Raw genomic sequence first — 72,089 nt, 5'->3', positions numbered from 1 at the left:
ATCCAGCCGCTTATAATTCAAAAAAATGCAGCAAAAAGCAAATATTTAAATAAACAAATATTTATTTAAATGATGTAAAGAGATGAAATTGTAAATAAATAAATAAAATAAAAATTTAAATATTTATAAAAAATAAATAAACCCTAAAATGGCGAATTAGCCAAACCCTAAAAAAAGTTTACCAAAAACCTAAATAATTTATCAAAAACCTAAACCCTGCCAAAACCTATAGGGGCATAATATTTCACCATTATAGTGTGTCCCCAGCAGAGTCGCCAGTTGTAGCAACCTGCCCTAAAAATTAAGATTTAGAGTCGCCACCTATTCTACCAGGGCGAATAGGAAACCCTACGCAGTTAAGAGATCGGGGTAAGATTATTATAATCAGGTCGAGGGAAGGTGTTAGGCACCCTCAACCCTTTCCTATGGCTTTGAATCTAAGGTAACAGTTTTATGGCTAAAATTATTAAGGCAAGGTTCATGCTTTCAAGGATTAATAATTAAGGGAAACAAATCGGGAAAAAATGAGATTTAGAGGGAAGGGGACTCGCCTTGTTGCCAAGTGCCTACGTATCTCCTTATGGAGAATCAGAGTCAACGTAGTTCGGGCACAGGGTTGTACGCCTTTGAATATGATATGATATGGTTTGAAGGTATTTTGAGTTACCTTGTCGTAGTTTTTGAAATGCGAAGTTCGAAGGTATTTTGAATTACCTTATCGTAGATTTGAAAATCGCAGTATTGAAGAGATGAAAATCCGTAGTTTCATGGTTTAGTGTGTGTTAAATGTTTGGCGTACAACCCTGGTTTGATGTGTTTTCGTTAGGTGCGATGATCAATAGATTTGATCATTATAATTAACGGATTATATGATGTATTGCTGGTTATTCTGACCGATAGATTTGATCGTCACGAACAGCAAATGAAGTGTATTTTAATAAATTTCGTATTTTTACCATCAACTCTCATAACCAATAGATTCAGTTATTACACGATGATGAATTACGTTATTTTGTATTTTATTATTTTATCTCTCGTTAATGCGACCAATAGGTTCTGTCGGATCGAGGAGAGAATTAGCCAAGACTTATTTAAATTAGCATTAATAAATCAATTAATATGATTAAATTTATTTCTCGCCAATGCGACTAATAGATATAGTCGGATCGAGGAGAAAATTATATTAATCAAGAATCAATTGAATAGGAATCAATGTTTTGGCCAAGTGGCCAGTGGGATTGGGCAAACCCTAATGCCTTGGTAATTTCTAGGGTTTTTCATGATTTATAACAATTAAAATTAATTAAATCAATTAAGTCGAGTAATCGAAATAATTCTACCTAGTTATAGCCTAATCCTATTTTAAATAAATAAATTAAATTAAACCTAAATTAACTATATAATTAATCTAATTACAATAATTAAATAAACCAAAAAATAATAATAATATAAGAAACCTGGTTTTGATCCAATGTGACTCCCTTGTGAAGATGTATGGTGAACCTTAGCCTTGTGTACGTTAGATCAAGATTGTAGGAAATCTGATGGTGGAAATTGAGGGTGTATGGGGCGCCTTCCCTTCATGCATGCGCGCTGGAATATGGGAGAAATAATAGCCAAAATAATGATACAGACCCAGGGATCAAACCCAAGACATTATAGTATCATTCTCTTCTCTCTTGCCAATCAGCCTGCGCTTGTTAGTCATTATAACACTGCATTCAATAAAATATAAAATAACATGGATGGTTTAATGGATCAGTCAAACAAACCTTCACGTAGGGCCCAGTGGTTCGAATTTGTCCAATGATACGGGGAGAGAAAGTCGCTGACTTTTTGACTCTCCAATGGCTGTTTTGCATGCGTTACGAGAGAGAATGTGAGTGGTTGACGGTCCAATAGGGAGGCATGGAGGGGCCACGTTTGCAATCAGCTTCCTCACGTGCACTGTTCATCATCATCTTCCTTCACCCCTGCGGAAATTCCTGCAGATTTATTTATGCTTTTTCCTGCGGCTTTTCATAGCAATCAACCTGCAAAATTAAACCTCAATAAAATGAGCATGGATGGCAAGGAAATACGCCCAGAATTACTAAACAAGCCATTGTGAATCTGATGGTGTGGCTCCTTTGATCTGAAGATGTCTGGATTGTGAGAATCGAAGCAATCCTTCTCCTTGCCCTAGTAATGGTGAAACGGGATCCTGGCTCTACAACTCCATTCCAATGATTCAAAACTTCTCTATTACACACCAGGAACTCATACAAATGGTCATATGACATTGAAACATAGTATAACGTCAGATACGAAAACCAAAAAAATGCATGAATACAAAGGTCTATATGCGTACACCCTGATCATCATGGGGCTTGATTAGCAATGCATTATCACCCCTTATTACCTCTGGAATGGATTGGAACGGCTTAGAACCTTTAAAACTGGCTGAAAGAGGCACACGAAAATTACACCATTCTTGGATATTTTGAACTTTGAAAACCCTAGCCTCCCTTGGCCAATTTTCGTCCCCCTTTGCTTCCCAATTATTTTAGAATATATATGAGTATATTAGGGTTTGATATGGGTTGGGTCTTTGCCTTATGAGAAAGATATAATTTCCATTAAAAAATATCATAAAATCTTTCTATTTTGAGTGCTTTTCTTCATGATCCATCTTAGCATGTTTTTGGATCTTCCTTGTTGATTATTTGGGCCATCCAATGATTAAGATCAAAACCATATGAAGTGATTCAATAATTTTATATTTTTATTCCATTTATTTTCTTTTAAATTCAAATAAATATGAATAAATAAATAAAAAAATACCAAAATTGTGAGGATGGTTTTATGGTCCTTTATATATGTCATGGGCGTGTTTGAAATACAAATTCTAGGCCCATTAGTTAAAAAACCAAGTTTTGGGTAATTAGGGTTTCATGCATATCTTGAAAATTGTCCAACTTCTAAGCCTTGTATCTCCTTCACTATTTGCCCAATGACCATGTTCTAGGACTTTTTGGAAAGCTCAAAGAGTCCTTTAAAACCTCCTTTTGGTTTCACCTCAATTTGAGCTTCCATGCTCAAGTTATGAGCTTTGACCCAAAAGGTATTTCTTGTTGACTTTCTGGAGGACCTGTAATGTATTGGACCATATCTCTCAAATGAAGCATTTCTAGCCTTGGCTTGTGAGAGACAAAGTTGTAGAGAATCCAATTTTTTTCAGAATAGGATTTGGTTGGGCAATTTCTAATAAAGTATGAGAGAGTTATGCCCAGTCAAAGTTGAGTTGACTTTTCCTAGAAAACCCTAATTTGAACCTTTGGAATTTGTTCATTTCTGAGTTTTTATTAATGGATCATGATCAATCTTTGATCAAATGATGGATATTGTTAGAACAAGATTTGTTCCGATCAATATTCTTAGTTTTGATGATAACAATGTATATGAATTTTGCTTGAGACAATGTGGTACTCTAATCCTATGCAATTTCCATTTCAGGAAATATATAAAGAGTATGCACAAAATCAGCGCAAGAAGCACTGACTCAGAAGGTTCAGCATGCAACATCAGAACATGCTCTCGCAAGACACCAGAAGATGGTCAAGCAGAATCAGAACATGGTCTATTGAAGCATCAGAAGAACTTGAGATCAGAAGCAGAAGCACTGAAGTTCTCATGGTATCACGCTAGAAGCACTTCAAAGTCAGAAGACAAGAAGATGCTCTGCACCAAGCTCTTATGACTCCGATATATTCAAACGTTGTATCTACAAAGATCAGATCATAAGCAAGTACAAGATGGCAGACTACGCTGACTGACAAAAGGAACGTTAGAAGCTATTAAAGGCAAAGTCAGTTAAAGCAGGAAAAGCAAGGCTCGAGGTAGTTGACAAAAGAGTGAAACATTAAATGCAATGCTGTACGGATCACGCAACGCATTAAATGCTCCCAACGGTCATCTTCTCAAACGCCTATAAATAGAAGTTATGATGAGAAGCTAAATACATCACTTTAAGCAAACATACAGAAACGCTGTCAAATTCAAAAGCTCTCAAACTTCATCTTCAACCTCACTTCTTTACTGTTGTAATATTTTTAGTGAGATTAAGCTTAAACTTTAAGAGAAATATCACAGTTGTGATTATAGCTTGTTAAGAAGCATTGTATAACTCTTGTAAGAATTTGTTTACATTCATTTGTAAAAAACTAGAGGAGATCAAGTTGTGATCGGATTCTCTAGAAAGTCTTAGAGGGTATCTAAGCATTGTGTTCCTAGAATGATCAGGTTGTGATCAGAATACTCTAGAAGACTTAAAGGGTATCTAAGTGAAAAACCATTGTAATCTTGTGTGATTAGTGGATTAAATCCTCAGGTGAGGTAAATCACTCTAAAGGGGTGGACTGGAGTAGTTTCGTTAACAACGAACCAGGATAAAAATATTGTGTTCATTATTTTTATCTTAAGAGTTTATAAAGTCACACTTATTCAAACCCCCCCCCCCTTCTAAGTGTTTTTCTATCCTTCAATTGGCATCAGAGCGCCGGTTCTAAGGTGCAAGCACTTAACCGTGTTTAGAAAAGATTCAGGAAGAGAAAAACGCTAAGTTAAGATGGTTGAAACTCCAACACCTATATCTACATCTGGCTCTGTTGAGCAATACAATGGAAATGGTAATAATGGCTACACTAGACCACCAGTATTCGATGGTGAAAACTTTGAATATTGGAAAGATAAACTCGAAAGTTACTTTCTTGGTTTAGATGGTGACTTATGGGATCTTCTGGTGGATGGTTACAAACATCCAGTGAAAGCTAGTGGTGTAAAGCTCTCAAGACAAGAGATGAGTGATGATCAAAAGAAGCAATTCAAAAATCATCACAAGTGTAGGACTGTTTTGCTGAATGCTATCTCTCATGCTGAATATGAGAATAGGGGTGTGCAAAAAAACCAATAACCATAAACCAAATCTATATCCAAATTAGTCCATATTTAAAAGTCCAGCCCAAAATAAAATTTTAAAACCGGTGGCCCATTTCTTCAAAACCAAAAAAAACCGGAAACCATTTATCAATTTGGATCGGCTTATCGGTTTCCAAATTTGAGACTCTCAACTCTCTCTTTCGCTTGCTGCTGTCACAATCTTCAATTGCTAAACCCCAATTCTCAAATTGGCAACACCACCTTCCAATTGCTAAACCCTATTTCTCCTTCACCTTCTCCATCTCCAATTCTCTTTACCGTTTCTCTCTCATTCCACCCAATCTTCGATCACAGTCTCACGATTGAACCTTCGTGTCGGAAACTCTTGAAGGTATGCAAAACTCTAACTTCTCTCTATTACTTCTCTACTTTAGGTATTTCGAAAGTTACACTGGATTTTTTGAAGATTATTCAAAACGCCTTTTGAAGATTATTTGAAACCCCTTTTGAAATTATTCGAAAGTAACATTCTTAATGTTGTTTTTGTTTTTATGCGTTACAAGAGTGATCCAATGTTACCTAAAGAACAGAAAAATGCATTCATGTTTTTTTCCAACATCTCAATGATATTAAAACTAAAGGGTCTGTCATAATTGTAAAATAAATGAAGACTGATCATATTTTCATTATGCTCTTTGCAGTCGGTGTTAGAGGTAACCAAGTTTCTGAAATTTTTTCTAAGTTAGCTAAGTTGTTGAAATATTTGTGATACTGAAATTTAATATATTTGGTGTCTTAGTGTTGTTAATTGCCTTTTTGAAATTGAATTTTCAGGTTTGTTTTGAACAGATTATGTTTAGGAAAATGCTTTGAACAAATTCTCTATGAACATGATGCTCAATATTCAACAATATTGTTGTGATTTTATGAGACATCTGCTAGATATTCTACTCCCCCTCAGACTGAAACTTACTATGTTTCGAACAAATCCTTTAAATCTGAACAAGATTCAAACAATGGCTTGAAATATGTATCTAATCAAGAATTTGTTGTCTAAGATTGAGAAGCTTTAGTAGACAAGTCTTTCTTTATGGTCCAGTTTTGTTCTTAGTCTTATGTCCCATCATGTATTTAGCATTATTGCTCACTGTCTTGTAGATCAAGGAAAATAACTATCTTGTAGATCAAGGAAAATGACATGATAAGCTAATTATTTTTTGCTAAAATAGGCATAGGGTTTTGTCTGAATGTATGTATCATTATTCATTAGTACAATTATTTTGCATAGGCCTGTGTTAATCTTCTATTATTTATTGCTACTACTAAATGTATATTTTGGCCTCAATCAATAGCATTTTTTTGTTATTTGTAAATGCAGTATGAATAGATCATGTATGAATAATTCTAAAGTTCGTTTCTGTATTTGTCCCTGACTCAACCTCTGGACTGCATTTGGTAAAGCTTTTATATTGAATATTTACTCTATTAATTGATATTGAGTTCACATTTAGTTAGTCCTATTTGATTTATATGCATCCTACTGTCTGTATTAATTTGTCCATTACCAACTATATTAAGTACATTTTTTTAATGTGGTGGTTATCATCATGCACTAACTACTCTACAATTTTATATATGCTCATCAAAGTTAATATATTATATATACTCATGAAAATGGGCCATGTGAGTGGTTCTTTTAGTAGTTTAAAATGTGTATGATAACGAATGGAGATTGATTCCCTCTGTTTATTCAAAGTCAAAGAAGGTGGTATATGTGTAGAACTGAGCCATTTAGTGGTAGCAGCAAGTGTGGTGAAGATGGATATGCCATTATTTTTCCTAACTATAGGAGTTTTGCTTTTGTCCTCAAACAGATGTATTAGAACCTAAAACTATATCCCTAAGATTCTCTTCTATTTTAATATCATTGATGTTAATCACATGTTAATTTTTTTATATATAGAATTACTTTAATGGTAACATTCACCTATCTAATTTTGTTATATATAGAATTACTTTAATAGTTAGATTCCTTTTCACTTATGTTGAGATTCATCAATATACTAAGTTATACCTTGTGTTAAATGACTGTGATACTAATTTACATTTGAATTGTGAATATGTTGTAGGCTTGACGACACCAAGAAGGCTTATGTAAGGTTGACTCCTAATTACGGTGTATTGGATGTTGGTCGATAATTCTGTTTCGAGTGTTATTAGTATCTAGTTTTTTTACTTTTGCAAATTAGTCTAAACTGTATTTTGAGGTTATTAGTATCTAGTTTTTTTACTTTTGCAAATTAGTCTAAACTGTATTATTAGTATCTAGTTTTTTTACTTTTGTTTTTCCTGCATTATTTTGGTTATGTATTGAAGTTGTATTCGTCTAAACTGCATTTGTTTGAATTAGTAGAGTACTTATTTTAGAGACTATTTCTTTTTCACTTTCTAAAGGAAGTGTTTTTAATCAAGATATTGCTAATGAAGATTATAAGAGTCAAATTTAAACCAATTTATTTATTTTTTAATAATTTTTTTAGAAACAAACTAATTTTAGAACTAATTAAAAAAGGATGGTTAAAATAAATAAAACTATTTTTTTGATATAAAACTGGTTTTAAAAATAGACTGATTTTAAAAGTGGTTTTTCTAAAAATTGGTTTTAAACTGCTTTTTTTTTAAAACTGGTTTTAAAACTGGTTTTTTAAAAGAAAAAAAAAACTGGTTTTTTAAAAGAAAAAAAACTGGTTTTGAGAGAACCGGTTTAAAACCGGTTTTTTTGTTAAAACTGGTTTTTGTAAAAAACCGGTTTAGAACCGAACCAAACCATATGTAAACCGGTTTTAAAAAAATAAACTAGTTTTAATAAAATGGTTTTAAGATCCAAACCAAACCATATATATGGTTCAATTTGGTTTGGTTATTGGTCCATGCACACCCCTATATGAGAAGATATCTAACAGGGAAACTGCCTATGATATATATGAATCATTGAAAATGACTCATGAAGGAAATGCCCAAGTCAAGGAGACCAGAGCTCTTACCTTGATCCAGAAATATGAAGCCTTCAAGATGGAGGATGATGAAAACATTGAGAAAATGTTCTCAAGATTTCAAATGCTAACTGCTGGATTAAGAGTTCTTAATAAGGGATACACCAAGGCTGATCATGTCAAGAAGATCATCAGAAGCTTTCCAAGAAGATGGGGTCCTATGGTGACTGCTTTCAAAATTGCCAAGAAACTGAATGAAGTCTCTCTTGAAGAATTGATCAATGCTCTGAGGAGTCATGAAATAGAGCTGGATGCTAATGAACCTCAGAAGAAAGGTAAGTCTATTGCATTAAAATCTAATTATAAAAAATGCACTAACGCTTTTCAGGCTGAAGAAGAAGATTCTGAAGAATCATAATCAGAAGATGAAGATGAACTGTCCATGATCTCCAGAAGGGTAAACCAACTCTGGAAGAGCAAGCATAGGAAGTTCAAGAACTTCAAAAGTTCTAAGAAGCTTGAACATGGAGAATCTTCTGGAAGCAGAAGATCTGACAAGAAGAAGGTCACATGCTATGAATGCAATGAGCCTGGTCACTACAAGAATGAGTGTCCAAAACTTCAGAAGGAGAATCCCAAGAAGAAGTTTCATAAGAAGAAAGGTCTTATGGCAACATGGGATGATTCAGATTCAGAATCAGAATCAGACTCTGAAGGCGAGCAGGCAAACATTGCACTGATGGCCACAGTTGATAATGGATCAGAATCTACATCAGAATCAAATTCTGAAGAGGTATTTTCTGAACTATCTAGATAAGAGTTAGTTTCCAGTTTAACAAAACTTCTGGAACTCAAGGCTCATCTTAGTATCAAATACAAAAGGCTGAAAAAGCTATTTGATTCTGAAACTAAGAAGCTGGAAGTGGAAAATTCTGAACTGAAGGAAAAAGTTTTAAAATTATCCAAAGATATTGGATCTCTTTCTGACTCAGAAAAATCCATTCCTAGTCTAAATCATATTCTGAAAGAATATGACTCGAGCTTTAGAAAGTTCTTATCTAGAAGTATTGGCAGAAGTCATCTTGCTTCTATGATATATGGTGTTTCTGGAAACAAAAGGATTGGCATTGGCTATGAGGGTGATACACCATACAAATTTGAACCTGTAGATGATATGAAAATCACATACAAGCCATTGTATGATCAGTTCAAGTATGGCCACTCACATGATATTAGGCTCACTTCACATGCCAAAAGCTTTCATATTACACACACTAAGAAGCATGTGACACAACCTAGAAAATATCATGCTGCTAAACCTAAGGAATATCATGCTGTACCTCCTGTTGTTTATTTTGCTAAAGCCAAGTTCAATCAGAACTTGAGGAAAACTAACAAGAAAGGAATCAAGAAGTTGTGGGTACCTAAGGAGAAGATAATTTCTGTTACAGATATCCTTGGCAGCAAAGAAGACAAAGCACAACATGTCATGGTACCTGGACTCTGGGTGCTCGCGACACATGACGGGAAAAAGGTCTATGTTCCAAGACCTAGTGCTTAAGTCTGATGGAGAAGTCAAGTTTGGAGGAGATCAGAAGGGCAAGATAATTGGCTCTGGAACCATAAGTACTGGTAACTCTCCTTCCATATCTAATGTACTTCTTTGTAGAAGGATTAGCACATAAATTATTGTCCATAAGTCAATTAAGTGACAATGGTTATGACATAATCTTCAATCAAAAGTCTTGCAAGGCTGTAAGTCAGAAGGATGGCTCAATCCTATTTACAGGCAAGAGAAAGAACAACATTTATAAGATTGATCTTTCTGATCTTGAGAAGCAGAAGGTGACTTGCCTTATGTCTGTTAGTGAAGAGCAATGGGTCTGGCACAGAAGATTAGGTCATGCTAGTTTGAGAAAGATTTCTCAGATTAACAAACTAAATCTGGTCAGAGGACTCCCAAATCTGAAATACAAATCAGATGCTCTTTGCGAAGCATGTCAGAAGGGCAAGTTCTCCAAACCTGCATTCAAATCTAAGAATGTTGCCTCTTACTCTAGGCCGCTAGAACTTCTGCACATTGATCTGTTTGGACCAGTCAAAACAGCATCTGTCAGAGGGAAGAAATATGGATTAGTCATCGTAGATGATTATAGCCGCTGGACATTGGTAAAGTTCTTAAAACACAAGGATGAGTCTCATTCAGTGTTCTTTGAATTCTGCACTCAGATTCAATCTGGGAAGGAGTGCGAAATCATAAAGGTCAGAAGTGATCATGGTGGCGAATTTGAGAACAAATTCTTTGAGGAGTTCTTCAAAGAAAATGGTATTGCCCATGATTTCTCTTGCCCTAGAACTCCACAGCAAAATGGATTTGTAGAGCGAAAGAATAGGACTCTACAAGAAATGGCCAGAACCATGATCAATGAAACCAATATGGCTAAGCACTTCTGGGCAGAAGCAATAAATACTGCATGTTATATTCAGAATAGAATCTCTATTAGACCTATTCTAAATAAGACTCCTTATGAATTGTGGAAGAACAGAAAGCCCAACATTTCATATTTTCATCCTTTTGGATGTGTTTGTTTCATTCTGAATACTAAAGATCATCTTGGTAAGTTTGATTCTAAGGCACAGAAGTGTTTCCTTCTTGGATATTTTGAACGCTCTAAAGGCTACAGAGTATACAATACTGTCATACCCCAAATTTGTCCTACCCTTTTAACTTCTAACTGGCTTAGGCTTTACATTTCATCTGCACACTCTCCATTAGGATATCAACATATCATGCATCATTAATAAATAAATTTGGCTTGGGATCAAAGGTCTTGTTGATTAAGGATTCTCTATTGCTAATTATTATACGGGATGTTGGGTTTTCCATCTCAACTAGACGCTATTGAGCCAAGATCTCATTATCTTCATAAGTTAGGGTTTTGTTGTGCTCACTTATGGTACAGGCTGTCTGAGTTCAATTAATGTTTGCTTGGATTTCTCAGTGAAGGAGAAGTATTGCGAATATCGTGGAATTCATTAAAGGCAATCAAGTGGTTTCGTTTAAATTGATACACTATTCATTTGGGACTTGGTGGATCATTTCAAGTTTAGAAGGTTGTGTTCCAAAACTCATATGGCATGGCTCCTTTCAGTGAAAGAAAATTGAAATTCAAAATTGAAGCATTGGAGGAAAGATTTAAATTGACTTATACATCCCCAAGGTTCACGTCATCACAATCTCATTCAAAAAAAAAACCATTTGCAAAAAGTGTTCCATTAGAAACAACATCCTGCTACTTTACCAAGGTCATTACAAATCCAAGTTTCATTACAAGGGTTAAGAATCCATCATATAGTTCTAAGATACATTACAGAAGGATCAAAATTGGAAATTACAAAAGAAATACATTCAGACACCACTGTATCATTACATGAAGGACATTCATTTTACAAAGCAAAATACCAATTATACTACATGCTCTTCTACACAAATTACGCCAAGCTTAGCTCCCTTTTCAGTCCATCATTGGTTATCTTGCGCATTGTGTATGTTTCTTTCAAACCTTTGCAAAACCTCATGCCGAACCATGTCCACCCTTCTTCCACATTGCAATTGTGCCTTACCAACCATCAAGCCTAACCAAACAGCATACTAATAGCATACTGTAACCTGCCTCAGCCCTGTACAAAAAGGAAAAAGAAAAAGCATTCAGCTACCATCCCATTACAAAACAAAGAAAACCATATTTCAAAGTCCAAACAGGTCCAAGCTTTTCTCTCTTTTTTAGACTAACCAAAAACTACAACAACAAAATTAGCAAACTTGCTGCAACTATCACAATTCAGCATCACACAGTCACTGCATTCAAACATACCATCAAGCCATATACAAACCCTTAACAGCTAACAACTACAAATAAACCAAATCAGTCCCTAAACTCAGCTAATTTCTTTACAGTTCAAAACATAACTTCATCCATCAATTAACATTTCTAACCCAGCTTCCAGCTATTTCAAAACAGTTCCATTTCACACAAAATCCCACATACACATTCAAAGAAAATCCAAAGCAATACCTTGTCGATTCAAGTTGGACGGAAGCAAGAACTATTGTTGTATTCAGACTAAAACCATCCCCCTGTTATCTTTACACCGGTTCAGCCCATTGTGATAATGTGAAGACATTGATTCGGCACCGCTCCTCACCATACAATTCACTGTAGCCCCGCAGCGGGTAATCAGCAAGACTCAGCATCTATGCAGTCTGAATCCAATATCCACCAACGCGTATTCGTTCGAGCTAACGTCTGATAGGAATTCTGCAAAAGGGAATTGCAAAAATTCAGATTAAAACTCCAGTGACATTGATAACCAACAGCTCACATTTAATAGAATTTTTAGTTTCAACTATTAAACATCAAACCTATCCAACTAACTTTCAGTTTTCACTCAAGTTCCCAATTTTCCTAACTGTACAAACTCCATAAACCAACTAACAAACTTTCCTTAACTACCTGCCAGCTCATCATAACAGAAAACTGAATCCCTAACAGATTCTAACTAACATATAACAGAAACAGAAGATAATAACTAACCTGAATTTTCACTCTCCTGAAAACTGAACCTTCCACCTATCACCTTCTATCTTCAACCTATAACTAATCTCTAGCAGCTGTGTAACTAACATTTAGTAACTAACTAACTAACAGAATTGTAACTAACTTTTTTTAACTTCCAAAACAGAAAACTAACATATAACTGAATCAATCCTCACCCTCAAATTCATAACCGATTTTCTATAATCCAAGGGCTCAGAATCACTCCCCTGTAACTACCTCCAAACCTCCATAACAGACACATACCTCCTTCCATTCCTCACTCCAAACCTAACTCACCCGAGCCTAATCCCTATATAAACACTTTCCCTCCACAATTCAAAAAGACACGCTCATTTCTACCCTTCACCATCACCTTCTCCATTCTCTCATCACCTCTCATCCATCTCCATCATCATCTTACTCAATCTACATACTCATCTTCAACCTCCTTCAATCACCATCACTTCTGCAACTTCTCTTCTCTCAATTCCCTCACTCTCTCACTAAAGCTCTCACCATTGTTGTACGAGACTTCACCTCGAAATCTCGTTTCAACTGAGCTTAGCCTCCATCAACTCAACCTCCCTCAATTCGCTCACACACTCAACGCGTAGCTGCAACAACACAACACGCAGGAAAATCGCAAAAAAGGAAGAAGTAGAAGAAGAAGAAGAATCGGCTAAGAGTAAAAGCATCAAAATCAGAAGTTGTTACCTGAAGAAATCCTCTGCCATTTGCGTTTATTTTGCACCTTCAAGAGCTAATAAAGGATTCTCCCTTCTAGATTTCCGTTCTCCCATCATCGATCTCCAATCAGGTTCCATTCACACTTGTCTTCATTCTGAATTTCAATTCCTCCGTTATAGCTCGAATTCGTGAACGTTGTAGACTTAGGGTTTTTCGAGTCTTGCGTAGGTATAGGCGAAATCGGTTGAGATTAAGATGAATTCGGAGATGAGAGGTGCGAGGAGGAGCGTTTGCTCCGTCCGTTTTGTTTATCGGCGACGAGAATCGATCGGAGGGAGTGAGAGGCGCCGTCGGGAGTCATCGAAAGGGAGAAATGAGAGTTTACGAAAGAAAGTTGAAGAGTCTGATAACTAACCCTAAGTTCCTCTTTCACTTGTTTTTAATTAACATTAGTACTAGCTAGGTTTAATTAGGGATAATTGAGTTTAGTTAGGATTAATGGATGTATTAGGTTTAACCATGATAATTAGTACTAATTAAAATTCAAAGAAAATAAATCTGATATCTCATAGAGCAATCAAGCTTGGGCCAGAAACGAATTTCAGATGCTATCCACACCCCTCTAAGAGCCCGTATACACCTTTTTTTCTGCTGGTAGAAATTGCACAAAAAAAATATCCTTGGGCCTTCACCGAACTACTGTTTGCACACTAACATGGCCCATCGTACCACCATTTTTTGTAGAGTAAAACTGAGCAACAAAAAAATAACTCTGTTGGGCCATAACCCTGGGCCTTGCGCCTTTATGCTGGCAGCACCACCCTGATTTCAGTTGACACCCCCTGGATCCTTTTTCTTCTTGTTAGAATTAGGCCTTTTTTAGTTAGATGTCTTTTTTTTAGATAATAAAAACCATTGAAATTTTGTTAGATTTTTAGGTGATTGTTGACATTAAAAAACTCATAAAATAGTAGTATTTTTTAGGTTAATTTTTACACTTAATTTTGATTTGTTTCTTATATGCTTTTGTGCTAAATTTTGTATGTTTATGTTTACATCGATTTTGGCCTATAACTTTGGCCTATGTTAGTATCATTAGTATGCTCCTCTTAGAATCTATTCCATTACCATAGCTAGATACCCCGTTGCACAAAACAACTATTAGGTTAGAATAACAATTAGGCTAGTTCTCCTCATCATTTCTTTTCCTTTTTTCAACATTAAAACACTTAATAAATATCAAAATAAAATCCCTTTAAAAAACACCAAGAAAACACCAAAAACATTAATAAAGGTTGAAAAGCAATAAATAGGGAATGGAAACTAGAGCCTCCCTTGCTTAAGGGAATCACTCGAGCGGAAGTTCCCGGTCTTAAAAAACACCAACCAAAGAGTAACTCGAGCTTCTCTTGCTTAAGAGATCCCCTCGAAACACTCAAACTCTCTCTCTTTTCTCTTTCTTAAGGGCAATGTTATTTCCGCTCGAACGCATCGTAGGTCGATCCCTTATGCGAGAGCGCGAACGTTAACTCCGCCCAACTAAAAAACACAAAAACAAACAGAAAATCTTCAGCCGAGCTACAGTAACTCTGATTCCTGAAAAGGATACGTAGGCAGCGGGGTAGGGCCCGTGCGAGTACAATTCTTTCTTTTCCCTACATTTTGCATTCATTCGCATATAGACATAGATATAGTACACACCCTTTAGATAGAAACAAACATAGGTGGATACCGTCGAGTACGACGGACGTGAGGGGTGCTAGTACCTTCCCCTTGCGTAACCGACTCCCGTACCTTGATTCTCTGGTCGAAAGACCTTGTTCCTTCCTTTGTTAGGTTTTCTTATATTCCTTTCCCTTATGGGATAAATATATTAGTGGCGACTCTGTTCATTTTGCGCGAGCGTGCGACAAATACTGAAACATTGATTGTAGAAGAATCAATCAATATCAGATTTGATGATAAGCTTGGTCTTGAAAAGCCAAAGCAGTTTGAGAATTTTGCAGATTTAGATATTGATATATCAGAAGCTGAAGAACCAAGAAGCAAAGTATCAGAAGCTGAAGATCTCATAAGCAAAGGATCAGAAGATCAAGTTGCTGCATCTTTAGAGAATCTCAGAATTTCTGAAGAGCCAACAGTCATAAGATCTTCTAGACTCACATCTGCTCACTCAGAAGATGTCATTCTTGGAAAGAAGGATGATCCTATCAGAACAAGAGCATTCCTCAAGAAAAATGCAGAATGTCAATTAGGTCTTGTTTCTTTGATTGAGCCAACTTCTGTTGATCAAGCTCTAAAAGATGCAGACTGGATAATTGCCATGCAAGAAGAACTAAATCACTTTACAAGGAATGATGTATGGGATCTTGTTCCTAGACCAAAAGGATTCAACATCATTGGAACCAAGTGGGTCTTCAGAAACAAGTTGAGCGAGAAAGGAGAAGTTGTAAGAAACAAAGCCAGACTGGTTGCTCAGGGCTATAGTCAGCAAGAAGGGATTGACTATACAGAAACCTTTGCACTAGTGGCCAGGTTAGAATCTATTCGCTTATTGATTTCTTTTGCCACTCAACATAACATCACTCTATATCATATGGATGTTAAGAGTGCCTTCTTAAATGGTTATATAGAAGAAGAAGTTTATGTCCACCAAGCTCCTGGTTTTGAAGACTCTAAGTCTCCAGAACATGTTTTCAAGCTAAAGAAATCATTGTATGGATTGAAGCAAGCTCCTAGAGCTTGGTATGAAAGATTAAGTTCTTTCCTTCTGAACAATGGTTTCACCAGAGGACAAGTGGATACTACTCTCTTCTGTAAAACATTTAAGAAAGATATTTCAATTTGTCAAATTTATGTTGATGATATTATCTTTGGAACATCTAATGCTACACTTGGAAAGGAGTTTGCTAAGTCTATGCAGGCTGAGTTCGAGATGAGTATGATGGGAGAACTCAAGCACTTCCTTGGGATTCAAATCAATCAAACTTCTGATGGAACATATGTTCATCAAACGAAGTATGTGAAAGAAATTCTGAAGAAGTTTAATCTTTCTAAAAGCAAAGAAGCCAAAACTCCTATGCATTCAACGTGTGTCCTAGGTAAGGATGAGGTAAGTAAGAAGGTAGATCAGAAGTTGTACAAAGGTATGATTGGATATCTTCTATATCTGACTGCTTCTAGACCTAACATTTTACTCAGTGTTTGTTTATGTGCAAGATTCCAATCAGATCCTAGAGAATCTCACTTAACAGCTGTTAAGAGAATTCTGAGGTATCTGAAAGGTACTACTAATGTTGGTTTAGTCTACAGAAGATATAAAGAATACAACTTAGTAGGATTTTGTGATGCTGACTATGCTGGAGATAGAGTTGAAAGGAAAAGCACTTCTGGAAGTTTTCAATTTCTTGGAAGTCACCTGATCTCCTGGTACAGCAAGAAGCAAGCTACCATTGCCCTCTCAACAACAGAAGCAGAATATGTTGCTGCTGCTGGTTGTAGCACACAGATGCTTTGGATGAAGAGTCAGTTAGAAGATTATCAGATTTATGATAGTAACATTCCTATCTTTTGTGATAATACTTCTGCTATATGTTTATCTAAGAATCCAATCTTACATTCCAAAGCTAAACATATTGAGATTAAAGATCATTTCATTAGGGACTATGTTCATAAGGGTGTTCTTTCTTTAAACTTTGTGGATACAGACCATCAATGGGCTGATATCTTTACAAAACCCCTTGCTGAAGATAGGTTTAAGTTCATTCTGAAGAATATCAGTATGGATTTATGCCCAGAATGAGAAGATGAGAAGTTCTGACGTATGGACAAGTTCTGAAATGTGTTTGGATTGTCTTCTTATAAGAAGTTCTGATTTTGATTATTTAGAAGTTATGATTCTGTTATTACTAACGCTTCATTATCTAAGTTGATTCAGAATCTCTTTTAAAGTAAAACAGTTGTCACCAGTTGTTCCAGAAGATGAACATGTGTTCACTCATTTTGGACAAGCATGCGTACAGTTGAGGAGACGCCGCCCTAGGTAACTGTGCAAATCATTTCAAATTTCATATTATCTCTCCTAACGTCATCTCTCATTAAATGCATTTGATTCCATGTTTTCTGTAATCATATTCATTCAAACACGTATTGCATTTTATTTCAAATTCGTCCCTTTATATACTCATCTTCACATTCATTTCATCTTTTTACATTCTCTCTCTTCATTCATCTCTCTCTCTCTCTCTCTCTCTCTCTCTCTCTATTTCATTCATTGTTTGCATAAACCCTAGTTCTTAACCGAACCTCAGAGAATCTTCATGCTTTCTTCATCAAGCACTGCTGGGATTCACGACCTTCTGGCCAAGATAGTTTCCAAACTAGGCTAGTCGTAGTCTTTTGGTCTTGTTGTCTTTTTGTTCTTGCATCTGTTTTCTCTGCATCTCCTTCTGTATCTTCTGATAATTTTTCTGATGAAATCAATGAATATTATCTTCTTCTCTCACATTGTTTATTTTTCATCTGAATCTTTTATGCTTTTTGATGTCATGACAAAAAGGGGGAGAAAATGTGATAAATGACTTGATTAATTATATCAGTTGCTGCGAGTAAGTCTCCACATTTCAGACAGAATTTGCAAGTTCTATGTCCTTGAGATTTTTGCAGGATTGAAGACATTCTGAAAAAGCTCAACATGAGAAGCAAAGACATGGGGAAAAGCAATTCTATATAGAAACATGCTCATGGAATTTGAAGCAAGCTTAGCGGTGTGAAGCTTCAAGATCAAAAGCAAGAAGGAAAAATGTTTGATATTCTCGTGGCAGAATATGCTCTAACACATTCTTATCCCTTATATGTTTTGATGCATTTTATGTGTTCTGACACATACTATATGCTCTGATACATATCTTATGTTCTGATTCATTCATGCTCTGACTTTTGTCGTTTAGTTTGTTCTGAAACATTTCAGGATGTAGAGATGCTCTGATGATGCTCTGGTACATTCAACAATGTTCTGATACAATCTAGCATGGAATGATTCAAGAAGAAATTCAAATCTCTGAAGCTATCCTATGGAAGCAAGAAGCAGAAGCTCTGAATGTTCTGAAGTTCTAAGCATATGTGATCGTCTCAATTGAAATGGAAAATACTCAGGGAAGTCCTTTATTTATAAAATTCTTCCAGTATTTATTTCAGGGGGAGATTATTCATCTCAGGGGGAGATTGTTAATCTCAGGGGGAGACATATTTACACACTATGTTTATATGCTTATGCTATAACTGGGTAATTGTCTTTAGCCGTCTGATATTCTGATTGCAAATTCATATCATTTATATATGTTTTTGTCATCATCAAAAAGGGGGAGATTGTTAGAACAAGATTTGTTCTGATCAATATTCTTAGTTTTGATGATAACAATGTATATGAATTTTGCTTGAGACAATGTGGTACTCTAATCCTATGCAATTTCCATTTCAGGAAATATATAAAGAGTATGCACAAAATCAGCGCAAGAAGCACTGACTCAAAAGGTTCAGCATGCAACATCAGAACATGCTCTCGCAAGACATCAGAAGATGGTCAAGCAGAATCAGAACATGGTCTATTGAAGCATCAGAAGAACTTGAGATCAGAAGCAGAAGCACTGAAGTTCTCATGGTATCACGCTAGAAGCACTTCAAAGTCAGAAGACAAGAAGATGCTCTGCACCAAGCTGTTATGACTCTGATATATTAAAACGTTGTATCTACAAATATCAGATCAGAAGCAAGTACAAGATGGCAGGCTACGCTGACTGACAAAAGGAACGTTAGAAGCTATTAAAGGCAAAGTCAGTTAAAGCAGGAATAGTAAGGCTCGAGGTAGTTGACAAAAGAGTGAAACATTAAATGCAATGCTGTACGGATCACGCAACACATTAAATGCTCCCAACGGTCATCTTCTCAAACACCTATAAATAGAAGTTATGATGAGAAGCTGAATACAACACTTTGCGCAAACATACAGAAACGCTGTCAAATTCAAAAGCTCTCAAACTTCATCTTCAACCTCACTTCATTACTGTTGTAATATTTTTAGTGAGATTAAGCTTAAACTTTAAGAGAAATATCACAGTTGTGATTATAGCTTGTTAAGAAGCATTGTATAACTCTTGTAAGAATTTGTTTACATTCATTTGTAAAAAACTAGAGGAGATCAAGTTGTGATCGGATTCTCTAGAAAGTCTTAGAGGGTATCTAAGCATTGTGTTCCTAGAGTGATCAGGTTGTGATCAGAATACTCTAGAAGACTTAGAGGGTATCTAAATGGAAAACCATTGTAATCTTGTGTGATTAGTGGATTAAATCCTCAGGTGAGGTAAATCACTCTAAGGGGGTGGACTGGAGTAGTTTCGTTAACAACGAACCAGGATAAAAATATTGTGTTCATTGTTTTTATCTTAAGAGTTTTTAAAGTCACACTTATTCAACCCCCCCCCCCCCTTTCTAAGTGTTTTTCTATCCTTCAGATATAACCTTACATACTTGACGTTGACCAAAAATCATGAAGTTTGATTCTATTTTGACTATAGTTGACCCTTAGGTCAACATAGTCGATTATTGATCATCTGAGCCATTGAGTAAGCAATCCTTGGAATTGAGGCTCGACTTTTGACATGGAGATGCTTTGAGACATATAAGATACCCTGAAATCCATTTGAGGCCTTAGAGACTCAATCTCTTTTGATGAAGTGCAAACCCTAGTTTTGGAGGCCCTCTATTAGGAGAGGGTTGCTTGGATAAACCCTTGAAGCTTGAATCGTTGAAGATGAAATGAAGAGGGCAAATTTTGGGGTATGACAACATCATAACATTTTAATACGTTAATGGCGGAATGCTGTTAACAGGTGGCCCGTGTGGCATTGGTTACTAGTGGGAGCTTAATGTTCGGTAATGGTACATTAGCCTGAGTGGCAAGAGATCATCAGTGGGGGCTAAATGCTCGATGACGGTTTGTCGTAGCTTACTGCTCGACAATGATGTACTTTCCTGAGTGGAATGAAGTCCCAGCATAATGCTCAGCAATGTGTATTTGTCATAATGACAAGGAGGAGTTTACTCCGGATTTTGGTACCACATGCATATGCATAGTCAAGTCTCATTCATCTCCATCTGTCTTTACCATTATGTCCTCACTCATTTATCGCATTGTTCGTACATTGATTGTGGTTGATTTAGTGGATTACCTTGTTGTATGACTCTTGATAACACTTGTTGGCATCACTATATTTATCATGCTTTTCATTATAAATTATATTCTCACCCTTCTGCTTTAATGTTACCTTCTCGTGGGTAATATGCAAGTGATCCGCAAGTGTAGGTGCTCTTTTAGTAGTCGTCAGTTTTGGTGTCGTCCGCTCGTGATACGTAACACTTAAGGGGGATTGAACAATTATTTCGTAGATGATACTTATAGGATCCTTTTGATGTATATTTGATCCTTTGGATGTATTCATGTTATGTATTTTGGATACCTTATCATACGTTGTATTTTGGAGGGAATACGGTGGATATTCTGTTTACCGATATATATATATATATACATATGTGATACTGTCAGGTGTTTATGAGAATCTCTCCTCTTTGATTATTTGTGTTACACATCTTTTGCGAGTACGTTAAGTTTGGTAATATGGTTACTTTAGTGTAATACCCTAATTGTTTATATGAATTCAATTTTTATACTCTGATATTTGTACTTAAATGCTTGGGTAGAATTGGGGTGTTACATGAGCACCCTTTGTATCCATGGTTATCCATGGGCTCTTAATTGCTTAGCTCACTTTGATTTGTTTTGATTTGTTTGAAAGTACGGTGTGTGTTTAAAAAAACAGTTTGTGAAGAACTTGACTTTGTAATGATCCATCATTCGAATATATACAAAGTACTTGTCTTGAAAGATGTTTTTGAGAAAGGAGGTGTAAAAAGTAATTTGAAGATTTGTTACGAGCAAGCAATTAAGAACTACCTACCCTAAGTTTGTAAGGTCTATCTTGTTCTTAAAGTCTTTCGTTTAGGAAAGGGGCTATCCATACCAATTATTAAGCAGGTAGTCCTTTTGTTGGATGTATTCGGGACATCGAATGGTCATCGTATGGTCATAGAAGGCAACATGTGAGGATACCTTAGCATTCTGAGGGACGATCATCATTTAATCGAAGGGTCATCGAGGGACAAGATAATATTTTATCGTAGGCAGCTCGAAGGGACTATGATCTTTTAATTTGAGGGACCATGATGATTTTTGAATCGTAGGCAACATTGCTAGACGTATCCTCGCGCTCAAGGGACTTGACCATGTATTCGAAAAACATCGAAGAGAGGTTACCCTAAAGGTGAGTGTGTGAACAAGTAATAAGAGTGTGTTAGATTCAGTTATTTAATCTTGAGTTAGTTAGCTATGTTCAGTTTTAGTCTTTTCATGCAATCCTATTAGCATACATCTAGCAGTTTATAGAGTGCGGAAAGTAAAGAGCGAAAATTAGAATCCTACGCTATTACAAGGCTTCGGGATGAGGGATACATAGCTAAACGGGGATGGGACTTACTACGCATTATTACAAACCCAAATGAAAGTAAAAATATACAAGAATTGGATAAAATTGCAAATGTCTATAAGAATAGTCCAATGCCTCGAAGTGGTAACACCTCGCAAAAATCAAGAAAATGTTAGTCACGGATATAATGAAGCATGGAAAATGATAAAGAAATATTAACAATATTAATCAATATTAACTAAGGAAAATCTAAAAAATAAGCATATTAAAATTTCTAAATGAAGAATTAAAATTAAACAAACATATTTTTAGCATTTTTAATATGAGAAAATAAAATCTAGTCATATTATTTTTTGTATTTTTATATATATAAAGAAACATCTAATTAATCTAATTCACTAAAAATATTTTTCTATTTTTGAAATTATACTTTTAATAAATAAAAGAACTAACTATTAAATCAATTTAAGAAAAGAAAAAAAAACTAATGAAAGCATTAAAATGAACTTATTGGGCTTAATGGTGAGGCCCAAGGATAAGAAATCTGCCCGGGGGTGTGTGGCGATCGGAACATAGGTACAGGGTGAGTAAATTCATGTGGGCTTCTTACCACAGGCCCACATGAATTTTGCTGAGGTCGTGTCGGTGTTGAAGCTGAGATACTGCAGAAGTACGTTGATGATGGTTTATTGATGCGTGATCTTGAATCGGTGATTGATGATGCGATTCGCTTCTGATTTTCCGTTGTGCTTCAGTTGCGGATTCGTTTCTGAAATTGTTGGACCTCCGTGATTACGTCGTCGCGTTGATGTTATGTTTGAAACGCAGGTGCATTTGTGAAGAGAGCTTACTAGAATAATTTATTATTAGTTTTATTAGTATTTTGATGTATTAGATGTTATTATGTTTTCTAGAATATTCTCAATGTTAGGATGCTAATTTGGAACCCTAACAAACTAAGGAAAACTTAGAGAAATAAAAGAAACAACTAAAATAAACTAATAAAATAAAGACTTTTTTATTTCTTTGATAATCTAAAATGTGTCAAAGACACTACATATATAATGCTCCTAATAGATAAATAACTAAAAGCCCAAAAGCTATTAAAAGCCTAAAAGCTATTAGGAATATTCTAGAAAACATAATAACATCTAATACATCAAAATACTAATAAAACTAATAATAAATTATTCTAGTAAGCTCTCTATCAATTAGCACTCTTAAAAACTACTTTTGTCCCAAGTAAATCAACCCTCTGTTAAAACCGAATCGATACTGGTACAAAACCTTCTTTGCAGGGAAAAAAGGATGAACAACAACAATATCTCACAGCAGATCCAGAAACAATAAAGGAATAAAAAATCAAATAGTTTGTGGTCTTTTATTCATATTGGTACTTTCCATTTACACCTTTAATTGCAGGTTGTTAAAGAAGAAATTCGAAATTTCACGCCAACCCAACAACAACTTCGCTCAGCCGATGTAGCTTTGTCGGTTCCTGAGAACCATCCTCACCACTCACAAACAAGACTCGCCGGAAACAGACAAGAGACATATCACCTACCACTAATCGATCTCCACCCTTCCATCACCTTCATATCCTTCAACTCATTGCGACATAGCTTCAACAAATTGATAGAGAGCCTACTAGAATAATTTATTATTAGTTTTATTAGTATTTTGATGTATTAGATGTTATTATGTTTTCTAGAATATTCCTAATAGCTTTTAGGCTTTTAATAGCTTTTGGGCTTTTAGTTATTTATCTATTAGGAGCATTATATATGTAGTGTCTTTGACACATTTTAGAATATCAATCAAAGAAATCAAATTTATTTTTATCTCTTTTTCCTTAGTTTATTTTAATGTCTTTCTCTTTTTTATTGTTGATCCCTAAATTGATAATTTTGGTAGGATAGCTTCCTATCAATTGGTGCTTTCATCTATGAATCTCAATCCTTCCATGTCATATTCATACTCTCATACTTTCATTCCTCCATCACCATTTTATAATTCCTCCATTTCTCCTTATTATTCCATAGTTACAACCACACCACCTATATCATCTAACCCATATCTACCATCCATAAACTCATACCCTCCATGTTACTATTCATTATCAAATCCTCCATTTTCAACTTTCACTCCACACCAACAACTCATAGATTCTTCTCCACCTCAACCTCAAAATTTCTTCTCACAACCACAAACACTTCAACAATTAGAAACTCTCAAACAATATTTGGTTGAAACTCATGAGTTATCAAACAAATATAGAGAAGAGTTGAAAGAACAAATCAAAAATCTTTCTGATTCATTCAAAAAGTCACAAAATTTTTTGAAAGAAAAATATGTGTTCAGGAAATATGCAGAAAAACTCAAAGAAACAGAAGAAGAATCAAAGGTTAAAGATATTGTTTTCCTACAAAAATCTGTCAAAAAGGAAACAACTTCACAAGAAATAAATATCAAAGGTCTGTTTCCAAATCCACATCTTACTCAACCAAAGTCAAGTTCAGATCTATCAAAATAACTGAATATGTTTCGATCTACTATTAGATGTATAAAGGTGAGAGCTTTACATTTGAAATCACTGCTTGATAACAAAACAAAGATACATTTTAAACTTCCGGTGTCGGCGCCGCCACCAAAGCCACCGGAACTGCCACCGCCGCTCTCACCACAAACACCCTTTATCAGCCACCGCAGACCACCGCCGAAACCACCACCGGAACCACCAAATTTATATTTTCATAATTTTAATATTTCTTATTGTTTCTACTTATTTTGTTTTAAAAAAAAAAGAAGGGAAAAAAAACGAAGAAGAAACAATGAAGAAAATGGAGAAAGAAGAAGAAAGAAGAGGGAAAGAGAAGAAGAAGAAACGTAAGAAGAAGAAAAAAAAGAGAAAAGAAATGAAAAAAAAATTGGAAAAAGTATTTGGGGTCTGTTTGGTAAAAATAGCGGTTGACTGATAAGCTAGCTGATAGCTTATAGCTTATGACTGATGGCTGATGACTGATGATTTATAGCTTATAGCGGATGGTTGAGATAGATAGCTTATAAGTTAACTGAAGTGTTTGGTAAAATTAGCGGTTAAATTAACTTATAAATATAAAATGACATAAAAGATATTTAATATATAATTATTTTATTTTAAATTAAAATAAAATTTAAGGGTTAAAAATGGATTTTATTTAAAATAATAAGGATAAAAAAGGAAGAAAAAATAATAAGCTATAAGACATAAGCTAAAACGCTATTTGAAATAGCGTCTGGAAAATAAGCTATAAGCTAGTAAAATAAGCTATAAGCTCGTGATGAAAAGATCGTTACCCAACGGGTCTAAATTATCATACGAGCTTATAAGACATAAGACATAAGCTATAAGCTCGAAAAGAGGTCTTCCCAAACAGAGCCTTGGTCTTTCTGTCTCTATCGTGTGCCAGTTGTAATCCTCTACGAGGTTATCTAATGTGCAGTGCAGCATATTTGATGGAGTTGTGGATTTATGGCATTAACTATACATGAATAGTGCAAGCTGACAAATATTTTTTCCTGGTCTAAAACTACTCTACAACAAGAATTAAATTTAATTTTTAGTTTGTCTAATTTTAATTTTAGAACCTTGAGGACAAGGTTCAAGTGAACCCGTCGGCAATGATAGAGAGCTTACTAGAATAATTTATTATTAGTTTTATTAGTATTTTGATGTATTAGATGTTGTTATGTTTTCTAGAATATTCCTAATAGCTTTTAGGCTTTTAATAGCTTTTGGGCTTTTAGTTATTTATCTATTAGGAACATTATATATGTAGTGTCTTTGACACATTTTAGAGTATCAATCAAAGAAATCAAAGTTATTTTTATCTCTATTTCCTTAGTTTATTTTAATGTCTTTCTCTTTTTTTATTGTTGATCCCTAAATTGATAATTTTGGTAGGATAGCTTCCTATCACTAATATTATAAGGGCATATAATACAAAAGTAGAATGATAAATGTTAGGAACAAATTACACGTTTTGTTTTGTTTTTGAGGTGAATATAAATTTAGGAATTGTTAGTGTATATATACAATCCAAAGAGTTTTATATACAAAAGGTGTTATTTTTTCTTTAAAACGAAACTATCAGATTTTCATCATATGGTTGAAACAATTAAAATTCAAACAAATCAAATTGAAAATAAAAGGTGGGGGACCTCATATAATAATCACTAGCCGAAATATAAGAATTGAAAAAAAGAGTTTTGAAAGAAAGTGTGAAAAATATTGAAAAAATGTTAACAGTAGGGTGAGTGGAAATTGTGAGGAATTGTTGATTATTGTTGATGAGAAATGAGGGTGGGAAGTCTCCTATTTATAGACTGTAATTAGGTCAAAACAAACTTAAATAAGGAAATGATCCAACCCAGAGGCCCATGGATCTTTCTTGATGAACAAAATTAAGAACCTGGACGTACTTGTGTCCAGGTGCGTCCAGGTGCAAAAAAGATTAAAAAAAGTTAAATAAAATATAGAAATGCACCAAGCGAGATTCATACCCATGACCTTCTATTTGCAAGCCTTTCGTTCTTACCAATTGTGCTATGTTATTTATTTGAAAATAAAGCCAATTGAAAGTGTATGAAGCATAGGCAAACATTTTTCTATTTATTAAAATATAACAATTTAAGAGTAAACTATTATATTTTAAAATAAACTTTAAATTGAATATTTATAAAATTCAGGATGTCAATGTAAATGAACCCTAGTTTTTTATAAAATCCAACTTTTGAAATAGTTTTGAATTTTTAAAAAGTGTGGGCAAATTTTGGGGTACAACAGCGGTGAAATGGTTAGAGAACAGACTCTTGAGGGCTGCCTAAGAGTGTATGGAGTTAGAGGGAAGGTTCAGGTACCATGTCATAGCGCCTTTTCTAAGGGTTGTAGGAAAGATGTGGCACTTGATGGATCTCCGGATCACATGGTAGTCCATGACAACTTCGATGTTAAGGATGTGCTCGTCTGGATCAGTAGTTCCATCATATGGATCCAGCAGAGGTGGTTTCTCCATTCACCTTGGCAGCCGAGCCTTTCTGATCTCTTCGGACAAAGGACTGCGAAGGCCATCCTTGTCACTTCGTATTGGCGAGGGGGAATACCCAACCCGAGGGCTGCGGTGGCGACGCTGGAGCAGGCTACGTGGCCGTTGCTTTTTCTCAAGAGTATTACTCCTCGGGATTGGAGAGCAACGCTCCTCACTGAGGGGAGTCCGCTCTCGCTTTTTCGTCGGCATTTTCCTCTCCAATTCAAAACCGCGATTTCGTGAGCGGGGGGATGGACTTGATGTTTCCTCCTGACCACGTTTGTGTGGCGATGTTGGAGATGGGTGTCTCCTCTCCGTGGTGAGAGAATGTTGGATCTCGATTGGTAGTTCTTCCGAGAAGGAGTTGCATACCTTAAGAGGGATCGAGGATGATGTCGTCTCTGCGGAGGAGAGTGTGATCGTTGTTTCCTTTCCAGCGTGATAATCCACTAGATTTGTTGGAACAAGAGGCGCTTGGTCCAGTTGATGGCTGCGAGCAGGGTCGCTATGGTCGGATCAACGTTTTCAGTTACGGGTATGTCCACGTGGGTGGAGTGATTGTCATTTTGTTGGTTAGTCATTTGCAAGGAAACCTGTGTCGAGGATGAGGCTGCTTCTCCATCCTTCTGGTCGCCTCTATGTTGATCATGTCCGTTGGCAGTGGGATTCTGGAACAGGTTTTCAAGGCCAAAGGGGTCACCGTTTGGGTGAGTGTTGTTGTTGTTGTTGCTTACCATGATGATCAGAGATTAAAAAGGAATGACTTTGATCTTTGTTGTTCGAAAAAGACGGGGAAGCAAATAATTCTCACAGACGCCGCCACTGATCATACCTGATCAGAATGGAACGTCAGGGTCTGCAACTGTGATCTTTAGTGAAATGGGGGGTGTACCTATAAGGTACTCCAATGCTAAAGTGAGAATATGAGCAAGGAGAGCAAGTACAAAGGTTAGGTATGAGAGTGAATAATATTGAATACCTGACCCTCTAGTGAAAGAGAGTATTAATAGCCCCTAGTGCTGGGCCAAGATTTCCTCTCTTGGGTTGGATTTGTGGGAGGCCCAGAAAGAAGAAACTGCTAGAATCCTACATTGTAGGGCTGATTCAACAAGTGACTCATGTCCTGGGTGAACCTCCCGTAGGTTTCGGAGAGAGGTTGACCGAATTTCACGTTGGTGGTTTGACCACGTGCCCTTTGCGCAACACGTAGGCAAAGACCGTAACGACCAACAAGGAGCGTGATGATGATTAGGCTTAGACGACAATTTGGGCTTGCTCGTCCATCGATTGGGTACTGGGCCTGCTCGGCCCAGATCAGAACAATGTTGATCACTTGGGTTAATGATTGAAAGAAAGTGAGAAGAGTCTCATATTTTGGGGGAGTCCTAAATATAAATACATTGGTAGAATTAAGAAGAGGGGAATTGAAGCGGCGACTCGTTTATCTAACATATTTTATACTAATTCTATTGAGAGTTGATTTCCTTCCTTGAGTTGGAAGCCTCTAGACGTAGGTGACGTTGATCCAAACCGAGTTAACAATCATTTGTGTTGCTTTTTGTTTTAAATCATAATTGCTGTCAAATTCTATCCATCCACATCATCAAGTTGTATTGTCCCAGACATTGTGTCCAATATTTATCTCCTTAAGAACAAAATTTCAATTTAGATATAATTTTTCACAAGTTTTGTGTCGGATTGAGTTATCTTTTTAACGGGCCGATGAAATACTGAAAGTCGACCAAGTAAAAACACAACTCACTAAGTGATCAATTTATAATTTTTTTGTCTGAATAATTAAATTTCAATACAACATTAACTTATTTTATTTTATTGTATTTTTTAATTTATTATATTCATGAATTTTAGTTTAATTATTAATTATTTATGAGTTTTGGTTAAGTACTTATTCGATCATCAAATGACATGTATTTTTTAATATTAATTTATTTTTATATAAATTATATTTAAGGATATCAACGCCAACCAAATTCTAAGAATATCGTGTTTATTTTAATTTTAAATCAATATTTATCATTTTACATTTATAATAATAATTAATAATGAATGCATCAATATTTAAAATATATTCAATAAAGATAATTTAACAAAAAATAATTCTCTTTTATGTTAAAGATAATTTAACAAAACATAATTTTCTTTTATGTAAAATGTTTAAATTAGTAATTAATTTTGAAATGAAATTAGGGATGAAAATAGGTCAGACTGATAACAAAGATTTACAGGCTAGTCTATATAGACTCAGGCTAAGGCACACATTTTTAAAAAAATCAGACCACATTTTTTTTTAAATAGAAAAAGTCTAACTTTTTTTATAAGTCTATTTAGTTAAAAAAATTAGGTCCCATGTTTAAAAAAAAAACTTTTATATTTATCAGGTTGACCTATTTAAATAATTTTGAATAAATATTTTATTATCATTATGTTATGTTTTATATTTTAAATTAAAATATATAAATAAAATTTTAGTTAGTCTCAATATAAATTTTAAGTCTCTTGGTCTTTTATCCTGTTAGTCTCATTATTTTAATTACCTATTTACATATCTAAAATAAATAGGTTTTTTTGTAGGCTAACAGCCTAACCAGATCAAAAATACCAGACTCCGACCTAAAAATAAAGTTTACGAGAGAAACTTAGATTTCAGATCTTTTGACCGACCAAATTAAAAGTTGGTGAAGCCTAGTTCAACCTATTTCTAACCCTAGATTTTCAATTTCATCCATAAAAAAGGGGAAAGTCAGATTAACTTTCCTTATTTTTAAGCCGTCTGATCTATCGAATGGTCTCAAATATGCAACGTCAGATTCACTATTTTTCTCCTCCAATTTTTTGAAGTGCAACTTTGTACACAAAATATAGCAGGCCTTAATTTGTTGCCGCTGCAGATTTGCCGCCCCCGAATCACTAACTTGTTTTTAATGTCGTGACACTGTTGTTCCGATCACTTGGGAGTATCTTTTCACTCCACTTCACTTTCGGTAAAATAAGAAAACCATATATCCTTGTTAGTGTCAATTGGTGCTGAGGTTTAGAGAAAACCCTAACAATCATAGTTTCGCGATTTTTCCGCAACGGAGGAAGATGGATATTGAGTTCTCAATGGCGTTTCCTCCTTATCGCCCATCTCACTTCCGTAGCAAAACTTATAGCACCCTTGTCCGTATTCTCTCCCACGTCTCTCCTTCCGCCGTTCCAACTCAATCCCTCAATATTCCTGGTGCGATTTTTCAGTTGATTATTTGTTTGGATTGTTATTGTTGTTGATGCTATAATGTTTCAATTTGATGATAGTTTCAATTTAATTGTTGCACTTCTCATATTTATTTACCACTTTTTTGTTCCTTTTTCAAGATAATGGCAAGGTTGGAATGGGGCAAGAAAACCAGGAACTGGAACCGGTTCGTTCTGATGTTATGGATCCCAAGGGTTCTATACCCTTGAAGGAAATGCATGATGTTCATGAGATCGGTGAGAGCGTTGGAGACAGGAGCAAGGATTTTAGAACCAATGAAATTGTCCTTGACGATGAAGACTCTTTGATGGGGATAGACGAACCATCCTCACAAACAAATGGTTTTCATTTGGAACAAATAATGGACGAATTGGAGCTTGTTGTGAAAGGGACTGAAGATCCTGTTTGCAATGATGGTTTAATCCCTTTGAACTGCGAGAAACAGAACAGTGGTAGTGAAGTTGATTTGATGGATTACCGAGTAGAGAATGTTGAGTTTCTGCATTGTGGTACAAACACGTCTGGAATTGTAAGTGAGGTACGAACAGATTTACCTGTGGAGCTTAATCAACTTGACTCAGAAGTCTTTCATGTGGTTGAGTCAACAAAGGGAAAAGCTTCTGATTCTGCAATCAGTACAACATGTATAAATCATGATAGTCAACAAAAGGAAACAGAATTGGTGAAACCGGTTTGTCCTGTAACGAGATCGCTTCCTACAATTCAAGAGAGTGAATTTGAGAAGGGAGAACAGTATGGTCATCAGGTTGATGAAGTAGCTCATAGTTCTATAGATCATGATAAGATTAATGAAGCATTGAATATGACAGAGGATGGTGGATTACTGGATTCAACAATTTTGGAAGATAAAAACAAAACACAAAATAATGAGAAACCAGAAAAGTTAATTTGTGCGACAGATGCTACAAATTCTTCCGATCTTCTGGTTGAAGGAGATCTAGAAGAGGGAGAAATTTCTGGAGATTTTGCAATGGATGGAGACACATTTGACGTGTCTTCTGCTGTTGCTACAATATCAGAACAGATGAAAGTGGATGAGATTCAGAAACCAGGGAATTCATTTGGAAACAAGGCACCTCCCTTCAATGCCGTACCAACATATTTAACCCCAAAGCAAGTCTTGCACAAAGGATTCATGGAAGAAACCACTATCAAAGATCATGGGAACTCGTTTGCTGTACAGGTATGGATTTCATCTGAGTATATATATAGAACTGATAGCATCTCTTTAATTTACTTACTTTACTTTATGTTTTGTACTCACCACCAGTGATGAATGGAATATATTCCATGATAGTCCCTCCTTTTGTTATTTTTAATGTATTGCCCAATGAGTCTGTGTGGGGGAATTTACTTAATATCGGAATATTGTTAAGAATTAGTTTATCATCAAAATAAGATTGTATTGGAAAGAGACGGTGTTGCTATTTGAAGAGTAAATAACAAATCTATGCATGTCTGCAACATATGACTCATCATTTGTTTGATAAACATTATTTTGTAGTTAGGTCTTTACATAGTTTTTGATTCACATTACTTTGCCAATTCTTTTCCTTATTCAAGTTTTCCAGAAAGTTTAATTCATGTTCGGAATTATGTTAAAAACTAGTTTATAGATGATCGTATCTCTCATATCTTTAGGCATCCTATGCAGAGTTCCATCATTTATTCGAACTATTTAATAATTTCAAAATTATTGATGCTGATATTTATTTGATTAATTATTGATCATTGACAGGAGGTAATTGATGTCGGTAGAAAGCGAAAATATGTTCCTGATTCAGAGGAGGAGGAAGATAAAAAGAAGGTATTCTTCTTTTTCTTTTTCTTTTTCTTCCGGTTTTCATTCTGAATACTGTGTTATTCTCCCTAACTTTTGATATCGATTCTCATGCTGAACTCAGCCATCTTTTATCTAACTTCAACCTCAGTTTATTATCTGTTACTAGTGAAGAATAGTACTGTTCTATTCATTCGATAAAATTTATTTTGAAGGAAAGTCTTCATATGGTTTTCACTTTGCATTTATTTTGCCATATTTCATTTTTTTGGATAAAATTAACTAAAGATCAGAATCATGTCAGAAATTATTTATGGTCAATCAAATATTTGGGCATCCTTTGCAGAGTTTCAAGATGCAAACAAAAAATGTTATAATTTTAAGGCAAGTGATGTTTATTTTTCTATAATTAATTATTAATCATTTGCAGGAGATGGTTGATGCCAGTAAAAGTAAACGCGGTCCTGGTTCTAAAGAGAAGAAAAATAAAAAGAAGGTATTATTTTAATATTATTGCTATTAATACTTCCTTTATGTTGTATTACTGCTCTTAACTTGTGAAAGGATTTTGAAGCCAGTTAATTTAACATCCTTTGAAGTCATTTCAACACCGGTTAATTAATAATCTGTTATTTATGAAGAATGATTCTTAATTCTATATGTTTTCAGATGACTGATGATTTCTTTATTTGATAAAATTTATTCTGTAGAAGAACTATCGAAAGAACAGAGCAGAAAAGAACAGAGAACAAGGTGTTAAAAGGTTGAAGCTGATTCCTGTACAGAAACCAAAAACCATCTCATATTGTCGCCATTATATCAAAGGAAGGTGCAATGAGGTTGGTATGAAGTCAATTATATTAAACGATGAATTATTTTTCACTTAATATTGTCGTCTTTATTCTAGTTTTAAATGTTGTTTATTGTTTTTCATTGTACCATTACACGTTGCATGGGATAATTCGTTATTTTAGTCCTGATGCTTCATCTAACTATTTGAATTTAGAGAAGGTAACTGATATCTTTGTTAATTCTAATGTAGAACCTGCATGAAGTTCATTTATATATGGGATTAGTGAGGCCGTGCCTTTAAATAACAAGATATTGTAATCTCATGCCAATATTTGTTTGTTATCTCAGAAGATTTCCATATTCATAACTTGAATTAAACACCTTGTAAATGTTCTTCATTTTCAGTTATATAATTTGACGTTTAAATTTATACAAACCCTGGGAATAAGTTTATTGTGGTTGTGTGAAAACTGAAAGGTAGCCCATCAAGATCATTATTGTAAGAGTAGTGTATTCTTGCAATTTGTGCAATGTCTCTTTGTTTGAGTGTGTTTATATATAAAATTTGTAAATATATATAATCTATTTATTGAAAATCGTCAAATAATTCTTACTTTTCTCTTGGTTTGACCAAAACATTTGACAGGGTGACAAATGCAAATTCTCTCATGATATTGTTCCTGAAACAAAGTCCAAGGTATTGGTCTTCTTTGAAATCTTACTCGATTAAACCGTTTAAACATGTTTATGGTCACTGCAAATATGCCACATTTTGATTTTAGTCTGTACGTTTTTGTTTTTCATCCTTGCAAATATTACCCCTTTTTACTTTTGTCCTTGATTTTTGTTTTAGTCCCTATAAAATATGTTGATGTTGAGATTAAGCTTTGTAATATGTGTGTAATATTCATTTTAGTATGAATTAGAGGGCCTTAAATCAAATACTCTACATATTAGACACTAATTTCACTTGGAGAAGCTAAATAGACTAAACATATTTCAACTTTCTTTTCATCATGTTGTGACAAAACCCAGAGAAATTTATAGAGCTCTGTATTGATTTTGACATTGCAGGCATGTGTTCACTTTGCTCGTCACTCTTGTATGAAAGGGGATGATTGCCCATTTGATCACCAACTCTCTAAGTATCCTTGTTCTAGTATGGTTTCTAATGGCTCTTGTACTAGAGGTGATGCTTGTTTGTTTTCACACCAGGTACGACATCCAATTCGATTTCAATTGTTGTGTAGTTATTCTTACTTACTTGGACTAAAATGAGCTCTTTCTGATTTAGGTACCGATCAACCAATGTATACCTACGCCTACAAATGCTTGCAAACCAGAGTCAAAGACTCCTCTTCCATCGGGAAATACAAATTTCAGTACGCCACTGAATAATCATGGCTCTAGTTCTGTCCAACAAAACCACTCGACCAATTCTAAGGGAACAGACACTCCGCAGAGAAAGCCTACCTCCGCACCCAAAGGAATTAGATTCATAAATGTTGCTAACTTATCATCTAGTACGCCAAAACAAGACACGACAACACCAAACAAGGGAAGTCTTGTCCACAATGGGACATGTGCAGATAAAGGTCAAAATACTGCAGAAGTTACTAAGAAATTTTCAGCTGTCACGCCCAAGGGAATTAACTTTCTTTCATTCGGAAAAGGTTCTGTTTGCAGCTTTAAAAGTTCTATTCAATCTACTGCACAGAATTTACCGCAAGCTGCCCTATTCTCACATAATGAAATTTCAGACAAAAATCAATCTATAGTAGAACGAATGAAATCAAAGTTTCTAGAGAAAGATTCAACTGATGATTCTGTGAGGGATCACAGCCATTGTAAATCAGTTCAAGTGGTTAAAAAGGCGTCTGACAATTCTCAGACTTCAAATGTGACCTCAGCCACACTTCTTGCCCGTCCGTTTGTTTCACATCAGTCTTCAGGAAGCCTTGTTTCTGGATATCAAAAACATGCATCAAACTTAAGCCAAAGGGCAGTCTTATCAACTTTAGCTTTTGCAGCGGAGCATGAATCAGGTATTAAGATGAAATGCCCCACTGTTGATTCACCTGTATGATCAGGAAAATAAGTAAAACAATTGCAGCTCAAAGTTTGAAAAGAATGTCATTGGTAAAATTGGTTTTGGTCCATGAGGCTCTTCGTGATTTGAATCAAGGCACTTCTCAGCTTTATTGGATGATAGATCAGAACGGGGTTTGTTTAGTTTGCAATGTTTCTATTTCTCTTGCGGTATGATTGCAGGTATAGCAGCACTTACTATCAATGTCGATTATTTCTCATTCAACATTTGAAGTGTAACAGACTTATAGACCAAATGAACAATTTACATTTCACCTTTGCAGAATGTATTTATTGACCGTAATTAGAATTTTCATGCATTCAACAGGATTATAGATTGCTTATACTTACATCCTTTGTTAAATTGTCATGTAGAGCATTTTTATTTAATATTACTGTTTCAGTTTCAATAGTCCTTCGAGCATTGATGTTTATAACTCGGTAATTTAACTTGACTTAGCTTGTTACATCTCAACTTTGTTGCGGACATTGTAGGTAACGCGCTCATGCGGCTTATGACGACAAACTTGCCAACGTGCCATATCCGCAACTTTCTTGCTTCTGGATGTGACTTGAATTTTGAAGTGGCTAATTGATTTTAAATTTTGTTTCTTTGATTCACATACCTATCAAACTTTGTCTTGTTGTGTTTCCTCTACAGGTAACTTTGAGCAAATTGGTTGTCTTATAAGATTTTGCATGAAAAGCTGCTTAAACCAGTTGTTTGATTTTTGTTTCTTATAATTCTGCAGGTGTATGTATATTTTGTATTTAACAGTGCTAGAAACTTTTGATTTCAGAATATTTTCTGGAAGAAATTCTGATAAAAACATTGGAGCAATATACGGTTGAATGATCTGTCATTAACTTCATCACCTTCATGTAAATTGTGATTTTGATTATTTCAACTTCGTAAGTCTAAAAAAATAAGCAATATAAACGTGAGTTGGATTCTATGCAAATTAGACTACACAATATGCATATAAGAGAAGATTTAGAATCTAAATACTACTTTAGTTAAGCTCTTTCTTATCGGACTTGGATCTTCTTTTTTATTTTTTTATCCTTTCTTTTCCTAACTTTTTATTTCTCTTGATTTTACTTTCATTTATTATTATTATTAGAGTGAGAGAGATTTTTTTCCCTCCTTTCTTATCCTAACTTTCTCTCTTAACCTTATTCTCATTTATTATCAGATAGAAAGAAAGAGATTAAGAGTATGTCTAAATTGATAGAAATGGACTTGGATCATCTCCTTCAATTTTTTCTCATTCTCTTTCCATCCTCTCTATCTCTCTCTTAATTTCACTCTCACTCATTATTAAAAAAACAAAATATAATATATATATATATATAGAGAGAGAATGAAATTAAGAGAGATAGAGAAGATGGAGAGGGAAGGAGAGAAAATTGAAGGAGAGGATCCAAAGTGGATAGAAATGGATGAAATGGATTGAAATGATATTATGTTTTATTTTTTGGCTTTATTAAAAATGAATGGTTTTATTAAAAATAAATGGAATGAAATGAAATGTGATGTAATTCACTTCATCTAATAGTGTTATATTAAATAGTATTATATTAGTTTATTTTTCGTTCCACTTAAATTGAAGTATATCCAAAAGAAATAAAATAATTTAGTAACACAACCTCTAAATTTTCTGTTTCATCTCATTAATCATAGTAAAGATTGTCTAAATAAATAGTAAAAATAAAATAAAAAAGGTATGATGCTCTCTATCTAATTTCAATCAGTGAAACGAAATATTAATCCCGCTCAACTGTAAAATATTCAAATAATAAAATAAAATATATTTATTTTCATTCTATTTCATTCCGTGATAAAATATTTAAATAATAAAATAAAATTTGTTTTATTTTATTTCGTTTTATTATGTTCCGATCTACTCTCCATTAATTTTTAAATTGTCCAACATGAAAAGAAATGAAAAAAGATTTAGCCTCTATTTTGCAACAGAAATGATTAAAAGGAAACATGAAAAATGAAAAAAAAAACAAACAAAAAAGTATGACAAGACAAAACTAAGAAAAAGTCAGAGAGTTATGTCGATAAAAAAATTAGGGTGAAGATCCATTTTAATTCCTCACAAAAACTGCAGAAGTCAGATTAGTCCCTGAGAAAAAAAGTCTTTGTTAAATCCCTCGTAAAATTTAACTGAGCTATGTTAGTCCCTATACTAATATTTTTTTTAAACTGTTTTTTTTTATTAATTTTGAACCGTGACATAATTGCCAATGAAGATCCATTTTAGTCCCTTACAAAAAAGAGAGTTCAAATTAATCCCTAAGAAAAAAAAAAGTCTCTATTTAATCTCTTACAAAATTTAACAGAGCCATGTTAGTCCCTTTTTAAATATTTTTTCAAACGATTTTTTCCTATTTTTAAACCTGACTAAACTTGACAAGATAAACATGCTTTCAGAAATTGAGTACGGGTCAGAGGTTAAGTTCTACATGGTCTTCAGAGTCTGAGTTTCCACCAGAAGCTGGGTTACCTAGTCGTGAGATATCAGAATTATCATTCAAAATTTGAGTCATCAGATTCTGATCTTTCATAATCTGAGTCTCAAGCTTCTCTTCATATATTCCAATCAAAATTATAGTCCGATAAATTCTTTGACTAATGATCATGCACACTTGAACACACCTTAGTATACCAAATTGTTCATTAAATACTTTTTTTATCATCAAAACCTAAGGAATATGGTATAAACCAATTCTCTTCAAACATATCATGTGTATTATTTTCGCCACAAATATTATTTACAAAAGTAAGAAATTATCTTAAATCACTCCAGTAGCAGAACTAAACCTTCCTAAAAGATCATTAACGAATGAAACAATAACAATACCTAATACACAAGAATACATAACAAGAAAAATCGTAGTCACCACCCATAATCCTGATAATAAACCCGACAAAAAAAGAAAAGAACAACGTGGTATCGCGATGATTTATCTGCAATCCTTTCACAAATAATTTCAAATCAACAGTCATAAAATAGGAGTCCGGTCACAGTTTAAAAATAGGAAAAAATCGTTTGGAAAAGAAAATTAAAAGAGAGACTAGCATGACTCAGTTTAATGTTGTAAGGGATTAAATATGAAATTTTTTTCTCAGGAACTAATTTAGACTCTTTCTTTTTTGTGAGGGACTAAAATGAGTCTTCACAGTCCAGTCACGGTTCAAAAATAAGAAAAAAAAATCAATTTAAAAGAAATATTAGTAGAAAGATTAACATGACTCAGTTAAATTTTGTAAGGAATTTAATAGGAATTTTTTCCGCAACGACTAATTTGACCTTTAAATTTTTTATGAGAGATTTCAGACCCTCACTAAAAAAATTAAATTAATATGGTCTAAGTATTAACTTTCATTTAATAAAAAATTGTTAAATAAATATTTATATACATTGCATCTTATATCTACTATAAATATCATGAGATGAAAATAATTGAAATTAAAAATATATAATTATTTATTTTAATAAATATTAAACTAAAAATAAAAAAATAAAAAATAAAATACAAGGATAAAAAATTCTTGAAATATTTTTTATAATAAGCAATAGTAGGTAAGCTGACCATTGGATATATATACTCCATTTGATCTTATCAAATATTTAGTCAAAGGATATATATACTCCATTTGATCTTATCAAATATTTATTTAATAATTAACATATTTAGTTTATTTTTAAAGTAAAATATATTAATTATACAATAAATTTATAAATAAAATATTTTATTTACAATAGTGACTAGATGGATATAGACACTAATCCAAGACAGAGAGTGGTGAGTGTGCAAAGTTGTCTGTTTAGGTTGCATGAAGTGCTCCATTTCAACAACTCCACGTGTATATCACTAGCTTCCACCTTCAAACACATCCACATTTTTTACCCTCTCTCTCAAAAGCACCTCAAAGAAGAGATAGAGAGAGAGAAGCATTGATTAATTAAGCAAAACACTAGCACAATACTATGGCCGGTTGTAGCAAATTCCTCACTCTTGTTCACTCTTCTTCAAGATCTTCTTTTCTCAAACCCTCTACACCATTCCTCTACAACACCATCAAGGTATTATCATTATTTTGTTTATTATCTTGTTTTTTAAATTTTATTTAATTGCTTAATTTTAATTTTAAGTATATGAATGATCCTAGTGGAAAATTGAATTGGAGAAAACAAATGTTGGATTTTGAATTTTAGTATGTACTTGGTTGAAATTGAAGTGTTAGATTTGTTAGGTGTTTTAAAGGAAAAGCTTATTAATTAATTAATTTTATGTAGTTAATGAAGGATTGTTGTACATGATCCTATTGTGTGAAGTTGAAAATTAAAAAAGTTGAAAAGTGGATCAAATTATTCATGAATCAAAACCCACCAAGAAAGTGAATTTTTTTTTTCATATTTGAAATCTCCACTCAAATAAATGGGTTTGTTAAAAAGTGAAAAAAAGAAGTGATTATTACTTTTTTTTGGTCAAGTAATTTAGAAGCTGAAATTTTACAGTTCTAAAAGTGAAAAAACTAAATGGGATGTCGTGGGTTCGAACTCTGACCTGCAGGGATGTTCCTGCTCATGATTTGTGAGTTTGAAATTATTTATGAATTATAGTGTGATTTATTTAATTATTGAATGAATTATGAATAGAATTATGGGCAAGAAGTCAAGGAAAAACAAAGCCATTTGATAAAAGAGAGGGCATCATCCACAGCTGAAGAGTTCTTGAGAGTGGCAGAGGAAAGAGCAAATGAAACACCAAAAGTGAAAAGTCAAACTGTTGATAAAGCATTTGAAGCTGCTGAAGAAGCTACTAAGAGTAACACAAACACTGAGAATGTTAAGAATAAGTACAAGGAGCATTAACATTAGGAATTTCCTATGTTTACTTCAATTATGAGATTGTTGTTTTCTTAAGCTAGAATAAGGGATTTCCAAAAAGTTTCTTTGCAAGTATTATGAAATTGTTGGTTTGTAAGTTTGAACTCAATCTCCATTTTTTTTAATATTGATGGGGATTTCATGAATCTTATTTATTCATGTGTTGATTGAACTTTTTTAATTATTAATTTTAAAAAAATAATAGGACATTGTCTATGTACTAAGTCTTATATGTGTGTTTTCCTTTTCTATGTTTATTTTGGGAAACAAATATTCTTTTTATGATAATAGAGAAAACCTAAATTTAGAGACATGGATGAAGAATCTAAATTTTAACCTTATAGTACTTGAGGGACCTAGAGAGGTCCTAGTGCATTATTATATATTGATGATGGATTGTGATTTTAGGTACTATATTATTGTTTGGTTGGTTATGTGTTGTACTATCACTTGTGATTGTAGGGCAATCTTGTCCAAATAAAGCAATATAATACAACAGCGGAAATTGCGCCTTGCATTCAATGCTAGAAACTTTTCATTTTGGTTTTAACTTTTCTTTTTCTAACTTATATTGTCTATTTTAGATCTTTTGTTAGACAATATTGTAGAATGGGTATGATATTTTTATGTATATGACATTATTTAGGTGAGATAATAAAATATATTTTCTTCTTCAATGAAAGGTTTTGAGATCAAATGAAGGTGAAAATGTTTTAAAGAAGTGTTTGTTGTTCATTTGTTCCGAAAGATGTTTCAAAGAAGAGTAGCAATGTGAAAATGTTTTAAAAAAAGTGTTTTGCCGTTTATTGTAGCTTTTATTTGTTCGAGAAATGTTTTAAAGAAGAGTTTTTCGTCTATTGTAATCTTCGGAGAGATTAGTATATTCTCATTAGCTTTTATTTGTTCGAGAGATGTTTTAAACAAGAGTTTTTTTGGTCTATTGTAGTCTTCCGAGAGAGATTAATATATTCATTGTAATTTTTATTTGTTTGAGAGATCTCTTAAAAAAAAGTTTTTTTGTCTATTGTAGTTTTTCGAAAAATTAGTATTTGTATTGAGCGCGTATAGGATATTAAAATATTATGTTTTGAAAATGTATCTTAGAAGGAAAAAAATTGTTACCTTAAATGATTCTTCAATTTGAGTTTATCTAAAATTTAAGGTTCATCAATTTGGGTTTGTCTATAATTGACTTTATTGTATAGTAGAGTTCATAGGATTAGAAACTTTGTGTTTGTGGTCACAAAAGGCTTGAATTAATTTCCAACTCAATTTTTTCTTGTTAGAAATTTATAAAGTCAGCAATTTAAAAATATCCCTTTCTTTTATTTGTCTTCAAGTGGATTTTCAAGTTGCTTTTTTATCTTTTCTTTTACTTCTAAAAGATTATTAGAAAAACTTCATATATAAATATAATCTTAAACTGTTTTGTCCCTATTGTGACATTTTTAAATTTGATTTGAAAAATAAAAATATATATTTTTAGTCATAGTAGTGATTGAAGGCTAAGCAATTTCTGTTTTTATCTAGTTAGAATTTCGTAATGTTAGCTAGTTACTGGTTAGATCACAAATGTGTCTTATCCAAATTAGTAAGAGTTTCTTTTATTGTGAAAGAAGTGACAAAGGGGGCTCACAACATTGATGTTATGTTAATTCTTATCCAATTCCTTTGTGGTTGGAAGTTATCACACCCACTTTCAAATTGATTCAAAAGAAAGCAACTAGGTCCCCATCACATATTCATCACCACAAAAAAGTTATTCAGTGGGCCAATTAACTTATTTCATCAATAAAACAAATCATGTTATTCCCACTTTATTTTTCTATACATGTGATCATACAAATATAGAAAAAGAAATTCTGCAGAGCATGTAAGAGCATCTAAGGGTGTGTTTGGATTGCGGACAAAATTGTTCTAGCAGAATTGAGTTTGATAGAATTGATTTTATCAGAATTGAGTTTGATAAAATTGATTTTATCAGAATTGATTTATATTTGGATATATTTATGTAAAAGTGAGTTGAACAATAAATTTCAGTGTAAAAATCATCCAGAATCAATTCTGGAGGCAGAAGCTACAAATTCTAGCTTCAAGTAGAATCAATTCTGGAAACAGAATTAATTCTACGTTTGCCTAACAAAACATCTTAAAATCACCCAAAATCAATTATACCTTTCTAGAATTATTTTTTTCGTACTTCCAAAAGCCAAACCAAATATGCACTAAGTTATTCCCTCCGTCCCATAACGAATGATTCAGTTGACCAAATAAACAGATTTAACATAAAATTTGTATGATATTTTCTCAAGGTTAAATGTTTGGAGTTGGAGGCAAGATTAGTGTTAGACATTTGATCTTCAATCATCTCATTGGTAAGAAACTTTCAATAAATTTTGTGTTTTTGTTTGGATCATTAATAGAAAATTCAAATTGAAAGCATTTATCAACTTGGGGAAAAACAATTAGTTACGGCAACCTCTAATTGGAAGTTAATGAAATACTTATCTTGTTCTTATCGAACTATTATCCTGTTGTATTCAAATGGGCCCACATATTTGATGCATTTGTCAAAATCATTCAAAGACCTTGCAATTTGTCGGTATAGCATATTTTTAAAAGAGAAAAGTTAATTGCATATATGGTCATTGTAGGTGTTGGTGTGGTTCTCTGGAGGCAGCATGTTATGTGAGTTATTTATGAGTAAATTTTGGGACTTTTAACATATACATTTTTTATGGTTATAACCAATTTGTTTTGTTTTTTAGAGAAACTTGAACTTTATTATAAGATGGAAACTCCTAAAAAGTCATTTTGGGTATAGATACATAGCTATTTAGAAAATCCTTTATTCAAATCCCCAATTTTATATAGTTAGAAGCTTGCATGTTTGGCCATTAAATGGGCTTCCCTATTACCACTTATAGGCCCATAAATTAATCTACCTTTCTCAAACATGTTACTCTTGGATGATTTTTTTTCTTTTCATTTTTATGGTGACACTCACACCTTTGAAAATCTAAAAATATCTTAAAAAAATTTCGGAGATATATCTCCAAACGCATTTCAGCCTATTTTTACCAAAATTTAGTTCGGAAAATGTATTTAGGAATATTTCTGGGATGAATTCGGATGTGCATCTTTGAAAAGTTTTATTTCAGATATGAAATTCTGGTATGACAGACTCAGGATGTCTTTCACGATGTCAAGACATCTGATATATTATTAATATAGCAGAGGCAGAATAGAAAGATCCCCCATATTATAATTACCCCTAAGAAGGAGTCAATGAGAACTGGGATCATATACGTTCAGTCAACATAACCAGATTGTAAATTTTATATGGTTCTGCAAAGGAACAACTAACACTTCTGATCCTGATGTTATACACGATGTCATAACATCCACGACTGAACAAACAACACAATGCAGAAAATAAATAACACAGTTAATTGTTAACCTAGTTCGGTTTAAACTACCTACTCTGGGGGCTACCAAGCCAGGAAGAAGATTTCACTATCAGTAGTACTATTCTATGTAAACAACCTCTGGTTTACAGATAAACAACCTCTGGTTTACCTAGTCACTACCCAATGCAACCTTTATCTCAGACATCCATCCAAGACAAGAGAACCTCTACTCACTCCCTAGTGATACCTAACTGTTTCAACCCTGCAACAACTATTTACACAATTAACAATGAACAATAACTTGATCTTGCTTCACAGCTTCAATCAAGAACACAATACTCAACTCTTACCTACAGGTTTCGAGTGAGAACAATCACTTCTCTTACCTACAGGTTTCGAGAAGGACATGGCAGCCATCCCACAACCTTAGTGGTCTACCTATAGAAACCCTAATGACTACATCTTTTCTAAAAAAGGTTTTCTATTTAAAACTAGGTTACAAAGGTTTCTATTTATAACCTATTCCCAATTGGACTTGGGCTTACAAATCGCAGCACTCCTTGCTGTTACAAATCTGCAGAAATCTTCTGCTACAATCAAGGTCTTTTAATCATGAGTTTCCTAATTTATCTCCTAAATTAGAAACTTCTGAATCTTCAATCTTCTGATCTGATTCTTCCTGAATCTTCAATCTTCTGATCTAATTCTTCAATATTCTTTTGACCTTTAAATTTGCGCCACATAGGATTACAAAATATTCCACAAATATCCTGTATCTGTTGAGTAACAAACTGAATCTTCCTTCCAGTTCTGCAGGCGCGAAGTCATGAGTTGATGTCATGACATTCCATACAACATCTTGCTTGTACCTGTTTTGTTCTTTTATATTTGCAAGATTACACATTGTATCATGTTTTGCTGCTATTATGTTTTAGCTAAACATAGATGCCAATCAGCCAATAAAAGCACTAACAATCTCCCCCTTTGGCATATTTTGGCTAAAACTAAACATTCATTAAAAATGCCGCAAAACATAAATGCTTCAACTCTCAAGACAACAAGGAAGAACAAAATTTTACATTCTCAAAATTGGGCTTTAATCAATACCTTCTTTTCTTCAGGACTTGAACCACATCATAACATCTTCAGTCTGCTACAAAATCCTTTGTTTCTTTTTACAGTAGCAAAATCAGAAGATGATATTCTCTCCCCCTTTTTAGACATAATATGACAAAGAATTTCCGATGTCACAATATGCAGTGGAACATCTTCATGCAACACTGATGTTGACGAGGAAGGCGATGGGAGAAAGCCTTTGTCTTGGAGGACCAATGGTGGCATAAGAGATCCCTTCCTCAGTCTTGAACTAGAAACTAAACCCTAGCTTAGACCCTGAGAGAGGACTTGAGTGAAAACTGTCCACCAGTCCTAGTAACTCAGAACACAAATCACAATTGTGTTCATAACTCAGATCATAAATCACAACGAAAATAGTTCCTATACTGAAGGTTGTATATGATGGAACATCTTTGTTGTTATTGCAGAAAAACCCATGGTAGAGACCATCAACATCCCCAGCCCGTATTTTTCTTTTTCTGAAGAGGTTTTGGTAAAGCAACCCATCACAATACCAAACCCAGACTTGACTCATAAGAACACACACGAACGACATCTTGAGAGAGTTTGATTTCTGTAATCTATGGAGATGTAATTATATAGCCATTGGAGATTATAGGAAATAACGATAGTCTTTGGTCTTGTTCAACGGTCAAACAGTTAATTAGGAAACAGTTCCAAAAGCAATTACTCTTTCCAAAGCAGTTTTTGACTGTTTTTCTGATAGGAGTTATCTTAAAATACCAGTGCATGCATAGTCATTGATTGTACTTTACACCGACCACTGATGTGTAAATAAACTTCAAGACAGATTTCCTTGTTTGACTTAGAAGATTCAATGTCTTTAAACATGTCATGACATCCTGTCAGACATTGTCACTTTTCTTCCCTTTAAGCACATAGCTCAAGATTCTTCAAAAGATTAAGACAAAGCATCCTATGGACCAATTAACAGACTCCCCACTTACTCTTCTGACTTACTAGTCATAGACATAGACTTCTGTTGTTCTGAACACCTTGAGACTGTTAGACATACAGCTACCTCATTAGAGAAAGAATTGTGGATTCTAGTTGCACATGGTTAGATTCAACCATTCACAAATAACTGACAAAAATGTCACATTTTCTTCATGATGTTAAAGTATTTTTGACCAAGATACTTTTCTTGACATAAGAAGTTACTCCCCCTATCTGAGATAGTGTTATACCCCAAAATTTGCTCGCATCCTTTTTTCAAAAAAGAAGGCAACAGACCTCTGTCTAGAAATTTAGAGTTTTATATAATCTTGGATTTTATTTCATAAATATCCTGATTTTATGAATACTCAGTTTTTAGAATATTTCTATACGGTATTTTGGTTCGCTGTTGAATTCATTCTTACACAAACGCCAAGTACTGTTTATCACTTCACACGCTGTTTATTTGAGATTTATTTTCAGATAAATAATACTGACGCAATTGGTACAGAATTAAATTTTACAGGCGCAGAGTCCGGGGATTCAGACTGTACTGGTAACAATTAAATTATTATTGGTTTTGTTCCCCACTAATTTTTGTACTATATTATTGTTTTCAAATCTCTTTCTTTCTTTTCAAATCTTTTTCTTTCAAATCAAATCCTAATTTTATTCCATACACTTTCTTTCAAATCCTACTACCACTCAAACTTTCCTTTTTTGTACGGTATCACTTCATTCCCCAACGTCTCTATCCTTCTTTTCACTCTATATATACCCCTCATTTTTTCCATAAAATCTCACATCAAATTTCACTCATCTCCCAAATTTCTATCATACTATCTCATAATTATTTCCTCTTCTTCCCCGGCAAAAATGGCAAAGTGGGTGGATACGTTTTTTCTTATGGTCATCACTGTTTTTACGGTGATCATGTCTTTTTTCTGTCTACATAGTCCTGAAAAATGCGGACCTGGGATGCTTGCATTCCCGTACATCTATATATTGTTGTTTATAGCACGGTTTTTTTAATCGTCATACTTAAAGTTTGTCGTATCATTCGCTTTCAAATAACGTACCGTTCATTATATTTGTCGTACTGTTCGCTATATTCTTATGTAATATTTGTACTGTCAGTATTAAATATTGTACTATCTGTTGTACCGTTGTTTAATTATCGAGATAATATTATGTGTGTTTATTGCTAGTTAAATATTTATATTTCTGTGCATTAAATCCTTTTCAATATTATTATCAGTAATTTCGTTCGCGTACAGTATATTTTATTTATTATGTTTTTGTTTTTTTTAACAAATCATGTAAATAATTTTATCACCATTAACACAACAAAAAAAAAGAAAAAATTAACTTTAACTGTTAAGTTTTCACTTTAACTGTTACGTTAATGCCCGGACAGCCAGTTAACAGTCAAACCCGCTAACAGCACGATTCTCCGTGTTTGTACCATCAGTCAAGTCAATCTTTTGCATTTCAAAATTCCAAGATTTTTGTTCTAGAAGTCTTCTGATAATCACATGATCAGCAGAGACTCAACACTGCACAAAAATCGGGTACGCTTAACTGTCTCCTACACAAACAGTCCCTAACTAGGGTTTTTGTTTTTTTCAGGAGAACAAGTTTTTTGAGACCTCAAATGGATTTCATGGATCTCCATATGTCTCAAAGTACCACCAGACAAATTTTCAAACTTCGATTCGCTCCGACGCACAGTCAACAGCTCAAACAGTCAACAGACGACCAGTTTGACCGAAAAGTCAACAGACAGTCAAAAATGCAATTTTTTGTCAACATCCATATTTTGTCAAAAGATTCATCATTTGATCAATGGTTGATCATAATTCATCAAGAAAAGTTCAGAAATCGACAAAACTCTAAGTTTCAAAATTAGGGTTTTCTCCTAAAAAGTCAACTGAACTTTGACCGGCCATAACGCTCTCCTCGTTCATCCAAAAAATTCCAACCAAAGCTTATTTTGAAGGAAATTCAATTATCTTTCAAATGAAATTAGTCCCATGGTCATTGGATTTACCATTTGGAAAATATGAGCCAAGACATTACAGGTCATTTTCAAAGTCAACAAAAAGTCGTTTTTTGTCAAAGCCCATAACATCAAGATAACTTCTCCAAATGCAAAAAAGCTTCCAAAGTAGCTTGTAGAGGACATCTTGAGGTTTCTAAAAAGTACAAGAACTCCTTCATATGATCAAAATTGAGGGATTTATGCCTTGTTGAAGTTGGTCATTTTTTGGGAAAATGCATGAAACTAGCATTGATCAAAATTGTTTTTTTTCCAAAAGAGGCCAAGCATTCATGATCCAAACATGTTTATAATGATGTTAAAGGGCTCCCACGACCAACATTAGGCCCATGACATTTTTATTTCTTTTTTAATTTAATTTTATTTCATTTAAAGTTAAATTAAAAAAGAAATGGTTCAAGATAATGATTCAAGGCTTTTGTCCTTAGCTTGAGTCACCAAGTTTGATCCAAGTTCTACAGCATAGAGGTACAGAAGACCTATGGCAAGAGGGGTGAAGAAAATTAAAGCCATGGCCAAGAAATTCAAAGCTTTTATTATTAAAAAATTCAAAAGTTCAAAGACACTCAAAGCTTGTTAGCTTAAGTTTGCAGCACCTCTATTGCTTATAAATAGCTTAGAACACTTCAGCAAGAACACACACACGAATTTTGAACCAATATCATACTTGTATCACACTTGTATCAACTTGAAATTTTCAAAGAAATTTAAATTTTAAATTCTGAGTTTAAGCTAATTTCAAGTCCAAATAATTATCTAAACACGATCCTCAAACATCCCTGAACCTATCCCAATCATTTTCAGCAAGCAAAGCACTCAGAATCATCAACTAAGGCTCACGGTTTGTTCCAACAAAAATGAACACGAATACAATCTTTCAGGCATAATTAACATGTTTAATTTGTAGATTTGTGTTTAGTATCACACTCTGAACGATTCTGGACATTTAATTAAGGTTTGGTCGTGTATTCATGGAGATACCATTCTAGGGTTCTTAAGCTAAAATTTGGGATCCTTTGATTTAGGCAAAATTAGAAGAAACCAGTGGCATATTTGAACTCAGGGGACGATTTTAAGTTGAACCATGGTCTCCTAAATAATTTATATTGCTTGTATGAAATTTTGACATGTACAGGTCTTGTAGCTACGGACAAAAACCGTAACTAAAAGCTTTAGCTACGGTTGCAGAGGTTTTAGCAACGGAAGGGAGGAAGAAGAAGAAGTGTGGCAGGCCCTGATTGGCCAGAAAGTGCGCGTCAGCTTTTTTTGAATCCTTCGGTTCCTGTGCTTTGCAGTCCACACTCTTGCCATGTGCCTCACTCTATTCACCATTAGATGCATCTGATTCTCCATCCAGCACACGTGAGCGCGCAGTCCACCATGCTCCCTTAGAGGAGCACCACATAGGATCCTTCTATTTATTTTTTTCTATATTTCTTTTAAATTAATTTAATTTCTCTTTTAAATTGATTAAAAATGGTTTTAAAAAATAAAAAAATATGCAAAAAATATTTTAGGTTGATAAAATATTGTCTTAATTTTTGACACAAAAATATTTTATTTTTCTTAATAATTAAAATATTTTGTTTAATTAATTAGATAGTATTATATATTTATCTTTTAATTATTCCTAACCTATCAAAAAAATCAGAAAAAATATTTTCTTTTTATTAAATTAAGTTTATATATTATAAACTAATTTTTCACATATTTAGAATATTATTCTCTTTAAGTTTAATTTATGTGTATAATTATTTGTATAATTATATGTTAATTAACTTAATAATCTTAAAAACAATTTCAAAAATCACAAAAAAAATTAATTTTATTTTAGAATTAATTAACATACAACTTGGACATATTTTAGACTTAATTTTTTAGGCTCAAATTTATTTCTAATTTTTGACCTTTTAATTAAATTAATCATGCCTTAATCTTAATTAAAATCAACCATCCAAAAATCAAAAAATATTTTCCCTTTATCTTATTGCAATTTAAATTCATAGATAAGTGTATAGGTTGTCAAATTCATGTAAATAGCGTAGTTTACATTTCTCGCACAATCGATGTAATAGCGTAGATTTACTTTCCGCATTTTACATTCCCGCACTTTAATTCCTGTACATATAAAACTGCGTGTATGACAAGAATAAAACTGAAGCGCTAGATCACTAATCTCAAAGATAACATATCTGAAAATAAATCACAATCACACTTGCACCTCTTAGGGTAATCCCTCTGTTACTCTTTTCAAAATCAAATCTTACTGTTTCAAATACAATTCAAATTTTTCTTCTGTATCCAGTCAAGGAAAATTTTCTAAAGAAATAGGAAAGAACCTTATAAACTTAGGGTATACCTCCTAATTGCTTGCTCAATCAAAAACAACAAAAGCTTTTACACATCACTATTTTTTCAAAACAAACTTTTAAAAAGACTATACTTTGTATATATCCAAACAAGGATCATTACGAAGTTAAAAATCTTTTTTTCGAACCATCAAAATATATTTTGAAAGATAAACACTTTGTATACATCCGCACAAGGATCATTACAAAGTTAACTCTTTACAAAATATTTAAAACCACATACAAGCATTTCAAAGCAAGACAAACGATTCAAACAAGTGAGCTAAGCAATTAAGAGCCCATGGATAACCATGGATGCAAAGGGTGCTAACACCTTCCCTTTGTTTAACCTACCCCCGAACCCAAAATCTCTTTAAGGTCTTTTTCTGTTTCTTTTATAAACCTTTCCTTAATTGGATAAAATAAAAGTCGGTGGCGACTCTCTGATTTTCACAACTCAAAAATAAAAGAAGAGTCAGTTCGCATCCCACAAAAAACCGAGGATTACAGAACTGGCGACTCTGCTGGGGATTTCAAAAACAAAATGTTTTTAAAGGGGTTACCTTAGAGTTTAGATCACTTCGATGTTTTCAATTGTTTGTCTTGTTTGCTCTATTTTTCAAAGGTTTGTTTGGGTATTGAATTTACTTGTGTGAAAGATTCTAGCCCGAATCTCGAGATACCTTAAGTATGTGACAATAGACCAAGGAAACTGTACGACATGTACCGATACGGTTGATCTAGTAGTCACCGTTAGTGCGACACTTTGGTCTGTACTGATATCCCTTGAAAACGATCAAGGAGTATGTTAGGCTTCCGAAATGTCATCAAGCACTAATTTGCCTTAGAACCTTTAGTTGAACTTGACTTGTGGCCTATTAAGTGACTGGCTTTGAAATTGATCGAAGTTGGTTATCCTCGAGGAATGTTTTGATCGGCCGTCCGAGTGCCGTATTGAGACGTTGTCTCCAAGGATCATAGAACCCGAATACCATTTTAAGACAGGTTTAAACCAACTCAATTTCAGTGGGGAGGGTATCACCTATGAACCTCGTGCAAGCCTTTAAACCTAAGGCTATTGTGTGATTTGTTTGTGTTTTCCACATGTTTGACATCATGACATCATAACATCATAAACATATCATTTTCTCACTAATCATTTCAAGGATCGAAGGGTTTACCTTTGTTCTGTTGTTTCAGGTAAATGGCTCCCGCTACCAGAGATTACATCCGGATCAACATCTCAACAGTACCGTCTGAACTAAAGGACTTAATATCAGAATTTCCTAGAAATGCTCAATTCACCGAAAAGCACGGTCACCTACTCCATTTGGTTACCTCAAAATTTGAAGAAGACATGATACGAGTCCTGTTCCAATTCTTTGATCCCGAGCATCATTGTTTTACATTTCCCGATTACCAGCTAGTACCCACCTTGGAAGAATTCTATGAACTGATTGGGTTACCTGTTCGAGGTCAATTACCTTTCACTGGTTTAGAAAAGATTCTAAAGCCTGAAATCATTGCTGCTGCCTTACATTTACGAAAGTCAGAAATCGAGTCTAATTGGGAAACAAAGAGTGGACTCAAGGGTTTGCTTGCTAAGTTCTTAATGGGAAAGGCTCGATCACTATTAAAAGATATGAGTTACCAAGCTTTTGAAGAAGTTGCGGCTCTTTTGATTTATGGGTTGGTTTTATTCCCTAATCCCGACCAATTCATAAGTGTGCACGCTATCAACATTTTCTTAACCCGCAATCCGGTACCTACTTTGCTGGGAGACATTCTACATTCTCTACACACTCGTACCATGAAAAAGCGAGGAACTCTTATGTGTTGTGTACCACTACTGGCTAGATGGTTTACATCACACCTTCCCCGATCAATGTTGAGAAACGAGCAAAGGATGCAATGGTCTCGCAGGATTATGTCTTTGTCTCATTCAGATATCCGGTGGAACAACTTCTTTCAAGTAGACATCACTCTCATTGACCATTGTGGGGAGTACCCTAATGTGCCACTCATTGGCATTAGGGGAGGCATCACCTACAATCCTTCTTTAGCTTTGCGCCAATTTGGATATGCACGAAGAAATGGTCCTCACGACATGATCATCCACGGCATTGCGTTCGACTACGAAGATGATTCCCAAGGATACCGACGAAGGTTTATACATGCTTGGGGCAGTGTCTACAAAGTAGAAAGCAAGACTTTAGGACAATGGAATTCTATTCCCATGGAGCCTTACCTCAAATGGGTGCGTGCTCGTGTTCAGAAGTTCATCATGCCATATCCCGCTATCCTACCTGTGACCATTGAGCCAGAAGTCGAAGGGGAGGAACCTCGAGTTATTCTACATCCGGACATGCCGACTGACCTGGAAGAGTTGCAGAAATCTTGGGTTCAACTAAAAGAAGAAAGGGACACCTTCAAAGCACACTGTCAGGACTATGAGAGGAAAGTGTTGGAGCTCACCAGACAACTCCATGAAGAACAGCAGATCAACACGTTCCTGGGTGCAAAGAGAAAGCGTCCATGGGAGGCTTGAAGAATCCTTTATTTTCTTTATTTTGCTTTATCTTGTAAGCCCGAAAGAGGCAAAGAAAAAAAAAGAGACAAAAGAAAAGAAAAAAAAGAAAAAAAAATGTTTGACTAATAAATATTTGTTTCTCTTTTGTTTAAACAAATTTAAATTCTAAGATCCTTGAAAACATTGCATATACATTTCATTCATAAACATTGTGTAACAGGTTAACATAACAGGTTTCTCATCTCCTCGCTGTTTATTTCAGTTAGAAGGGATGGATTCCGAAACAAGCATCAAGAATCTCAAGGCACAAAACGCCCAAGTTCAGATAGCAATTTTGGAGCTAGCAAAGGGGCAACAGGAACTGAAAGCCCTGATGACCAAGAAGAAAAAGAAGCCCAAGGGATCTGTAGGTTTAAGCCACCTCGTGAGGAAATTCAGAGTCCCAGCCAGGATGCCCAAAAAGGCGCCAATCCCTGAAGTAGTAGGTGAAGGTGATCAAGAAGAGAATCACAGCAACCAGGGTTCTGCCAAACCCTCTCTCTCCTGACGAAGAAGATTATCACTCCGAAGACGAACAGGGTGATAGCAAATACCAGCAGTTGGAAGAACGCATGAAAGCTATGGAGATACAAAAAATACCTAGTTTAGACTTCAATGATCTTGGACTTGTCTCAGATGTTGTTATCCCTCCAAAGTTCAAAGTTCCTGTCTTTGCAAAGTATGATGGAGTCTCATGCCCAAAGCTGCATCTAAGGTCCTATGTGAGAAAGATACTACCTCATACGACAGATAACGAATTGTGGATTCATTTCTTCCAGGAAAGTCTGTCGGGTACACAACTCGAGTGGTACTACCAACTGGAAAGTGCAAAAGTTCACACCTGGGAAGATCTGGCTGCTGCTTTCTACAAATAGTATCAATACAACGCTGACCTTGCACCAACCCGTACTCAACTATGGGGCATGACCATGGCACCAAAAGAAAGTTTCAAAGAGTATGCACAAAAGTGGAGAGATCTAGGTGGAAGGGTTCAACCTCCCTTATCTGATCGCGAGCTGGTCGACATGTTCATGGGCACTTTAACTGGACCTTTTTACAGTCATTTGCTGGGAAGCTCATCATCAGGTTTCATTGACCTGATATTAACTGGAGAGCGTGTCGAAAGCGGCATTTAAAGTGGAAAAATTCAAGTAGGCTCCTCCTCTGGTACTACAAAGAGGCCCATCAGTGGGAGAAATGAAGTCAATACAGTGCACAGTCAGAAAGGTCGCAAAAGTGAGCATCACCAATCTGTAGGGGCTGTTTTGATCTCTGCATCTGCACCTCAAAAAGATCAACCGCCGAAGTATACGCGTCGACCAGATGCACCAAGAAGAAACTTCACCAAAATCAATATGCCAATCTCTCAAGCATTGCAACACTTGTTAAAGGCAAATCTGATTACATTGAAGGATCCTCCGAAGAATGTCAACACTTCCTCTCCTAGTTATCGCCCCGACGCAACATGTGCATACCATTCCAATTGTCCTGGACATGATGCAGATCACTGTTGGGCCCTAAAAAATAAAATCCAAGACATGATAGATGCTGGAGAAATTGAATTCTATCCTCCAGAGACTCCAAATGTCATCACTGCGCCTATGCCAAAACACGACAAGATCGTTAATGCTATCATGGACACTGTTTATATCTATGATGTGAGAGAACTGTCAACTCCGCTCCTTGAAATAAAAAGAAAGTTAATACAAGCTGGTTTATTTCCAGGCTGTGACCCTGATTGCTATTATTGTGCACACCTACCCAATGGTTGTGAAAACCTGAAAAGAGGAATTCAAAAGTGGATGGATCGTCGTATCATTATATTTGAGAAGCTCCCTTCTATAGACAATTTGTGCGAAGGTTTTTCAAATGGGATGAAGATAGAGGACGTCTCAGTGGTTTCTAACATGCCATTGAAAATCCCTACCAAGGCTCCCTTCAAGATTTCTGCTGCACCCAAAGTAGCATCTGTAATCATTACCAATCTGACTCCATATTCCTCAGACAAAGCTGTCCCGTGGAGTTATGGCGCTAATGTTTATGTCCATGGAGTTAAACAAGACACCTTGACTGAAGAGGCCGTGAATTTTACTAATCCAGCTGTTGATAATATTGTGGGGACTAGTAAGATTACAAGAAGTGGAAGGATCTTTTCGCCAGAAATTTCTCTAAATGTTACTACTACTCCAGTACAGATCCCAGTTCCTAATCAAGATGTCAATGCTCGAGGCAAAGAGCCACTAATTGAACCAGTTCAAGAACCTGTTGAAGTCACTGTTGAAGATCCGTCGAGGCAAGAAATGGAGGAAATATTGAAAATCATCTGCAAAAGTGATTACAATATTGTCGAACAACTGGGGCACACTGCTTCAAAGATTTCAATGCTATCTCTGTTGAAGTATTCAGAAGCTCATGCCAAGGCCCTGATGAAATTCTTGAAAGCTGCACATGTACCACAAGAGATTTCAGTCGACCAATTTGAAAATTGTGTTGCCAGTCTAATAGTGGATAACGGTCTCGGTTTCTCTGATGCTGATTTAACCCCTGCTGGGAAAAATCACAATAAAGCCCTGCACATCTCTATTGAATGTAATGGCAGCACTTTGTCTCATGTGCTGGTAGACAATGGTTCCTCATTAAATGTGTTACCAAAAGTAGTACTGGGAAAACTTGACTTCGAAGGAGTTGTGTTACAACCAAGCGATGTTGTGGTAAGAGCCTTCGACGGGTCAACAAGAACAGTATACGGAGAAGTTAAGCTCCCAATCAGAGTAGGATCTCAGATCTTTGATTCTACCTTTTACGTGATGGAAATTCATCTAGCGTACTCCTGTTTACTAGGACGCCCTTGGATACATGGGGCAAGCGCTGTAACTTCTACCCTGCATCAGAAGTTAAAATATCCGGTAAAAGGTAAGGTCGTCACAATTTATGGCGAAGAAGAATATGTGGTTAGCCACCTGAGTAACTCCAAGTATGTTGAGATGGATGGTGAATTCATCGAAACCCCCTGCCAATCTTTTGAGGTGGTCCCTCCAGCTATCTCTACTGCCAAACATATTTCTGCTACTCCTGCTACAAAAATAATTCCAACAATGGCTTCTCTCAAAGATGCTAAGGCTGTGATCGAAGAGGGTGGTTGAACAGTATGGGGACAACTCTTTGATGTGCCTTACAAGTTCGATAAGCTAGGTCTGGGCTATGCTAATGGAACTCAGAAGAATGATCAAAGTCTTCATTCTGGAGGATTAATGTCCCATTTCATCAGCCAAGGAGTAAATGCTATTGAAGACGACGAAGTGATCTCGAACCATATTACTAAGCAACATCCAAATGAAGTTCCACCCGTTTCCAAGGAGGTTTGGGATAAGTTTGGAGAACCAAGCGGCAAGTACGACTTTCTAGTGAAGTACACTGCTCCGCAGAGTTCTTTGATTGCCATTGAAGACATTGTCCCAACTGGATGGGATGATCAGTTTGAAGATGATATAAGTATCACAGGTTCCATTGCTAAGCAATACCAAAGTCCACTTATTCTAAGAGAAGTATGGGATACACTGGGAGAACCAAGTGGCAAGTATGACTTTATGGTGAAGTATTCCGCTCCCCTGAGCTCGCAAATCGCTATCGAAGACATTATCCCAACTGGATGGGATGAACATTTCGAAGACAATATGACAATCATAAGCCCTGTCACTCCTGAAGAAGTCTGGGAAACACCAAATGGCGAGAATGATTTTCTGGTTAAGTACACTGCTCCCCAGAGTGCACAAGTCTCTATCAAAGACATCATCCCAACTGGATGGGACGATCTTATCGAGTATCTCTCTCAGCCAACAGAGGTACCTCAGCCTGGGCTCTCATATCCAGCAGAGCATCTTGCTCATCCTGAAGGATCAACAACTCATCTCGTCACCAAAGAGGTCAATGCTGTGGAAGACGAAGAGGACAACTGCAACTGGAGCAACTGGATATTCCCTACTCACAACAATGGATTGAACAATTGGGAAGCAGAGGATGTTATCTCCTTTGATCAGGAGTAAATGCAATTTCCTGTTTTCGTTGTTTATATGTTCAAAAATAAAAATGGTTCCTGTAATATCGAACCATGAACTTAAAAGCCAGGTGCCTTGCCCGAAGCACACTGGTCCTTTTTATAAGGGTTTGTCATACCATGATCATATGTTCATTCAATAAAATCATGGGACGTTTGCATGTTCAAATTTTGCGATCCTTTTTGTTTCTTTCTTCGTTTTCAAATAGCTATGTGTTCTTACACACACCCACATAATAAATGCAGATTCACATTCACTCTGGACGATTCTGCTATTTCCAGTCATGACTTTGAAAATCCGATCTACCAAACTGAGGACGAAAGTAAGGAAGATTGTGAAGTACCTAGGGAACTTGCAAGGCTATTAGAACAGGAAGAAGGGACTATACAGCCGCATGAAGAGCCAATTGAGGTTATCAACCTGGGCAGTGACGAAGAAAAGAAAGAAGTCAAGATAGGGGCTGATTTAGAAGACAGTATCAAGCAAAGACTGATTCAAATGTTACAAGACTATGTTGAGATATTCGCTTGGTCCTATGAAGATATGCCTGGCCTCAACACGGATATTGTGGTCCATCGCTTGCCAATCAAAGAAGGTAGCACTCCAGTTTAGCAGAAACTGCGGAAAAGTAGGCCCGATATGTCCAAGAAGATCAAAGACGAGCTTGAGAAGCAATTCAACGCTGGCTTTCTAAAAGTTGTGAGTTATCCTCCATGGATAGCTAACATCGTGCCTGTGCCTAAAAAAGACGGGAAAGTCAGAATGTGTGTAGACTACAGAGATCTGAATCGGGCAAGCCCCAAGGATGATTTCCCTTTACCTCACATCGATGTACTGGTTGACAATACTGCACAATGCAAAGTATTTTCCTTTATAGACGGATTCTCAAGTTACAATCAAATCAAGATGGCGCCCGAAGACATGGAAAAGACAACCTTCACAACACCCTGGGGAACCTTTTGTTACAAAGTGATGCCCTTTGGTTTAAAGAATGCAGGAGCAACGTATCAGCGTGCGATGGTAGCTCTGTTCCATGATATGATTCATCAGGAAATAGAGGTTTATGTGGATGATATGATTGCAAAGTCCAACACCAAAGAAGAACATCTGGGACATCTGCACAAGCTATTTGACAGACTCAGGAAGTACAGGTTGCGACTGAATCCGAGCAAGTGTACCTTTAGAGTAAGATCCGGTAAGCTCTTGGGTTTCATAGTCAGCAGCAAGGGTATTGAAGTTGATCCTGCCAAGGTCAAAGCCATCCAAGAAATGCCCATACCCCGTACCGAGAAACAAGTCAGAGGATTCTTGGGACGTCTGAACTACATCGCCAGATTTATTTCCCATATGACTACTACTTGTGTGCCAATCTTCAAATTGTTGAAGAAAGATCAAGTAGAAAGATGGAACGACAAATGCCAATTAGCCTTTGATAAGATCAAAGAATATCTTCAAAAACCACCAATCTTGTTACCACCAGTGGAAGGAAGACCTCTAATAATGTACCTAACAGTGTTAGAAGATTCAATGGGGTGTGTACTAGGGCAACATGACGAGTCTAGCCGAAAAGAGCATGCAATCTACTATCTTAGCAAAAAGTTTACCGATTGTGAAACAAGATACTCATTGCTCGAGAAAACTTGCTATGCCTTGGCATGGGCAGCTCGCCGACTAAGACAGTATATGCTAAACCATACCACTTTGCTGATCTCCAAAATGGATCCTATCAAATATGTGTTCGAAAAAACTGCTCTCTCTGGAAGAATAGCAAGATGGCAAATGATCTTAACAGAGTATGACATCCAGTACACTTTGCAAAAGGCGCTCAAGGGAAGTGTGGTAGCTGATCATCTGGCTCATCAAGCAGTGGATGATTATCAAGCGTTAAACTTTGACTTCCCAGATGAAGATATTATGCTAGTTACTGACTACGAACAACCCGGACCGGAGGAAGGACCCGAGCCAGGATCCCGATGGACTATGGTTTTTGATGGAGCCTCTAATGCGCTTGGCAATGGCATCGGAGCTGTGATCATTTCTCCTGCAGGAGGACATACACCATTCACTGCCAGATTATGTTTCAACTGCACTAACAATATAGCCGAGTATGAAGCATGTATTCTGGGTCTCAAAGCTGCAATCGATCTGAGAATCAAGTTCCTGGAAGTCTACGGAGACTCGGCCCTTGTAATTTATCAAGTTAAAGGGGAATGGGACACGAAGCACCCGAATCTAATTCCTTACAAAGAATATGTGCTGAGTTTGATTCCTTACTTTGAAGAAATCACTTTTGAACATGTCCCGCGAGAAGAAAATCAACTGGCTGATGCTCTAGCTACCATGTCATCTATGTTCAAAGTCAGGTGGGACAATGAGGCGCCTATGATCACCATTTATAGACAGGATGAACCAGCCTATTGCAATGAGTTCAATATCGAAGGAGTGGAAGAAAAACCATGGTTCCGTGATGTAAAAAGATATCTCGAAGCTCAGGAGTATCCTGAAGGAGCATCCATTAATGACAGAAAGTTTCTAAGAAGATTTGCTGCCAAATTCTTTCTAAGTAATGGAATCCTGTACAAGCGCAACCATGACTCGACTCTGCTTCGTTGTGTGAACAAGAAGGAAGCGGAACAGATTATGGAAGATATACACGATGGTGCCTTTGGTACTCATTCAAGTGGACATACAATGGCTAAAAAGATCTTAAGAGCAGGTTATTATTGGTCTACCATGGAGACAGTCTGCCACCATCACTCCAGAACTTGTCACAAATTCCAGATATATGCCGACAAAGTGCATATACCTCCAATCCCATTAAACGTTCTGACGGCTCCTTGGCCTTTTGCAATGTGGGGTATTGATATGATTGGAGAAATTAAGCCTACTACTTCCAACAAACATCGTTTTATCCTGGTCGCTATTGACTACTTCACAAAATGGGTAGAGGCAGCCTCATTTGCTTCAGTCACCAAGAATGTTGTGGCCCGGTTTATCAAGCACAATCTCATTTGTCGGTATGGCATCCCTGAAAGGATCATCACAGACAATGGCACAAATTTAAACAACAGGATGATTACCGAACTCTACATGCAGTTCCAGATCAAACATCATAATTCGTCCCCATATCGACCAAAGATGAATGGCGCGGTGGAAGCTGCCAACAAGAACATCAAGAAGATCATACAAAAGATGATAGTAACCTACAAAGACTGGCATGAGATATTACCTTTTGCTCTTCATGGTTATCGCACCTCAGCGCGTACCTCAACAGGGGCAACTCCCTTTTCCTTAGTCTATTGTATGGAGGCAGTTCTTCCGATTGAAGTTCAGATTCCCTCTCTAAGGATTATGAAACAAGCCGATCTAGACGAAGACGATTGGATTCAGACTCGGTTGGACCAGATAAACTTGATTGATGAGAAGAGGCTTGCGGCTATTTGTCATGGTCAGTTGTACCAGAAACGTATGATCAAAGCCTTCAACAAGAAAGTCAAGAGTCAGGCATATCAAATCGGTGATCTGGTTGTAAAACGTATCATCTTACCACAAGGTGACCCCATGGGCAAGTGGACTCCCACTTATGAGGGACCATTTGTAATCAAGAAAGTATTCTCCGGCGGAGCCATGTTGCTTACCACTATGGATGGCGAAGATTTCCCACACCCTGTAAATGCGGACATAGTCAAAAAGTACTTCGCTTAAAGAAAAGAAAAGCTCGCTAAGTTGAAAACTTGAAAAGGCGACTTAGGCAAAAAAACTGGGCGTCTCGGTGGATTGAAAACCTGAAAAGGCGATCCAGGCAAAAATTAGAGACTAAAAAAAAAATATATTATCCCGATAGGCTGAAAACCTGAAAGGGCAGCCTAGGCAAAAGTTAGGGAATAAAGTGTACGACTATGTCCCGTTTGGCTACCTACTTTCAAGGTTCAACACATCAAAGGCACCAATCAGTCCAATCATTTTCTTCCAACAAGTGAGGGATGAGATACTCAAAGACAGATTGGCAAAGTTGAGACTTGACTGGATTGTTTTCACATAGCTATTTCCCTTTATAAGTACTTTTCAAAGTTTTATGACAAATTCCTACTACTAGGATTTTTGTCTCCTTGTACTAATCAGCCTATTACGGCTCTCTTTCAAATCGATACAGTTCATGCTCAAAATCAATATTTTCACTTTTTCTGTTTTGAACGCGTAAACGTCCCAATGATAATTTTGAATGAACATATGCATTTGAATATGATTGATGTTTATAAGAAAAACAGGAATAGCATTCAGGTAATGTCCCAATCATCTGGACATCATCCCAAAACCAGCAACATGGGAATATCCCCCACAGAGCAATCTTCAAGGAGTTATCCCCGGATAAGCAAGGCCCAATTAATTCCCCGATGGAGTATTTTATCACCGACACTGAGTACGGGCATCAAAAGAAACGCTTCCCCAATAGAGATACGTTTCTCAGCAGAATCCTCGATGAGATTTCCCTCTCCAACAATATGATTCGAGAAGCCTTATCTCCAAGCTTGGATAGATATTACATCGGACAATTGCTCCTCGTTCCCCAGCAGGGTTGTTCAAGATCACTATCCCCAGAAGGTTGGATCCTCCATACAAAGGCTTGATCAAATAGTACATCGGAGGATTACCCATCTCTCTTATTCCCAGTCAAGGTGCATCAAAATCAGAACCTTCAAATTACCTTCATCCCCAAGAGGTAGTCAAAGATCCCTCAACAGAGCATCCTGGTCCGTAAGGAAGTTCCCCCAGCTGAGTGTACTCGAACAATATAGCAAAGATCATCAACGGTCATAATGCCATCGTTTCCAAAATAACAAGCAGGGATTTATTTTCCCAACCAGAAGTTTGACACGCTCTAAACTGCATAAGTCATGTCCATACATCATACATCATACGCATATTCATACATAGCATATAATGTTTCATGGCAAACACATACATAACATGCACGATTCTAATTTAGTTTGAGAATTTCAACATATACATTACATGCATCATGACATTGCATGTCACTAACTTGGTTTTTTAGGTAGACGAATATCCTCAGCAAGTTATTCTCAATCACATGCAATATTCTCCTGGGTTCTATTCAGACAAGCATTCCTCTCAGATATAATCAAACCAAAGATTCAATCTGAAGAGTTCTCTCTTTCCAAACCACTTATCAACTCTAAACAAGCAAAGCAGATACGGTCTAATGGTGACTCATTCTGACGCTTCCAGGCTATACTACAGTCGAATAAACAACTTCAAATCCTTCAGATCTAAGTCGATACCTTGGACGGTTCCTTAATGATCTACCTTCAGATCTAAGTTGATACCTTAGACGGTTCCTTAATGATCTACCTTCAGATCTAAGTCGATACCTCAGACGGTTCCTTAAAGCAATCAATCTTCAAGATCTAAAGCAGAAACTTCAGACGATTCTGTAACGATCAACATTCAAAATCTAAAGCGGAAACTTTGGACAGTTCTGTAACGATCAACCTCCAAGATTTAAAGCGGTAACCTCGGACGGTTCCGTAACGGTCAACACAGAGATTTAAATCCTTCATCAAGATATAATCAATGGATTCATTCTGATGAACAAACCATCAATACATTCACTAGATGGCATCTGAAAGCCCATCTCAGGTAATGTTTTGATCCGCCAATGATATTTCTCAAGCCGCATTCAATGCAATTTCTAACATCACTTCCGGTGGAGGTAAGTGCAATTTTCAGGGCATCTAAATATTCGATCATCTTCTACCTTCAGATTCCAATCGGTCTCTTCAGGTTTAAGAAGATTGAATAGGGGCAACTGTTATACCCCAAAATTTGCCCGCATCCTTTTTTCAAAAAAGAAGGCAACAGACCTCTGTCTAGAAATTTAGAGTTTTATATAATCTTGGATTTTATTTCATAAATATCCTGATTTTATGAATACTCAGTTTTTAGAATATTTTTATACGGTATTTTGGTTCGCTGTTGAATTCATTCTTACACAAACGCCAAGTACTGTTTATCACTTCACACGCTGTTTATTTGAGATTTATTTTCAGATAAATAATACTGACGCAATTGGTACATAATTAAATTTTACAGGCGCAGAGTCCGGGGATTCAGACTGTACTGGTAACAATTAAATTATTATTGGTTTTGTTCCCCACTAATTTTTGTACTATATTATTGTTTTCAAATCTCTTTCTTTCTTTTCAAATCTTTTTCTTTCAAATCAAATCCTAACTTTATTCCATACACTTTCTTTCAAATCCTACTTGTCGCTACCGCGAAAATTAACAGAGTCGCCACTAACATATTTATCCTGAAAAGGAAGGGAATGCCAGCAAACCACAAAACAAAACAACGGTCTCACGACCAGAGAAAAAGGGTAAGGAAGTCGGTTACGTGAGGGGAAGGTATTAGCACCCCTCACGCCCATCGTACTCGATGGTATCCACGCCTGTGTCTAAAACTATGGGTGTATAACAAATCTACGCTAATCTGGACCAAAATGAATGCAAAATGTAGGGAAAAGAAAGAGTTATACTCGCACGGGCCCTACCCCGTTGCCTACGTATCCGTTTTGTGGAATCAGAGGTACCGTAACTCGGCTAACTAATTTCTATTTGTTTTTGTGTTTTTTAGGTGAACGAGTTACATTCGCACTCCGCTGCTCATCCTTTGGAGACTTATGCTGGGAATGGAGCGGAAATAACAAGCTCTTAAGAAAAGAAAATCAAAGAGTGTGGTTTGTGTTTTAAAGAATGCATGAGGAAGACCTAAGCTAAGGGGGGAAGCTTGCTACCTAATGTTATCATACAAAGGGTACAAGTCTAAACTGAACTAGCAACCTACGAGGGAAAAGGGAAAGCACACAAATAGCACACAAACGAGCATCCGCTCGTAAAGCAAACAAAACCAACGGTACTGACCGAATGGTAGAAAAGCGGTCCCGCCATAGCCAAGGGGAGCAGCTCAACCCAAGTCAACCAAGCATTAGACCTCGCGAAAATGATCGGGCCATAGACAAGAGGAGCGGATCCCTCTCTGCAACCAAGCCGTCACGGATCGTAAAGGAAAAACGGTGCATGCGTACACCTAGCATCAACGTCGAGCGACACGAGCTATAGGAAAGGCGGGGGTCCGGCTACATGAACCCTTTTCCTAACATACTCGATAACAAGATCTTGTGCAGGTTCGGAAGTAAGCAACGCGTAGCGTGCGCATACTGAACAGACTCGATGAGACTAGGCGGGGGTTGATTACTAACCCTTTCCGCGTGCCTTCCATGAGGACTTAACGGAGTGCCATATAGGACTTATTACACCGTGACTCCCTGCCGCAAAGCACAAATATAAACACACCAACAAAAACAGAGCCTCTTTCGAGGACTTGGCCAGATGCATGTCTAGGTCCTACTTCTCATGTTAAAGGATGATGCGAGAAAGTGATAAAGTGCGAGAGAAATAAAATGAAACGGAATCAATACCAAACGGATGATGATCCGTAAACTACAGCGAAGAGAGCGAGTAAACTAGGATCCCGCGAGCGAGCTAGCAAAGCAAAAGCAAATAGTCAGCACACCGATTAGCCATGAAAGCACACAAAGGTCGACGTGCGCATCGAGCACAATCACAATACACCTGCAAGAGGAACAAGCAAACCAAACAAGCAGATATAAAGTAATAGGAATGTGTCTCCAGGATGAGAACACAAAGCAAGTGAATGAACCCGTGTCCCGCAAGTAAAGCGGAACACTCATAGAATGAGCATCGATCGGTGACCGCCCAAAAGCCTCGCACACTAGCACACACGTTAGAGATAACAAGACACCGCAATCGGAATTGCGTTATTGCTATTCTATAATAAACCGGACAAAGCAAACATGGAAAAGGTGCGGTAACACACGAATAAGCAAGCAAAAATCACACCGAAAGCCGACTAAAGTACCATCATGGAAAACACAAAATTCAGCAATACAAATCATTCCACAAAATAGTACATCTCACAAGCTTTCCAACGATATAAAGAACATGCGAATCGGAATTACGAGTCAAAAGATATGAACATTCAAAGTTGGAAAAAAAACTAAAAAAAGCATGTAACCGGTTACATGAATCAGGTAACCGGTTACATCACTGGCAGTGGCGAAAAAAGGTTAAAAACAAGTCATGTAACCGGTTACATCAATCAGGTAACCGGTTACATCACTGGCAGTGACGAAAAATGACCAAAAACAAGTCATGTAACCGGTTACATCACTCAGGTAACCGGTTACATCAGCACCAGAAGTGAAAAATCAGCAAAATCAACATTCGAAAGCACTTCAATCATGCATCCAATAAGAGATGTAACCAAGCACGAATTTGCCTCAATTTGTACAGCATTATGAGCATCAAACAAACACAATTAGGCATCAATCCACATAGATTTCAAGTCATCATCAATAATCATCAAGCAACAAGTTCATGCAAGCATTATAACAAACACATAGTGCACCAAACTTGTATCCACATGCAATTGCAAGCAAAGATATCAATGGATCCCACATTTAATCATCATCAACATCAATTATGCATAATCAACCACTAGATCTAGCATTCGAATCATGTTAACATCAACAATTAAGCACTTAATTCAAGGTTCAAAGGCTTACCGGATGAAGATCTTTAACCGACGCGCGAACACGAACACGACATGAACGCGAACACGACACGAACGCGACACGAACGCGAAAGCAAGATCCAAGGGGAGAGAGGGTGAGGCGCGCGAGCTAGTGAGGAGAGAGAGCGAATCCGAACTCGAGATCTTGAACTTCAATCCATATTGCTCTTGATTCTTGAAGAAAATTGATGAATATTGATGAAAGTTTTATGTCATTTGTGGTTTTGATTCAAGAGAATTGAGAGAGAATTGAGAGAAAGTGTTTTTGATCTTTTTGGTGAATTGAAATTATGAGAATCCTCTTTTTGATTTGTGAAGAGCAAAATATTTATATATTGTCAACGCGAAATGTCCAAATTGCCCTCGATGCGTCTTATTTTGGCTCGTTTTTAAGGAAACTCGGTTCGGCTCTGAATTCCGGAACGAAACCAATGCCATTGTGAAGATGACCAAATTCCTGACTCGTCGCCGCGAGAATCGTCTCAATCCGATAAGCGATGAAGAAATTACGCGCATTTGAATGACGAGAAATGTCGATTCATCTGGTGCGACTGTGCAGAATTTTGCGAGTACCGCTCAAAGAACTCGATAAAACTCCATCTTCGGCTCGAAATCTGAACAAGCATGTGTCACAAAGAATCGAAGCTAACGAAATTTCTGAGAAAATGCCGCCGGAATGGACTTCATACGATAAAAATCGAAGGAATTATGAATTTTCGAACTCGGTGCGACACACTCGAAAGCACATTTTTTACCGAAACAACGCGGCGAACCTTAAAATGCTGGAAGTTTTCAGTGCATAATTGGCCTTCGGTCCGAACATATGAAATCTTGGTAATGATGGTACGGAGCTCTAGTTAAAATTTCAAGCGAATCCGATGAGCGGATTGTGAGATATGAATTTTTCGAGGCCCGAAACCCTACATTCAGCATCATTTTTCAATGCGAAACCTCAAGTAATTTGAAAATCTGGCAACCTTCCTCAAAGAATTGGCTTCCGAGCCGAACACAAAAGTTGTAGATATCATCGAAACGGTGGAGGAAGCGCGAGAACTTAGCTCATATCACCTTCCAAATAAGACTTGTGAATTTTCTCATATTTCCACTGTTTAAACCATTCTTCGCACCTTATCTTCTAAAACCCATGAAAAATCTTTATTATTTTTCTTCAATTTTTGAATGACGAAATAAACGTCATCATTAACTTATAGCTCAAATAAAGAGGGCAAATTTTGGGGTGCAACACTACTACCACTCAAACTTTCCTTTTTTGTACGGTATCACTTCATTCCCCAACGTCTCCATCCTTCTTTTCACTCTATATATACCCCTCATTTTTTCCATAAAATCTCACATCAAATTTCACTCATCTCCCAAATTTCTATCATACTATCTCATAATTATTTCCTCTTCTTCCCCGGCAAAAATGGCAAAGTGGGTGGATACGTTTTTTCTTATGGTCATCACTGTTTTTACGGTGATCATGTCTTTTTTCTGTCTACATAGTCCTGAAAAATGCGGACCTGGGATGCTTGCATTCCCATACATCTATATATTGTTGTTTATAGCACGGTTTTTTTAATCGTCATACTTAAAGTTTGTCGTATCATTCGCTTTCAAATAACGTACCGTTCATTATATTTGTCGTACTGCTCGCTATATTCTTATGTAATATTTGTACTGTCAGTATTAAATATTGTACTATCTGTTGTACCGTCGTTTAATTATCGAGATAATATTATGTGTGTTTATTGCTAGTTAAATATTTATATTTCTGTGCATTAAATCCTTTTCAATATTATTATCAGTAATTTCGTTCGCGTACAGTATATTTTATTTATTATGTTTTTGTTTTTTTTAACAAATCATGTAAATAATTTTATCACCATTAACACAACAAAAAAAAAAGAAAAAATTAACTTAACTGTTACGTTAATGCCCGGACAACCAGTTAACAGTCAAACCCGCTAACAACACGATTCTCCGTGTTTGTACCATCAGTCAATTCAATCTTTTGCATTTCAAAATTCCAAGATTTTTGTTCTAGAAGTCTTCTGATAATCACATGATCAGCAGAGACTCAACACTGCACAAAAATCAGGTACGCTTAACTGTCTCCTACACAAACAGTCCCTAACTAGGGTTTTTGTTTTTTTTCAGGAGAACAAGTTTTTTGAGACCTCAAATGGATTTCATGGATCTCCATATGTCTCAAAGTACCACCAGACAAATTTTCAAACTTCGATTCGCTCGGACGCACAGTCAACAGCTCAAACAGTCAACAGACGACCAGTTTGACCGAAAAGTCAACAGACAGTCAAAAATGCAATTTTTTGTCAACATCCATATTTTTTCAAAAGATTCATCATTTGATCAATGGTTGATCATAATTCACCAAGAAAAGTTCAGAAATCGACAAAACTCTAAGTTTCAAAATTAGGGTTTTCTCCTAAAAAGTCAACTGAACTTTGACCGGCCATAACGCTCTCCTCGTTCATCTAAAAAATTCCAACCAAAGCTTATTTTGAAGGAAATTCAATTATCTTTCAAATGAAATTGGTCCCATGGTCATTGGATTTACCATTTGGAAAATATGAGCCAAGACATTACAGGTCATTTTCAAAGTCAACAAAAAGCAGTTTTTTGTCAAAGCCCATAACATCAAGATAACTTCTCCAAATGCAAAAGAGCTTCCAAAGTAGATTGTAGAGGACATCTTGAGGTTTCTAAAAAGTACAAGAACTCCTTCATATGATCAAAATTGAAGGATTTATGCCTTGTTGAAGTTGGTCATTTTTTGGGAAAATGCATGAAACTAGCATTGATGAAAATTGTTTTTTTCCAAAAGAGGCCAAGCATTCATTATCCAAACATATTTCTAATGATGTTAAAGGGCTCCCACGACCAACATTAGGCCCATGACATTTTTATTTCTTTTTTAATTTAATTTTATTTCATTTAAAGTTAAATTAAAAAAGAAATGGTTCAAGATAATGATTCAAGGCTTTTGTCCTTAGCTTGAGTCACCAAGTTTGATCCAAGTTCTACAGCATAGAGGTACAGAATACCTATGGCAAGAGGGGTGAAGAAAATTAAAGCCATGGCCAAGAAATTCAAAGCTTTTATTATTAAAAAATTCAAAAGTTCAAAGACACTCAAAGCTTGTTAGCTTAAGTTTGCAGCACCTCTATTGCTTATAAATAGCTTAGAACACTTCAGCAAGAACACACACACGAATTTTGAACCAATATCATACTTGTATCACACTTGTATCAACTTGAAATTTTCAAAGAAATTTAAATTTTGAATTCTGAGTTTAAGCTAATTTCAAGTCCAAATAATTATCTAAACACGATCCTCAAACATCCTTGAACCTATCCCAATCATTTTCAGCAAGCAAAGCACTCAGAATCATCCACTAAGGCTCACTGTTTGTTCCAACAAAAATGAACACGAATACAATCTTTCAGGCATAATTAACATGTTTAATTTGTAGATTTGTGTTTAGTATCACACTCTGAACGATTCTGGACATTTAATTAAGGTTTGGTCGTGTATTCATGGAGATACCATTCTAGGGTTCTTAAGCTAAAATTTGGGATCCTTTGATTTAGGCAAAATTAGAAGAAACCAGTGGCATATTTGAACTCAGGGGACGATTTTAAGCTGAACCATGGTCTCCTAAATAATTTATATTGCTTGTATGAAATTTTGACATGTACAGGTCTTGTAGCTACGGACAAAAACCGTAACTAAAAGCTTTAGCTACGGTTGCAGAGGTTTTAGCAACAGAAGGGAGGAAGAAGATGAAGTGTGGCAGGCCCTGATTGGCCAGAAAGCGCGCGTCAGCTTTTTTTGAATCCTTCGGTTCCTGTGCTTTGCAGTCCACACTCTTGCCATGTGCCTCACTCTATTCACCATTAGATGCATCTGATTCTCCATCTAGCACACGTGAGCGCGCAGTTCACCATGCTCCCTTAGAGGAGCACCACATAGGATCCTTCTATTTAATTTTGTTTCTATATTTCTTTTAAATTAATTAAATTTCTCTTTTAAATTGATTAAAAATGGTTTTAAAAAATAAAAAAATATGCAAAAAATATTTTAGGTTGATAAAATATTGTCTTAATTTTTGACACAAAAATATTTTATTTTTCTTAATAATTAAATTATTTTGTTTAATTAATTAGATAATATTATATATTTATCTTTTAATTATTCCTAACCTATCAAAAAAATCAGAAAAAATATTTTCTTTTTATTAAATTAAGTTTATATATTATAAAATAATTTTGCACATATTTAGAATATTTTTCTCTTTAAGTTTAATTTATGTGTATAATTATTTGTATAATTATATGTTAATTAACTTAATAATCTTAAAAACAATTTCAAAAATCACAAAAAAATTAATTTTATTTTAAAATTAATTAACAAACAACTTGGACATATTTTAGACTTAATTTTTTAGGTTCAAATTTTATTTCTAATTTTTGACCTTTTAATTAAATTAATTATGCCTTAATCTTAATTAAAATCAACCATCCAAAAATCAAAAAATATTTTCCCTTTATCTTATTGCAATTTAAATTCATAAATAAGTGTATAGGTTGTCAAATTCATGTAAATAGCGTAGTTTACATTTCTCGCACAATCGATGTAATAGCGTAGATTTACTTTCCGCATTTTACATTCCCGCACTTTAATTCCTGTACATATAAAACTGCGTGTATGACAAGAATAAAACTGAAGCGCTAGATCACTAATCTCAAAGATAACATATCTGAAAATAAATCACAATCACACTTGCACCTCTTAAGGTAATCCCTCTGTTCTCTTTTCAAAATCAAATCTTACTGTTTCAAATACAATTCAAATTTTTCTTCTGTATCCAGTCAAGGGAAATTTTCTAAAGAAATAGGAAAGAACCTTATAAACTTAGGGTATACCTCCTAATTGCTTGCTCAATCAAAAACAACAAAAGCTTTTACACATCACTGTTTTTTCAAAACAAACTTTCAAAAAGACTATACTTTGTATATATCCAAACAAGGATCATTACGAAGTTAAAAATCTTTTTTTCGAACCATCAAAATATCTTTTGAAAGATAAACACTTTGTATACATCCGCACAAGGATCATTACAAAGTTAACTCTTTACAAAATATTTAAAACCACATACAAGCATTTCAAAGCAAGACAAACGATTCAAACAAGTGAGCTAAGCAATTAAGAGCCCATGGATAACCATGGATACAAAGGGTGCTAACACCTTCCCTTTGTATAACCTACCCCCGAACCCAAAATCTCTTTAAGGTCTTTTTCTGTTTCTTTTATTAACCTTTCCTTAATTGGATAAAATAAAAGTCGGTGGCGACTCTCTGATTTTCACAACTCAAAAATAAAAGAAGAGTCAGTTCGCATCCCACAAAAAACCGAGGATTACAGATAGTCTGAGCTTCTTCAAGGAATAAGCTTGAAATGATGAATGGAAAATATAAGACGCATCTTCATATCTTAAAGAGCCTCACCCTCTGTTCAACTATCCTGCTGAACACAGTCACTATAGCAAAGTTGCTCCTTTACATTAAATACTCACACCATAAGTAAGATGTCATAACATTGTGTCTGACATTTGTACTACCAGTATTTTCCACAAGGTTCATCTCTTTCTGCAACAGACCCTTGTCTACTAACTTATCTCCTCCAAAAATGATCAACTGATGACCTTTTGACGCTAGAAGCACACACAGAGAGGTTGCCACAATCTCAACATAAAGAACTGCCACTTCTTGAACTTTGTTGAGCATAAACTTACCATGTTTAGATCAGATCATGGTCTGCTTAATAAAATTTGAAATCCTTCTTGATATGATGTTTCTCAATCTCACACATTGATTAACATGCTCCTTGAACCGTAAGGATCCTCCTTTATCCTCAGCTGTGTTGATCAGATCATAGAACTTTTGTCTTCATAGTCATATTCACGAAGTGAAGTCTTCATCATGAAAGTAATTATGTATTGCCAGAACAAATTACTAACATCCAGATCACAACAAATCGCAGCACTCCTTGCTGTTACAAATCTGCAGAAACCTTCTGCTACAATCAAGGTCTTTTAATCACGAGTTTCCTAATTTATCTCCTAAATTAGAAACTGCTGAATCTTCAATCTTCTGATCTGATTCTTCCTGAATCTTCAATCTTCTGATCTGATTCTTCAACATTCTTTTGACCTTTAAATTTGCGCCACATAGGATTACAAAATATTCCACGAATATCCTGTATCTGTTGAGTAACAAACTGAATCTTCCTTCCAGTTCTGCAGGCGCGATGTCATGAGTTGATGTCATGGCATTCCATATAACATCTTTCTTGTACCTGTTTTTTTTATATTTGCATGATTACACGTTGTATTATGTTTTGCTGCTATTATGTTTTAGCCAAACATAGATGCCAATCAGCCAATAAAAGCACTAACAATATATGCATTTTTGAGAACTTTCTTACATGCATTGTGGGCATAAACATTGTCCAAGTTTGTATATTTTTTAATCCGAAGTCATTTTAATCCGACTAACAGTGCCATAATTCATAATTTGATTCAACCATTAACATCTCAAAAAAAGATAATGCATTAGTTTAAAAAATATATCAAAATATTACAAACATAGTTCTCAAAGTATGAAAAATACTAGTAAAACATCCGAAAATACAAAAAAAAACATAACCTATTGCATATGCCTAATCCTATCCCTGGCTCATCCTTTGTCGTCGGTAATCCAAGGCATTATGTGTCTTAGTAAGGAACGTGTTAGAGCAACTGCATTATCGCCACCTTTCTCAAACAGCCCAGACTCTATGTCCTCTTTCGTAATACACATAATATTATTACAAATCGACAACACATCAATGGCATGATCATCTCTAATCTGCTCACTCTCTAGGATCTCCTCATGAACATGTCTAGGTGGACGTCCAGGAGCGTCTAGTGTCATGACAGGGTGTGACACAGAATAGAACCAAGTCATGTAACCTTCAGCAGAATGCCACTAACTTGTGACATACTCCGATACTCCTTTACTACCAGGTGACTCTTGTAATCCACCAACATGCAATCAAGATGTCTGCGGACGATGCTGATAGGAGCAACCACGAAGGGGGATCTCAGAATGATTTATACAAATCCAAAATGACGCATGCATCGCTCCGGTACATACTTGTGCATCAAATTACTCTCAAATTCCAGCCATTCGGAGT

At 35.5% G+C, this 72,089-nt stretch overlaps 2 protein-coding genes across 5 annotated transcripts; both read left to right on the top strand.

The window, feature by feature from the left end:
- The first annotated feature begins 29,618 nt into the window (after nt 1-29,618).
- Nucleotides 29,619-35,819, top strand: LOC131662386 (zinc finger CCCH domain-containing protein 65). Of its 4 annotated transcripts, none has more exons than XM_058932157.1 (10): nt 29,619-30,039; nt 30,174-31,258; nt 31,814-31,882; nt 32,286-32,351; nt 32,569-32,694; nt 33,294-33,344; nt 33,722-33,862; nt 33,942-34,918; nt 35,231-35,396; nt 35,488-35,819. In XM_058932157.1, the coding sequence occupies exons 1-8, from the start codon at nt 29,904-29,906 to the stop codon at nt 34,731-34,733; spliced, it is 2,466 nt and encodes an 821-aa protein (XP_058788140.1). In that variant the 5' UTR covers nt 29,619-29,903; the 3' UTR covers nt 34,734-34,918; nt 35,231-35,396; nt 35,488-35,819. The 4 variants fall into 4 exon arrangements, with proteins under 4 accessions (XP_058788140.1, XP_058788141.1, XP_058788138.1 ...); XM_058932158.1 differs by having other exon boundaries at nt 32,566-32,694; nt 33,942-34,707; nt 35,488-35,817; XM_058932155.1 differs by having other exon boundaries at nt 29,621-30,039; nt 32,566-32,694; nt 35,488-35,814.
- A 2,781-nt stretch (nt 35,820-38,600) lies between these two features.
- Nucleotides 38,601-39,814, top strand: LOC131656578 (uncharacterized). Its single transcript, XM_058926268.1, has 2 exons — nt 38,601-38,835; nt 39,412-39,814. Exons 1-2 carry the CDS (start codon nt 38,740-38,742, stop codon nt 39,625-39,627), a joined length of 312 nt encoding a protein of 103 aa, XP_058782251.1. The 5' UTR covers nt 38,601-38,739; the 3' UTR covers nt 39,628-39,814.
- The last annotated feature ends 32,275 nt before the right edge of the window (nt 39,815-72,089 follow it).

The sequence above is a fragment of the Vicia villosa genome, linkage group LG3, assembly GCF_029867415.1.
Source record: "Vicia villosa cultivar HV-30 ecotype Madison, WI linkage group LG3, Vvil1.0, whole genome shotgun sequence".
NCBI lineage: Eukaryota > Viridiplantae > Streptophyta > Magnoliopsida > Fabales > Fabaceae > Vicia > Vicia villosa.
Note: the sequence above shows the minus strand (reverse complement) of the source record. Positions and strands in the feature narration are given on the sequence as shown.

Coding starts and splice junctions, on each gene's coding strand:
- LOC131662386 (XM_058932158.1), top strand. CDS start 29,904: ATGGATATTGAGTTCTCAATGGCGTTTCCTCCTTATCGCCCATCTCAC. Junction 32,695..33,293: donor TCAAAGGAAGGTGCAATGAG/GTTGGTATGAAG, acceptor AACATTTGACAG/GGTGACAAATGCAAATTCTC. Junction 33,345..33,721: donor TTCCTGAAACAAAGTCCAAG/GTATTGGTCTTC, acceptor TTGACATTGCAG/GCATGTGTTCACTTTGCTCG.
- LOC131656578 (XM_058926268.1), top strand. CDS start 38,740: ATGGCCGGTTGTAGCAAATTCCTCACTCTTGTTCACTCTTCTTCAAGA. Junction 38,836..39,411: donor TCCTCTACAACACCATCAAG/GTATTATCATTA, acceptor AATTATGAATAG/AATTATGGGCAAGAAGTCAA.